The sequence below is a fragment of the Apaloderma vittatum genome, unplaced genomic scaffold, assembly GCF_000703405.1.
Source record: "Apaloderma vittatum isolate BGI_N311 unplaced genomic scaffold, ASM70340v1 scaffold18609, whole genome shotgun sequence".
NCBI classification, from domain to species: domain Eukaryota; kingdom Metazoa; phylum Chordata; class Aves; order Trogoniformes; family Trogonidae; genus Apaloderma; species Apaloderma vittatum.
In genome coordinates, this window is record NW_009737180.1 from 1 (window position 1) to 72,089 (window position 72,089).

Genomic DNA, 72,089 nt, shown 5'->3' on the forward strand with positions numbered 1-72,089 from the left:
GGGGTCTGCGGTGCTGGAGGTTAACTAAAGGTTTTGCGTGAGGGGCTACGAAAGTGCCGCCTACGGGAATAAATCCGGGAGTGGCATCTCTGCAACTCGCGACCACGCTTCTGAAGGCTTTCTCGGAGCGGCTCTAGCCTGCCTAAAAGAATTGGGATTGGGATTTTTTTGTATTTCCTGCCTCGTGGCTCGTCACTCCATGTGTGCGCCGTGCCAAAGTACCGACTGTGAGGCTATTTTGGTCAAACACACAGGAGCACAGACCAGGCCAGGGAATCATCATAGAATCAGAGAATGCGTTGGGTTGGAAGGGACCTTTAAAGATCATCTAGCCCAACTCCTCTGCAGTGAGCAAGGACATCTTTAACCAGATCAGGTTGCTCAGACCCCCATCAAACCTGACCTTGAGTGTCTCAAGGGATTCGGCTTCCATCACCTCTCTGAGCAACCTGTTGCCAGATTTGTGATCTAAATTAGTAATTTATAGATGGCCAAAGTTCATATTCATATGGATTGTGACTTAACGGTAGGTGCAAAAATATTCCGCTGACATTTCGCCTTATGTCCCCAAAGGAAACATTTTATATCTTGTCAAATGCCTGAATATGTTGCTTTTCAGGGAGCATTAAAGTTATCAATAATTACCACAAGACTATGCAGGTTATATGAAACGTTTGTCAGATCTGAAGCAATGTGCAAACAGAGATCAGTTTTATCCTGGATTATAAAAAGCAAGTCCTTGCAACTTTTTTTTTTACCCCCCAAAATATGACAAAACAGAAAATAATGGGACAGTTGCTGTGGAAGGAAAAAAAGCACATCCCACAGCATTGAATGCAGTCAGTTTTACAGATCGCTTACTTTTCAACAGTATATTAGGTATCACTTTTTCCTAAATTCCTTCATAGCTAAAATTATACATCTCATTAGGGAAAAGACTGATTATACTGACACCAATATACACAATTTGTCTTTTAATAAAGCAAGCAATTAGAAAATTGATTTTGAAATGGCTGTTTATAGCTACCAATACCTCAAGCCATGGAAATACCGAAGTATTGGTTCAGAATTGCTTCTTATTACAGAATTATCGGAACTATGAACCATTTTAGTAGAGGACTTGTCGGTGTTAGGTTAATGGTTAGACTTGATGAACTTAAAGGTCTTTTCCAATCTAGGCAATTCTGTGCTTCTGTGTGATTAGTCTTGAGGCAGCAGAGAAATTGTGTGGTAAAATCTAAGAGATTTACTCAAATCAGTTTATTTAAACTTTCGGTATCTTATTTACAAGTGTTGATGCTAACCAACTCTGATGATGATAGATATGCCCGTATCTACCAAATCATGAAAATAATGGATATTTCCAAGGGGTAACTGTGCAATGAGGTGGTTTTCAAGTGAGTGATTATTTGATCATAAAGTTGATATAGCTGAAGACCTAAGCTTCAGAACTTCAAGAGATATTTCATTTTTCAACTGTGAATAATGCTTTTCCCATGATGTAAGCCTCCTTCTTCTGCTAGTTCATACACTGTTTGCATCAAGGCTATTTGATTCTTCTTTAGGAAGATTAGGTGGCAATAAATGAGGGCAGAATCTAATCTGACTTCCGGTGGCACGTGGCCAGGCACTTCTGTGTGCTCTGTACTAGTTTCACCATGTGCTGTATGCATATGCATTTAAACCCCTCCTTAGACCCTCAGTAGTATGTATAAGGGGTAGGACTTGGGATTTTCAGAGGCCTTTTTGTGGTGGATCTGTGTTAATGAATATCAGGATGAAAATACATGCTTTGTCATCCTTGGAGTCAGCTACAGCTCTTTGTGATCCTTTGAACTCCTCAGTGATTCTTCTGCCTTCCAGAAGCCGTCTTCAAGTAACAAAAGCAACAAAATGACCACAAGTAGTTCCCTGCAGTTGAGCAAGCCTTATAAAGTAACGGAATTGATGACTTAGGCTGGAAAACATGATCCAGGTGGAGGGAAATTAAGTTTGTTGTGTTATGAACAAAGTGATGAAATGATAGATTATTCTGTGTATGGTAGAAAACAATCATGTTTAGATTTAAGGGCTTATACCTGAACCTTTACAAGGCTTTTAGGAACTTGATTTTCTGCTCCCTGGTAAATGCAGCAGCAAGGATGACTGCAAACTGGCCCCATACTCCTGTCCTAATAAGTGGTGGATCAATCTTGTTTCAGAATTTGTTTTTGTTTGGAACAGGGTGAAATCCACTAGCTTATGTGTTACTTATTAAGTCACTCAAAGACAGGGAGTTTGAAGGTGTGGGAGTTTCACCTGCTTAGCAGTCTCTGAAAGAGCCTACAAAGTTGTTCCCAGAAACTTGCGCCTTTCTTTTGGAGGGACAAAGTCCTCTGTCCTCTTTTCCTAGCACGCATTAGTTACAGTATTAAACTTGCATTTTAAATAACATTTAATTTAATATAAATAATATTTAATTTAAATACGTTGCTGATGTACCAACGGCCTTGGAATAGTTCTGTGAAACGCCTTCACGATCACCACGTAGTACAAAAAGCTGAAGACTGAGACAGCTGTGGACAGGCCATCCTGTGTACACAATCCTATTTGCTTTCTGGAAAGTAGCTTACTGGTAGATTTAGCTGTCCATTTTTCTCTGTGACTCGCTCAGAGTGATTTGCTTTTGCCCTATGTTTCATTCCAGCCTGGGCAATTTCTTTCCTTGGGAAATTCAGATAGTTCTGTCAAGGGCTAATTCTGTATTTTCCACAAGTCTTTCTCCAAGTTTTTTGTCTGTCCTTCTAATCACAATCTGATCTCCCTAACTGCTGCATTAGCTGCTCAGCCTCAGATCAGTCACAGAGAGATGATCTTCCTCCTAAATAAGCCCCTCTTTTTTTCATAAATTTCTGCAATATTATTTCATTAAGGTTATGAGGCGTTTTTAGTAAGCCACCTGTACAGTTTAGTTTCAGTAGCTGTAAACTGAAGGTACAACCATCATAGATGGCAACAGGAAAGAATGATTGCTGCCCAACAAGCCTGGCCTTCTCAGCTACTGGCCAGTTTCTCACCAGTGATGGCATTAGGAAAATTAGCTTGTAAAGCAAATACATTGCAGCACAAAATGTGGACATGCTTCTTGCCAGGGTAATGCTTTTGAGGTCTGATCTCATTCCCTGCCTGGCTGAAGGGGTTGCAGTTTGGAGTTCAGAAATAAATTAATGATGAGTGTGGCTTTCTGTGAGCCTCTACTTAATTATAACCAGTAACAAGATACTACCTTTCGTTTGGATGGTCTGTGCAGGTGTTATTTCTCTATGGTGGCTTTGCTGTGATGTTCAATCAGCAGGGCTAACTTTCAGAGGAGTGCAGGTCTGGGGTGCATTTGCACTGTTTTTTACCCAAACTATAACAGCTCCAGTAAATGAGGCCTTTCCATTTGTGATTGTTTGCTGCTTAGCAGGTTTGACTTTCACTGTCAGGGAGCAGGAGATTCAGTGGTCTATTCCTTCTGTCATTAGTGAATGAGTGAACAATTTGAAAAATAACTCACCATTTTCACTTCCCTTCTGATTAAAGGAATTTCTTTAAAATTAGAACTGTTGTTATGTCCAATTACCAGGCTGCTTCACATAGCATTGTACCTTAATTTCTTTTGCTAACGTGCTGGCAAAAAAAAAGCTGCCAAAGTAATCTAATATTTTGGATCTTCAAAATTATCTTATTTTGTGAAAATTTCACAGAAAATCTTAGAAAAATGTAGCAAGCACAGCTCAGATGAGAATCATGTTTTTAGAGTGACTCCACTTTGGTAATTTTACCCTTATAAGACACAGATTTGTCATTCCCATTTTCAGTCTTAGTGCTTTTGCAAAGTACCCACATACAAAAGCAAGCAAACAAACAAGCAATTGAAACATCGAGCCGATACATAGAGTTCAATAAAACATTGTGAACTGCCGCTTTATGGAGTTTTGCCTGAACATCAAAAAGAAGGCTGTCCACCTTGGACTGTTCCTGTCATTTCCCTGAGCTACATTATTAGCATAACCTTCCTAGTACAGGGTAAAACGAGAGTTATGGCAGTAGGTAATTCAAGACAGACTGTCAGCAGGATGAACCCCAGCAATGCAGTCTGACTCATAAAGCAGGCTGCTTTCATACTTGGGGCCAATCCAGCCTCGAAATGTCAGCATTGACTACAAAATGCCCACAAATCTTGCACTCCGATTTTAAGCAGAAGAGAAACGGGAATTCTCTTTAAGTTTAGACTTGATCCGTTATCAGTTAGTTTGTCTGAATAACTGTTGACCTTTTAATTCTAGCTCACTGTTCAACTGTAAGTATTCAGTTGTATATTCATGCTATCTGTACAAAGGGAAAGGTAAATCTCTTCCCACCTCTTTCTCTCAGTATCTCTCTGCCTCTCTCTTTTGAAGGCTGATTAATCCATCTTTGCATCTTTCTTAAAACAGGCACTGCTAGTCCTTTGTTTGAGTATGGAAAAAAGGGTTACAGTTTGCAACCTTGATGCAAAACCTTCCCAATTTTCTCTTGCAGCACTCCAAGAGTAAACAATATGCCATTTACAGATAATCTTGGACACTACAGCAGATTGAATTGTCAAGGTCACAGAGAGAGTTAATGCCACAGTGTAGCTCAGAACTGATTATCTTTGATACTTAGTGCAAAGTAGTGTCTGCTGAGTATCCGTCTTGTTCAGTTTGGTTACTTGGTGCCTTGGTCTGATGATTTGTTAAGTCTATAGACGTATTGAAACAATTTTAATGGTGATGTCTGAAGACTAGTATAAACAGCTGAGAAAAGTGTGAGCCAGTTGGGCTAACTATGGGCTTAACTCAAGCACAACTTTTCCTTGGGCACTAAAAATATTTGTGAGCATTACAATATGTATTCCCAGAGCTTTTCAAAAGAGGAGTTTACAAAGAGTTAGTATGGGTGTGAGGAAAATGGGGCTAGACTCTTCTCAGTGGTGTCCCTTGACAGGACAAGGGGCATTGGTCACAAACTGGAACACAGGAGGTTCAACCTAAACATAAGGAAATAGTTCTTCACTGTGAGGGTGATGGAGCGCTGGCACAGGCTGCCCACAGAGGTTGTGGAGTCTGCATCTCTGGAGACTTTCAAAGCCCACCTGGACACGTTCCTGTGTGGCTGCCCTAGGTGATCCTGCTCTGGCAGGGGGGTTGGACTAGATAATCTTCAGAGCTCCCTCCCGGCACCTAGCATTCTATGATTCAGTGATTCTGTGACCACTAGATTATCCAAATGAAGACTGGCCAGCTCACCTACTTTATTAAAAAACAGATTTAACAAGTATTTTGCTCTGCTGCTGCTACATTCACTGTGTCAAAGGAGTAGAGGAGCAAAATGACTCAGCGGCTTTTCTCACAGTGGCCTATAAGTAATGCTTTGGCCATTTTGTAGTTGCAAGTAAAGAGATAATAATTTTAAAATAAATTTGGCAGCCACTGAAGAATGACTGCCGGTATATGGCTTTTTTTCAAAGGGTAGCATATCGATGCCCCACCTTTCAACATCTCACAGAATTTTTCCTGGCTGTTCAAGTATAAAATAAATTTATTTAACACCTCTACCTCGACAGATAACCTGGAGTGAGCTATTAATGTAGCAGTATGTCTGTTAAAAAGGAAATAGAACAAACTAAACTGAAACCTTGCACAACGGTTTTAATTTAATACATTTATGCTAGTAAGCTGTCCTGCCAGTTACATAAATCTGCACAAGTGAATATGTGCAAAAGCAAACATCTGATACTCAACATCAGTTAGGAGACTGTAGCCAAATGATCCAACAAAATACAGTGACAGAAATGCTTCAGATAAGGACCTGGCTATTTAATAATGATTTGACGAAAGCCATCTCAGTTTTCGTTCACACATTCTTCCAGTCTTCTCTTAATGTTTCTGATTTTGCTGGGAATAAGGGAGGAACTGAACGCAAAGCAAGAAGGGTGCAGGTGAGGGAGAGTGCTAGCTGACTTCTTTTGATTCTCCCAAGTGGTATTTTTTTTCCTGATTGAAAGGTGTGTAGGAAGATCATTCCTCAGTTGAGAGGAGGGAAGATCAGCAATGTCTTGATGATCAGATGTGAAATGTACAACTCATGCAAGACAGGAATTGACAAATCAGCTATATAATTTGCACTTGCACAATATTTTCATGCAGTATGCAGACTGAAGTACTGGTAGAGAAGGGCACACTGTGTCAAAAAAAGTGTTACTGACTACCTCTGTTTCATCACAATAAGTAAAATAAACAAATGAATTTAATATGTAGCTTTATTGGCAGTTTCAATAATAAAGTTTGTTTAGGGTCAGCAAAGTTTTCCAAGTGAGTTTCACCATCCTGTGGGAGGACAAGTGGGATAAAAATTCAGGATCCTGCTATGTGAGTAACCTGAGGCAATTCCCCCATGTTTAAAGGAATACACAACTTAAAAGGAACAGAGCTCCCAGACAACTAAACAGGAATGTCTTATTCCTTATTCCATTTATCTAACTTTGTTTCTCAGACCTTTTCTTTACATTTTGAGTATCAGCTGTAGAGGGACCAAAATGAAAATTCCACTGAAATATGTGCTTTGTGATGAACTTTTTTCTTTTGATGAGATCTTTCAAATTGAGATCAAGTAAAATAGTAACAGTCAAATTGTAATTGAAGTCAAATAATTCTGCTGGAGCCAGTGTTTAAGTAGAACCAAGCCACTACCTCTTGGAGGGGGGAAGCAGAGAAAAACAAGTGCCTACAGGTTTAGTCACATGTTGAAACAGAAACATTGTGATGTCCTCTTGACTAGTCAAATCTACCAATATTTTGAGTGTAATTTGCACTGAATATGTAATAGCTGGGACTGTTTTATTAGTACTTAGGCTGGGACTTCCAAAGAGTTTCAGTTGTTTAAGTTCAATTGAGTATCCTTTGCGCAAGCAGGATCCTTTTTCAAATCTCTTTCTCCAATCCTGGGAGATCCAAAACTGGGGAAGAAATACTAGCATTGTGAAAATCTTAAGCCAGTAATCACCAAGACACAAAGTGGGACATGGGACATTTTGTTTCGTTTTAACATTTTTAACTGAGAAACTCAGCCCTGATTTGAAGATCTCTGTAAAGTGATTTAACTGCCACATTCTCTGTTCAGAGAATTCTCCTTAAATAGTGGATGAGAAATTGCACCTGTCTCAAACCCAATTTTCATCAGGATCCACCTCATGTGGCTGAATTTTTATTCTGTAAGTTCTTATAGTATCACGCCATTCCTCCCTGTATGGCTGTTCTGGTAAGGGATGAAGTCCCAGACATCTTTTGGCAAAAGAAATGCACTGATCTTATCTAAACCCCAAACCCAGAAATGTCTTCCAATGATGTTGGACAGTCAGCTGTGTTATTTTGGAAACACCTGCAGTAATTTTATTTTTAAAAGCTCTAATTCAGGCAATTCATGCTGTTGTCATGTTCATGACCTGCTCTAATAAGCAATTGCCTTTGTGCTGTGACCCAGTGAAAATGGAGCAGGTTCAGCTGTGATCAGGATTCTTTCTATTTCAGGAAACAGCACAATGAAGGGAAGCTGCAAGATGCAGCACTGTAACGCATGCTGTGGCCTCCTTAGCCCTGTCTCTGAAATCACTGTGGGCTGGCTCCTACACATGAGAAAAAAGTCAAGGAGGTTTGAGTAAGTGAAAGAAGCAAGGAGAAATCTGACACAAGATGGTAACTCTAAGTTCCTTTTCGATAGTGGCCCATAATGGGAAAGAGAGGAGGCATGCTTCGTACAAAGTTACAGTGTTTTGCAACACTTTGGGATTCCCTAACTTATTTACAGTCCCTTTATTTTGGTGCAATGCTAATGGGTATCCTGAATTGTGTTTTCTTTTTTGCTTCCTTTGCCTTTGGTCGCCCTTTACTATGACAATTTGGGGTAATCCAAGAATTAAAGTGAATGTGATTTATTGAAATGGAGTTTCACATGATGTTTCATGGAGTTTTCATGTTTTTAATTCCTTCAGTTGAAATAAATGGTCTCTGCAGTGCCCACAGAGAACAGCTTTTACTGCATGAAACTTCTTTCTCATCTGACTAAACATAGTGACCCAGAACCTGAAAGACTGGTGTGTTTTTTTCTTTTCCAGAGGAATGATTTTCAGGAGGAATCTACGCAGCGAGTATGACGAACCACTGAGCTGCCTGATGCTACTACCACAACTCTGTACTTGATCAGATTAAATTATCTTCTTACATCACTGAGCAGCAGCAGAAAGTGAGTTTTAACCAGTGCATCTGGAAAACAGCGTTTTGCATAACACATATTGATACATATTAAAGGTTCTGCCGTGTGCTTCTGTTACTCAGAGACTTCAGCTGAGGACAGCAGCGTCAAAAGCATTCATATTTTTAAGTAACATTTGGGGGATTATTAAAAACCCAGACTCCATCTGTTTACATGCTAAGATGGAAGCATACATGGCTTCTTTAAAAGCCAGCAGGGGGCTGTGTTTAATTAATACTGGCTTTGGCACGTGAGAGCATTGAGGACTGCTTGGAAAGGGGTGAAGAAGTGTGAACTGGAAGAAGATGGTGATACTGCTCGAGGGGCTTGAAAGCTGGCCTGCTCCAGGACTGTCACTGAGCTGAGTGACACGGGGTGCTTGACTGCAGGTCTGCCTGGTAGACGGGAGCTGCGACCTGGGTTCACGGGTGCTTAGGAGATCAGGATTTCAGAGAGAAGTGAGGTGAGAAACAGCTATTTCATTCAAAGTCCTTGGAAAGGGCGAGTGAAGGCCTGTGGATTAAGCAGCCATAGTTAACTGGTCCCTTGTTGCTGGGAGTAGGGAAAATAAGAAGGATCTCTAGGAGGTGTGGACTGAGCTGAGGAGGCTCTTTGCAGTCTGCATAACAGGATGAAGGTGAACAGTGACATTGGGAAAGAACTTCCAAATTCAGTTCTGAAACTTTTGTTTAAAAAAGAGAAAACCAATTTTTCCTGGTTTGTTATTAAACCTGCTTTTTTTAATTTCCCTCTTTTTTTAAAGTCAACTTGCATAGCATGTCTAATATAAACAAATAAAGGAGAGGTATTACCCAAAATATTGAGGTACATTCTCTTCTCTATTTACGTATTTACGACTACAACCTGTCTAGTGTATGTTAACACTCCCTGAAGTCCGAGGGAGAACTGCTTTCCTCACAGTCACAGCTCAGCACTGGGCAGTTGCTGTAGAGAATCCAGCACTCTGTGATTATAGCCTTATGCTTCAGGCACTAGAAAAGCTTCTGTAAGTTTTTAAGAATATAGTCGTACTTTTTCCTTCATTCCTTCCTTTTATGGCCAAGCCTCACTGCATTTTTAACATTTATTGGAGTTCAAACTTTGATGAATTACCCTGTTTTAAATCCTTTGACATTAGTGGAACTCTTTTGTGTATGAAAGCAGAAGTTGGCCTTGAAAAGGGTAGCTCATGTCTGAACAGGACTGAAACAATACCTGATATTCAGAGCAGGCTGCAATATGCAGTTTTCTCTGATTTTCATTTTAGTCAATACCCAGGGAAGGCTGTGAAGATATTGTTTTGATTTTTTAGTGCTTCATCCTGTTAATATTGCCCTTGTTTTCTGGGTGATATTGCTGGTCAATGACTCCCTTCTTCCCCTGACAATGTTTGCCCCACAAATAGAGCAGAAAACCCAAAAATAATTCTGCTGTCTGATTTTGCTGACTTCAAGGGACAAACCTTACCTATGAGGCCTCAGCCCTCTTTCAAGGATCTCTCTCTCAAATTATCTTCTGTTAATTAGTTGTTTCTCCCCATAGATCTGTTTGAGCACCTTCTCCACAGAGAGTTTTCCTTTTTGCTTGTGTACCATAAAGTGAAATTCTGTCCAGTCATTTTTAATATTTGTCTTCCTCAAGGGAATACATTATTGCATATTGAACTTTTTGATCAAAGAATTGCATGATACATATTTTTGTTAGTTACATTTTGCCATTTAAATGCTTGATTCTACTTTACTGCTGTTACAAAGTAAAATATACCTGGAAGTGGTAACTGAAATCAGTGTGGTGGGCGTCTGCAAATTATTTCTGTTGAGTAACTCCTGTTGAGAAAATGAATTTCTATGCATCTATTGTCCACTTTAGTAACCATCTCTGACTTTCATACATAATAGTATAATTTAGACTTTTTGATAACTCTACAGTAAAGGGAGAAAATATGAATAGCGTAAAAAAGAAATTATATCTCTGGTTGTGGATTTTGTAATGGAATGCAAAAGCTAGTTGCGAGTAGCCTCATGATGATGAAGAGAATATTATCTCTATTTTATAGGTAGAAATACTGAGATATGAGAAGTTTAAGTAATTTTCCGAAGGTCACACACAAAATGTGGTAAAAAACACAAATAAAGTCTCAAACTTCTGATTCCCACTTTTGTGCATTTTCTCAGGACTGTCCTCCCTCCTTTTTAAAGAGTTTGCTGTATGTTAGGCAGTAGACCTAATAGCAACACAGTTTGCAGCCCAGCTCATCTATCAGTAGTAACCTGGGCTTTAAAAAATGTGAAACTTAGGAGATTTATGAATGTGCAGTTCGGTGGAGTTAGCAGCAGACTGGAAAAATACTTCAGAAATTGAGTGACTTTTAGTATTGACCTAACATAACTCCTTCATTTCAGTTGTGTGTCCTGAGGGGTTGTGTAAATGTTTATGCACATGAGTAACTTGCATCTGAAAAACTTTATGGAAATCAATTATACCAATCCAAAAGATGAATCTAGGCATGTGTATTACATTTTCAAAGTACTGGGGCTTTTGAAGGGTGTGCTATTACAGTAGAGGTACAGTCACTTTCTGTGGGACCCTTCAGGCATGGCACTTTGTGGAAAGGTATGGATTTTCCATTCTATTTTTGAAGTAAGTGGAAAATATATAGCAATTGTAAGTATGCCTATAAGTGTCCCACAGCTTATTCAGGAAATGTCCTTTATGAAACTTTACATGGGAGAACTCGTGCTATCCAGTGATTTAGTCTCAGATTTTTGTGTCTGTTTCTGAATCGTCCTCTTATATACTTGTAGAAGTTGCAGTGAAGTCTAAATGTTGAGGGAAGCGAATAATGACTTTGTTTTTACATTACGGATAAACATGGTTCACAAAAGTTCCACTTAGCCACTTTTTTACATATATGTCATGTTCATTTTTTTAGTGGCTGAAGCCACTAAACAAGATAGCATGCTGAATTTGGATGATAATACTGTTTGTGAGGAGAAAGAAACACAAATTAATATAATGCAACATATACTGCAACTGTGTTTTCATAAAATTTCCAAATACTAAGGTAGGAGATATCTCCAGGATACACTGTAATATTAGAAGATCACATATGACTCCATGAAAGAAAACACTGAACAATAATGGACTAAGAGGCACATGATAAGCTTTACTTTCAGGTTATGTCTGAAGGTTTGTGTGATGAGATAGTTTAATCTGAACTGCAGCTCACTCCATTCTACAGCGTACCTAAGGCCTGACACAAACCTGGTAAAGTTAAAAAGGGTGGTTCTGCAACTTCTACTATCATTTGAGATACAATCAACATGAGAAGACCTATTCAGGCTGGTTTTGCTGTGAATTTCTGTGCTTCTGAGTCATAGATCTTATGGATTATGTCAGAGTATGTATTGTAGTAGCCCAAATGAAAATGGGTCTTAAAAAAATTCTGCCACATAAAGTCTCCTTGGCAAGTGTTGGTCAAAATTTTCCTGAAAGATCAAAAAAATCTTTGGTACTAAATCTTCATCAGTACTGCTTCTCGTGTAAGTTGAAAAAATTAAAAAATCACAGAAGGATAAGGAGTTCGCTGTGAAGAGGGATGAATCCCTGCCTATTTCAGTTTCAGGTGAATCTTAATCTTGAGAGCAAAGTTCCTTGCCAAAAAGCGTTTGTAGGTAATATGTGATCCAACCACGGTGAAGACAGCTTTGTAGTCTGGTATCATGAGATCCTGACATCTCTATACACAGTGAGGTAATATCAGTGTTTGGAAAATGTAGTAGCATTTTCCTACACTGATGTGGCTCTTGCAGCATTTGCTTTGCTCTGCAAGCCAGGTGCATAGAATTCCTGTGCTGTGTCTCCAGCAGAACCTTGCTGCTGCCAGTACTCCTGTCACTAAAAGAAGTAGTTTCCTACAAAAAAAAAAATCTTCTTACTACCATACTTTTTATTAGACTGTTAAGGCTGGATTTGCTGTAGAGAAATGTTTCTGGCTTACACTGATGTTTCTGGTTTACACTGATGATCTACTGATGGCTTACACTGGTGATCTACTCTGTAAGGACAGTTCCTTAGAAGGGATGTAAATAGGACAACTTATAGGTCTTGACAACTGTGAACTTTGTATGAATTTGAAAGTGAGCATTTAGGCTCGTGAGCATGGGGTAAGGAAGATATAGTAATCGCTTTTTCTGCATGGGATTGTGACCTATGTCTACAGTTGTTAGGAATGACAGTACTGATGATTAATTTCTTTGTTTTAAGATTGCTTTTATATAAACCTATTTATAACACGGGACTCCTCACATTCCTATGACATTAACAACTGCAAGGCTACAAGCACAAGTGTTTGAACTGAGATACCTGTTGCTCAGCTACTGAAATACCAGTCCGATATTAATATTGCTCTGCAGATAAGGGCCTTCTCTCAATAGAGCCCTGTGGAAATAGTGGCTTCAGAAGCAGACAGATGCCCTGCAGTTACTGAGATGGTAATATTTTTCAGAGGACGAGAGTCACATTGCAGCACTTCTTGGGGTAGCCTAAGTAAAAAATGGCACCAGTCACACTGAGGAAAATGGGAAGACATGTGAGTTATGCATGTTATGCCCTAAAGAGCTATAGAAACACCCAAAAAGCATTGGAGATACTTTTGGGTTTTTTTCTGAATGTCAAGCTTGCTGTTGGTTTTGCACATGACTTCAGGAACAGTGCTCTTTGCTATTCTGTCTTACCTGAGACTGTATGGAGATTTACTCAATGTCACATGCTGTGATGATGCTTTTTAGTCCAGTGGTGGATGCAAACTAGTTTCCAAAAACTATGGAAAATGAGGCTTTAACCTGCAAAACACAGGGACTAAAATCCCTGGCAGCATGTGAGAATTGGAAAGATTGGCAACTTGTGACTACTGCCTTGTGCAGCACTTCAGTCTTGACTTGCAACAGCCTTTTATTACACTGGCTCTTGGCACCTTCTTTGCAGGACCACCAATAGTGACCAGTTGCTCAGCGGTTTTGCAGAGTTGCATGAATTATCAAACTAAACATTTTAATTTGTGACCCAGGTCTGAATTTGAGCTTGAGCCCATGGAGATGAAGAGCTTGTCTGTGAACTCACAACACTGCGTGCTATTGCCTTTGCCAGCAGGCTGCTCCATGAACAGCTGCTTAGTACAAAAGGCCAAAGAGAAGTGCCTCAGTTTTTCCCTAGGCCTTTCACACCTCCAAGTCACTGGTACATACCCAAGTGCATGGTAAACTACAGGCAGCCTCTCCGGTGCAGAACAGGCTGTACAGTTGGCTTTAACTGAAACATGAATCATCTCAGTCCTAAATTATTTTAATCCAATCAGTCATCTGTGTTAAAGGGTGTAAAGAGACAGCAAAGCGGAAAGAATGGCTGCCAAGTAGAGGATACGGGACACAAATAAAGCTGCTAAGATGAGATGAAATATGAGCTAATAATGATTTATTCCAAATGCCACTGGGGTTACAGCATGAATCACTTGGAGAGAAATTCAGGTGAAATGAATTTTGTAGCTTTCCCCTGAATGAATTTTATAGTCTCAGTAGAGGTGAAGGGAAGGCAAGGCAAAGCTTTTAGTTACACAGGGAGTACACACAAGAGTTTTGAAGTGCTCCCAAACAAATTCTCCCTAATTAATATATGCTTTTCAAGCCTCTTGTAAGTAGACAAGCACAAACAGCTGTAGCTCTTTTTATAGATATAAACTAATCTCTAGTACATGTTGGAGTTGAAGGATATAGAGAACAACATGCTGTGGATTCATAAGGCTTTCCTAGCCATGGAAGTATTCTTTTTATACCCTCTAAAAGTGGAAGGGAATGCAGAAGAGTGTAGAGTATAGTCTTCAAGAATACTGCTTGGGAACAAAATTGTGTCAGGGGCAAAGGCTCTTAATGACCTATACCATGCACTTACTAATACGTGAAACAACACATATGAGTTTTGACCTATTTTCTTGACAGGTGCAGCCTTTTGTGACCCTTATGACATGGGCAGCATTCACGAGCCTTTCCATTTTTCGCTAGTGTGAATGGCCTTCATGACAAAGGGTGGGAAGAATTACATGTTTCATGTTTATAAATAATTCTAAAAACCTAAGCAATAAGTCATAATAAGATTCCTTAGACTTGATGAATATCTTTGAACACACTTCCCGTTTGCGGATTTTATGTTTTCTTTCTTCTTTCTCCTTATTGCTACGTGTATATATTATCAGTTTAATATTGTCCTTTGCCAGGAGACAACATCCGTTTGTGGTAGGTGAAGGGAGGAACTGTAATAAATTTTCCATCTCTAATGCCTATGATTTTACTTACATAAAAATATCCTGGATTTTGAACAGTTTGTTTCTTTTGGCAGTTTATTACCAGCCTGAATGGCCCACTTTTTCATGATCTAACATTTGGTTGCTGCAAAATCATTATCACCTCCATTTTTAGTTTTAATAACCTTCCTTTTAATAAAGCTCAGTTTGAAGTAAGTTTCCAAAAGTTTGTTTCAAATTAATGCCCCAAATCTTCTGGAACCCATTGATTACTTTTGTCCTCTCAGAGGAATAACCTGGTTACTTTTTTATATATTTTTATGGCTTTTTCTGATACTCCATAAGGAAGAACTGATTTACTTGGGACAAAATTACTTTCTTGGTTCCCTCAATTATTGCAATCAAAGGGAGGACTACTAGAGGGCCCACGGGGAAGGACTGTTTCAATATCTCTTTGTGCCCTGTGCTTTTGGGCTCGGAAGGTATATATCCCCGCTGTGGACTGACTATATCTTATGATTCTTGTGATGTAGACTGCTATGGATTGCAAATTAATTTTGTCCATTTATTCTCTTGCACTAAAAGGAGCACCAAGGAAAAGCAGAAAATCAGTATTTCATAGAGCTCTTTTCCTTTCAGGAGAAATGAGTACAATCTCATGGATTTACTCAGCGTGGAAAAATCCTCAGCTATAAGCATGCTGCTGTTTAGAGAAGGGAAAAATTAAAATGCTGTAGTGGTGATGGTGTGGGTTCCACGCTTCTCTAGAACAACTATTTTTGGAGAACTAATCCTTCTCCTCCCAAGATTTACTTTAGAAAAAAAGATATCTAAAGGTAAACCACTTTGAAATATTAGAATGCAAACGCATTGACTTACCCATAAGACATTTCAGTGCAAACAGTGCTTTAAATTCAGCATTCTTCTCATGAAACTTGCTAAAAGAAAGTTGGAGGGGCATTTTCTAATGCTTTCCTATAGCTCCGGGGAGGTTAGCTAAGAGCTGGTTAAACTAGTCTCTTAAATGACTGTTGGAAAAAGAAGCTGTGTGTGCAAAAGGTCATAGCCTCATCCTCAGTACTGTTCCTTTCTCTTCCCCCAGAATCTCAGAACTTAAAATAAAGATCTGAGACTTCAAATTACTGCTCAAGTGTATTGCTTTCAATTGAATTGTAGAATAAAATGAGGGAAAATGTGTCATTAATGAGAGAAGGAAGCACTGACTGTGTGTTTAAGTTTTCTTTTGACTGTGGAACTTCACAGTAATGAAACCATCCTCAGGATGCATGTTTTTCTCCAAGTCTCTCGGCTTTAGGTGAGAATAGCTGTAATAGCTTTGAAGTTAAACCACGGTAAGTGAACAAAGGCCAGGTTTGAATCTCATACTTCCCTTTCCTCCCAAGTTAATCCTAGGAGGCTTGTAGGTGAGAAACATGCAGTAATGGAATATATACCTGAGCAGAGTAAAATCCAAGTGAAAGAAATTGGGTTTTGAGCTGCATAAAAAAAAAGGGATAATAAAATTACAATGTGACTCAGATCAACTGGAGAGAGTTCTGATGCTGAAAAGCTTACTCCTCTTGCTTTTATCTTTGCTTGCGTTGTGTCTTTGTAGGAGCATTTCAGAACAATGTATGGAGGTATTCTGTATTCAGCTGCCCCATAGTTGTTCCAGAGGTGTGGGCTAAAATGACATTTTGGCTTGTACCACTCACTTAGCTGTTGGACTTCTTGTTCTGCCTGTGCCTCTTCATCTTAGGGTAGAGGAAACCGGAGTTGTATCCAGAAGGCAGCTCCACTCCTTGGACATTGCTGTATGTTACTGTAATGCTGGGTATCTGGGCTGCAGATGATCCATGGTGAGACTCTCCTTTTCCTTGTCCAATGCCATTCAGGCTTTCACCTCTCTAAAGGATGCAAGGATTTAGACGTAAGGGAAAACACAAACAGCTACAAGGAGATCAGGTTGCATCATCTATGAAAAAGTGGCATATATTTAGATAAGCACTTTGCTGATCCCCACGACTAACTGAAACTCAAACTTAAAAGATGGAGGAAAAAGTAGATCTGAATATTTTTGTAGTATTTAACGAATAACTTATGTGAAAAAACCTGTTAAGTTAATGTACTAAAGGACAGACTTTGTATTTGCTACTTAAGAGCTGGTCTAGTTTGGTGGGGAATGAGGGTAATGACAGCACATTTGACTATGAATAAAAGTGCTGTGAATATGTTCAGTCTGTGAATTCAATCAAGCAGAGAGTCCCTTCATGAAAAGGGATTGTTTAGGTTCATTAGAGCAAGAGGTGACGTAAAATGCAGTGATAGCAGCATGGATAGTTTGAAGGGGGAAGCAGACTGGAGAATGAAGTGAAAACCAAAATTGAGGGAAAGATTATTTAGGATTTTTCGACAGAAGAAATGTTAGCTGGCAGTTGCACGGGACCGAAAAATTAGAGTGTTGGGATGAAGCTAGGAATAGCTCACAAGGTTCACTGATAATAATAAAGAGATAAATTAACATGTTTTTATTACATTTGGGTTGATACTGCAAAGGTAAACCTGAATTGTCTTCACCTGTCAACTGTTTTCTATTATTTCCCTGTCTGTCAAGAATTAAAGCATGTTGACTCACTTGTGGCAAATGTCAAAAAAATTTTATCAGTATGGCTTAGCTTTCTTACATGGAAGAAGAAATAGACACTAGCACTACTTCTTACCGAATAGGTGATACAGTATGTTTCAAAAACTTACCCTAATTTCCTCCAAGTTGCATTTTTTAGATGTTTGCTGCTATCCAAAACAGAGAACAATAAACAGTTAACAATGTCACTTTGCACAGCAGTACATGCCACAAGACTATGGCTGTCTCAGAGGTACAGCCATCAGAATGGCTCTCTCAGCTTGCTGTGTATATCATTCAGATAAGATGGCACAAAACTAATGCTTCCGTGCTCTACTAAGGAAATCACCAACCTCATCAGGGGACCTACTGAGTTTTAGAAAATATTCAATTTCCTCCAAGAAGTTGGACTTAAGGAGAACCCTGTAGTACATGTGTTCTCCTTCTGCCTAGTCTCAGCAATGTTCTTCCCTTTGTGGTCATGTTTTCTATATTCTGATGGGAGAATTGTGTGATTTTTGCATCTCCAAAACTAACTTAATTTGTGATCAGAGACTGGGATTGTCATTAGGTTTGATTCACTTGGTTAGTTATACCCATGCCAAATACTAAAATAAAAATCATTACAGTAGGTGTAGCTGTGTACTCTCTGATATTCAGTTCCACCATGGATATGTCATCAGCATCTACAGCTGTCTGAAAAATAAACACAGATAAGAAAGACATGAATAATATATAGACATGTCACAATATTTCACGTACTTGAAATGCAAAGCATAGGAAAAAGAGGGGACAGCAGAGGACTGACTGAAAAGTAGTAATATGCTAAAGAAAGTCTTTTTTTTTTACCTCTTGCCATATGTGTTCATTTGATAGCAAATAGTAAGACAACACAAAGATTGGCCCAGTAATTTAGACAGTGAAATACAAATATTACTGAATACACACTTAAAATCAATCACAAGACTGTGTACCATTCAGCTGCTACATTCACTAGAGCAGCACCATTGCTTGTCAGAAATGCAACAGAAATCTGTATAATGAACCAGGGTGGAAATAAAAAGCTGATCACTTTTTGTAGCCTCTAATTCATTACTCACTGTGTTACCCCCTAGGTTATCCCCATCTTCTTGGCAGGAACTTTCATGATTAATTATGGTGAAATGTACAGATTTGCTATCCTACCAGTTTTCAGAAAATTTAGATATTACGGTCTATTACCTTCTCACAAATCCCAGAATCCTGGCTCTTCAGTTTAGGTTTGGCTCTGATGTCAACAGTTTGAGTTGGGTCTTTACCAGTTTCATAGGAACTCTGTCTGCTGGCACGTCTGGAGAACATACTGGGGGTATCAGTGTCTGTGTCAATGCAGACCTAAAATGAATACAGCAAAAAAAATATCACTCTTGGTTCCTTAAACTTCCATCCGCTTTGTCCCTTGAGAATCAGTTTTATCTAGACAGAAATTGTAAGAGGGACAGGCATGGTAGAAGAGACATTTCACAAAGTTATGCCATGTATGACTTCATAAAATATTTGTTTATAAGGGGGACAAACAAAAATAGGAAGTCTGAGTCTAAAATTCAGCTTTTAAAATTTTTTTTCTCCACAAGCGGCACTGCAAAATTTCAAACAAAATACCATTTTGTGGTAGTCTATTACTGAAACTTCTCTGACATTACTGGTAGCTCTGAAGAGATAGTGTTTGCATGGTAGTACCCAACTAGGAAGCAAAGGTGTTTGGAGGAATTAGGGCCAAAGTTTCCAAAGTGGCTTGGGAAGAAGCAGACGTAAATGGAAGGAAATGTCTGGGCACTGCAGAATCAGTGCTTTAGGAGCTTTCTGTTTCATTAAGGAACCCTGATTTTATAAACTGTGTTTCAATTAGAAGGAAAATAAGGAAACAATAAGACAAAATGTCTCAACCGGAATTTCCTTCTCCTCACTCTGTCAGCCTTTTCACTACAATGATGAAGAATCACGGAATTCCATTAGTCATAATAAAACAATGAAATAGCTAATGGGGCTGTGATGAGCAGCTTGTGGCAAACCAGCCTGTTTTCTGTTTGACAGTGTACCATGCCTTAAAATGGGGGAACATAACAGTACAATACGCTTTCTTAATTTTTTGGGGGCATGAAGGGTGTTTCATAAGCAATCTATGTGTGTTGGATGTAGCTTCCATCAGATGAGAGTACTGAATACCTTGAAAATACTCAAAGCACTTGTTGATACTTTCAAAATTTTATACTTTCAATTATTAATACTTTGATAAACTTTCCCCAAGGATGAAAATAAGAAGTGCACTTTGATGGAACTGGGGAAATGAGGCTGATGAGTCTGTTACTATTAAGAGATCACCCAGTTGGTGATGCTGTTCCAGAATTTTAACACCTAAGAGACTGATTGTTCTAAGGAGAATCAGGATCATTTTTTCTGTGGGGAAGGATAAGAGGAACACAGAAGAAGGTGAAGGAAAAATTAATTTAATTTGGAACAGTGACAATCAAGATTGTATTCTCAGAAGCAGCTTTCTAACTATGGGGGAAGCAGTGATGCAGATGAGTCTACAGAGTGTGTCTCCAGACTGAAGTGGCTCCATGGAAGATTTTTTAGAACAGCTTAATGTGATTTCCATGAAGACAATCTAAACATATGTTTTCCGGCTGAAGCACAGGAGGTTGGGCTAGGCTATTTTCTGGATCCCAACATCTTAAAAAATGTACTGGGCTTCCCATGCCATACACAGAGTGTATTAGCACTAACAGTCCCATTGGATCGAATTTTAAAATGGAAACAACTTTATTTTCTGAGCATCTGTTCTGGAGCTTGTCTCCTTTTCATTGCAAAGAACTGACTGGAAATTGTTTCGTTAGGATTTTCCAAGGAGCAGAATATCATTGCATCCACAGGAGTACAAAAAATTACATGAAGGTAATTTATCAGCTTGCAGTTTCGTGACCAGCCTTGACATAAAATACATGACAGCATAGGTACTGACTTTTTGCATTGTGAATGCCTATGTAGAAATCTCATAGCTTAATTGAGCCACATACGGTGCAAAAATCCCAAAATAAATTATCAGCGAGCATTGAAGCAATTTTGTTTGTTTGCTTTAAACTTGAGTCCTTCTTTCTGGTCTCTACTTCAGCTAAACTGGTATTACTAATAAATAAGAGTGTTCTGTGGTCAAATCAAATAATTAAGGGAAATGTATTTTTGAGTCTAACATTGTTCTGAACAAGATCCGGACTTACTCAAGACTTATAGAAAATTTCAGATTGAAGCATGCCAATTGCTTGGAATTTTTTACTTCAGGCATTTTTCATTCTCCATTCCACTGTTTTACCTCTAGTATTAAGCGTTGCTTTCCTAAAAATGGTTTGTATGGGTCCACTTCACCAGCACTGATAGTAGTACAAGAACAAAGAGTGTTACCAAAGAATCGAGTGTTCTAAGAATCGGGATTCACAATCACAAGACTTGCAATATACAAATGTTCCTTTTTAATTAGCCAGTTCTGAAACCTTCCACCTAAATGGTGACTACTAGCCTGAATAATTTCATTTTGATTAGACCAAGAAATTGAAAGAACGTAGAGTGCAAAGAAATTGAAATGTTACTGTTAAAAACAACTGTCAGAATTCAGCACTTGGCTGTATTAGATGCAATTATTACCTTGACTATGAAAATGAATCACCAAGCTTATCATGCATTTGGAAATTTTATTTGAAACGATTGCAATGAACTAGCTAACGTGCTTAGTTACTTGGTTAGTAATGTCACTTTGCGTTGCAAGAGAGAGCCTAGGATGCCAAGTATTTGCCCTGTTTTCAGCTGCTGAGCAAAACATTTGTTTTCACTTGGACTAGCAGAAGCAAGCTGTTGAGTTCTTCTGTGAGAATGATTCAGTAATGGATTTACTGATTTGTCTGAATCTGGTGATTAATATTTTTCTGAATACACCCCACTTCACTTTCAGAAAAGACTACCTGTTTCATTACAACCTTGCTTTCAGTGCAGAGACTAGCAGGTTTTTTTGTGTGTGCCTAAACTCTAAATCTTTGATTAGACAAGTACATTCTAGAGGAATGATCAGACTTTCAAGGGTGCTCTCATTTTAAGCTTCCCTTTTTAAAATTCCTGTTGTTTCCTCTTTCCACTCCTCTTTCAGTGTCACCAACCATCAAGAATACAAAGATCCACATTCTGCTTTTTCACTTCAGCCTTCTGTCTTTTACTTCACTTTGTCCCTCTACTTTCTCTGGACTTCTTGTAACGAGCGCCGTAATGGATTTCATCTAAAGAATCTAGTGCTTTGAAGGACTCTATGTGAAAATTAATTACTTTGCAATTAAAAATGGTCATATAGGAAGTGTCTCCCTTACTGATTCACTGTCAGAGAGAGAAGACAGCCGCCTTCTTCCTTTCTGCAGCCCACTTATCACAGAAGACTGGCTCGTTACGGTCGCTCGTCTGGAGGAGGGATAACTGCTGAAAGACCGTGAGTTTTTAGGAGAAACTCTCAGCAGGGATCCAAGGCAAGGAACATACGTTGCGATGGCTGTTCTAATGGATGAGAGGTAGAACCAGTCAGATTTTTTCTGTTAGCACAAAGATTCAGTCATGATAAACAATGCATTTATTCAAAGAGATATATTAGTACTGCATGGACAGGAAAATTACTGGGTACAAAAGGAGTTTTCCAGATATCCAATATCTCATGTACAATCACCCTGCAAGATCACTTATTCACAGTGTTCTGCAGAACTCAAATTTATTGCTTGGCAGGGATAAGGGCATTAAAATATAACTCTTTGAACTGAAGGGAGCTATTAAAATGATGTTTTATCTGCTTTCAGCTTAATCAGGGCAAAAATAAAATTCTGTCCCTTTAAACTGAACCTCACAGAAGTACCACATAATGAATTATTTTAATCTTCCCCTAAGCAGCTATTCTAGCTTCCTCTTACACATCTGTTTGCTGGCTAGCTGTGGAGCTGTGCAACATGTGCGGCTGTATTATAGTATTTCTTTCCTCATATGCAGCATAAGGAAACTCTTCTGCCTAGCTTTTCTCTTCCTCCCAGCCTTCCTCACTCACACATCCATGCCCACTCCTTCTCTATCCAGTCTCCCGGGAGGTCTTTTTAAAGGGCAAACCAAAGCATATATGTTTTTGTATAAATGGATATGCTGCTATCTGTCCTATCTCACAGCCTACATCTAAATATGATATGGTAATGACCCTACATGTTACAGCTCGAAGAAGTACTCTCTGAAATATGAAAGCTTCAAGAAAGGTGGGGAGCATGCACAAAATTACAAAGAGCTGGACTGACTTACTGAATTGCATCTCTCACTGGCCTGGTTAATTTAACAAACTGCTATTTGCAACACTGCCAAATGTCTGCATCTCTCGTAAAGATAGTTAAAAAATTTATGGTGCTTTCCTGTGAGGTGGGAAGGTCTCTAACTTTTACCATGTAATCTGTAAGTTCAGATCAGTATCCATAAACATCTCTCACTCCCATCTGCATAGCAATTTGTTCCAAGAACAAATTACACTGACATTTATATGGCATTGAGAAGTTTTCTTGTGGAAAGTGAGGCTGTCTTGCTGAGGTAAAATGAGCAGGTGAAGCAGAGTTCAGGTACGAGTTCTAAAAGGGACAAAGTTACAATATGATTTTCTTTGCTATATTAAGCATAGCTTGTAAGAGTGAACTTACCTGTATTTAGGGTGAGTGATGGCATAAATGATGGGGTTGTGGATGACAGAAGCTTTGGCAATCACTGCTGGTATGGAATTCATGAAGGGTGTTAGAACGTGGGAATATCTAGAGTAATGCAAATACATTATACATTTAGTATTAGGTTCTGAGTTCTGAGTAGTCCATACAGTTATACTTTGGCAAGACAATACTTTGTTAGTGCTCTAGAGAGAGTAAAAGGGGGAGTTGTTTACCCAAACAGTGAGAGAACAAATTCTACATCCTTTGCAAGTAAAGATGAATACCACCCTAACTGCATTTTCCGAGACATGATTTTCTTGGGGTTCTTTTGCAGCATTTTATTACTCTGAGTCAGAGTGGTGGTAATTCCCATGTTGTTTACGCTAGGGACCAAGTCAGCTGTCAATAAGTGAATGTGCATTCATCAGGGTATCGATCTGTTCCAAACTCCGCAGGTGTTCTTGCTGAGTGTAAATATGTCACTAGATAGGTGTGCAGAATGAGGCATCACAGGGAAAGATGACTAATAAATCTATTTTCATATTCAAGCTTTTTTTTTCTGCCTGTTTTGAACTAAACAGTGAATCATAGAATCATAGAATGACTTAGGTTGGAAAGGACCTTAAAGATCATCTAATCCAACCTCCCTACCATGGGCAGGGGTCCCCTTAACTAGACCAGGTTGCTCAAGGCCTCATCCAACCTGGTCTTGAACATCTCCAGGGAGGGGGCATCCACAACCTCTCTGGGCAATCTATTCCAGAGTCTTGCCACCCTTGTACTGAAGAAAGTATTTTCAAGTGTCAGTTATGTTCATGTGCTACTGTGACCATGCATATATGCAGGTGATGTGAGTCTAAAAGAATGAACTCTTTGCCGTGCTGCCATCAGCCACTTATTTTTTGAATATAGCCTGAGGTAGCTCATAAGATCTTGGACAGAAGAAGATCAATAGAACAGCTCAGACCAAAACAACAACAACATTTTATAGGCAGTTTCTACCAGGCAAATTCTCCATAGATCTGCTTAGAGGCTCTGAAGACCTTTTCCTATACTGGTAAAAAGACTTCTAAGTGAAATAGCCCAGTAAGTCAGTCTTTCCACCTGAGGATAGCATCCTTTCTTTATCACTGCTTTTCTTCCTGAGAAAACAGTCTAAGCTCCATCTTTCAATTAGCCTTGTATTCCTATAATACCAGGTTTTCCTCTTAATCCTCTCTCAGAAGAAGCTCTCTCATATTAGTGCTGCAAGCAAACAATGGAGAGGATTGCGTAAGTAAGTGGCAGCTCATCTTCTGATGAAGAAATTTTTTGTCATATTGTGGGAATATTTTTGTTCTGTGATGAGGTCAAAATGGTTTGCCAATGGTAATGTAGGACTCACTTTGTCAACTGCCTGAATGCTGAGATGCCATTTCACCTCTAATTTAAGGCTTTTCTCAGATAAGCATGTTCTCCCTATACAATTTGTAACATAGTTTCTTCTAAGCATACTTTTAAAGCATTGGTGTAATTCTTCTGGAGAACACACAACAGTATGACCTTTCTGGAATGGAGTTTTTGACCTAGAGATGAGAGGGAGCGAGCTTTGGTAAGACTGATGAAGTGTTCACCTAGGAGAAGCAAACAGTGACAAAGGCTTTTTTTTAAGCTAGCCATCTGCAGAAAATACAATATTAGTTAGTATGACTGTGTGCTAGCTCAGTGTTCCCCAACCAAAATATTTTGCAAAGGAGTTAAGGTTCATCTTTAATTTTGTGTATATTGTTGCTCTGTCAGTTGAGCTGTCTTTAGTCCAAGACTATAGCCACAGACTCCATGTCTGCCTCCTGTATATGTCACACAGTGATTTTATCTGAGCTCATTGTAGTAAAAGTCCACAGAAGGCCTCCAGGCTTGGTGTGACAAAAATCATCCCTGCCTCACAGAATGCTCCATCATAAGTCAGTTTATCCTGTGTGTCAATTTTAGGAAAACTTACATTATATTTCTACTTGAAAAATACAAGTATAAGTGTTTTGTACTGTCTTGAAAGTCTTCTTGAGAATTTGCAGCTGACAAGACTTTCTAATGCAGATAGTCAAACCCGTTTTACAAAGGCTAAACTGAAGCACAGGAAAATTCACATGTTAACATGGCAGAAATATTCACACTGAGTCAAGGTATCCAGGCACTCGATCCATTGCTTGTTCCTGGTGTCAAGCTATGTACAGATACTGTTCTAATAGAATCATGCTTTTGTTGAAATTACTGTATAAAATGCTGACAATTAAATAGATTAAGAACATGCTTAGATGAATTGTATTTACAATCTTTTATAGGCAGCATCAAAAAGCTCCCCAATGCAAATATATACTAATTTTGAATTTTCATATACATGAAAGAAATTTGAGCTGTTTGATGTAACAGAAGAAAATAAACAGACTTTTGTAAGTAAAAGAAATGGATTAAGAAAAGAGAATCAACCCTACGTTAGATCTTTTGGGGCCTCTTATTTAGCATTTTGGTACTAAATGAAGCTCAGATAGTTCAAATACCCTAAAAAGAGAATCCACATTCAGAAATCATCAGCACGGCAATATGATATTTCCAGTAGTAATCTTCCTGTTTTCTTATTCTTTTTTTACCTTTTCTTTTAAAAGTCAAACTAAGAAAAAATAAAACATCAGCATGTGCCTCATTTGTTAAATGTCACTCCTAAATATGTGAATGTTTTGGATGCTCTTCAAGCATTAAACTTGACAAGTAGATTTGACTTTCATCTATCTTTTACAATTTCACACCTTTTGCTTTTACTGCATATTCCTTTGCTGATACATTCATAATTACCCAGCAAAAGCTACCAGAGCAACAACAGAGTATGGTGACCAGGAAATGACATAAAGCAAGATGACAATCAGTGCAATTTTGGCCATCTTCCACTCATTTTTCATCCTCTGATACTGTTTCTGGAACTCTTTATTTCCATGTTTGCATCCAAATATCTGAACAGACCTAGGGGAAATAAACATAACAATAGGAAAAAAAAAAAGGAGGTAGGGAAGAGAGCAAATTGTTTCATAAAATGGGGCAACAGTTACTCTTATACTAATTTATGCTAAAAGTCCTGCATTTTTATTCTGTGTTAAGGTAGGTATGTGACCAGTCCTTCACGGTTAAAAGCACTTCTGTTGTACTGTTCAGTGGTAAAATTCACATGTGAGCAGTCCTATACCAAAGAGAAGTCTTTTCTTCCCCAGGTCTAATTTTGAGATCTTACTCTCTCTCTGACTTCTGAGCTAAGTGACTAGATATGCTGATATCTACAGGACAGATACCTACAGACTGCAAATGCAATAAAAGCATATTTGCCTTTTTTTTTAAACAACAGTAGGTTTTGTTTCAGAGACCTGTGATTAAATGTTTTACCTCTCTTTCACCCTTTTGTCAAACATGGAATTTGTAGTTCAATTCCATCTCTTTTTCTGTGGAATAGTTGTTGTGTTCTATGATGTCCCTTCCGTATTTCTTTTGGTTGGTTGATTTCTGTAGTCCTTTCTCAACCTTCAGATTTCTGTTGATGCTACTCATGCCCTTTTCCAGATCATTATATAATCTACTGATCAGCTCTGGCTTAAATTCAGGAATGGCCCTTCTAAGGATCATACTTCTTACCATGTTGACTATTGACCGAATTCTGGTTTGGCTTCCTGTCTCAATCGTGCATACAAAGTAAAAGTGAAAAACTTCCCAATCTTCTTCTGTTACTCTTTGGTTTAGAAAATAAGCAGTCACTTAAACAGAAGAATAAAAAGTTAAAGACTGCTGGCTACTTACCTGTTGGCCTTCTTGATGGCCTCAAATATAAAGATATAGCTGTATATGATGGCAATCAAAGGAATGAAAAAGACGAAACAGAAAAGCAGCATTGTGTAGGTGCGAACTGATGGTGTGAAAGTCATGTAGTCCCAGGAGCAGGAAGTCAGCAGACCCTCGGGGACGTATGCACCTAGAAGGGAAGAAAGGAGAAGGCCTAAGCCGTGATGTGATTCTTCTTCTGAGTGCAGAAGAGAATGATACTCAGAATAACATGGCATTTAGTACTATTCACTTAAAGCAAAAAAAAGTTTAAAGGATACACAGTTCTTCATTTAAAGCACCTCGTTTTTTTCCCTTTTACTCTTTTGCCCTATTGTGTTTCCATTCACCAGTCTAAGGCTTCAGGTCGGAAAACTGAAAGATTTTGCTTCAGTTCTTGAATCTTGTCTAAAGCTCAGCATAGTCAAAGGGCGTCCCTCCAGATACTTCAGTGGGTCTTGGATAAGACCCATATTGTTTTTAAATATCGCCATTTCCTGTCAAATTGCTGTCTTCTCAAGGAGTGAAATGAAAGTGATTGCTATAGCTACAAGCTTTTTAAGCTTGTGCAGAGAAAATTACTGTGCAAAGGAGAAAGACTTATTGTGCAGATCAGATTAATGTTGTTGTGAAGCTGAATATAAGTTAAAGAAATTATATGTACCTAATATTCCACCTGAAATAAAATATAATCTCCTTAAAGGGACCGTGTCAAACTGTTAGGTAAAGAAATTGTCAACAGCAATGTCTTTTTATTATTCTAATTTTATTTTCACTCTTTACAGTGATATTTTCTGTTGAACTCTTAAAAATATTGCACCAGATGTTCTCAGATGCATCTAATTACCATATGAGAGTTAGTATTGTGGATACTAGTAGAATGTAGTTACAGGATAAAAACACCCTTCAAGCAATTATTCCACCTTCTCCAATTAAGAATCTAGTATCTAAGGCTATATTGTCATTTTGTTGTTCTAGCAGCTCCTCATTCATCTAAAGCTGCTTCTCCCAATATGGCAGTTTGCCTGCTCAAACATGCTTCACGTTTATGGGGGACCAGGATGACAATAACAACACAATAACAAAAATCTGCTGAAATTCTATGTAGTAACTGAGTCGGTTGCAGCTTCCTTTGGGAAAGTCAAACGTTGCTATGTTCTCATCTCAGTTGTGCTGACACATTCTCTTCTGGAATTAGGGAGTACAGTAATGGGCTGGGACTTTGAATGATGAGTTCATTCTAATTTACTGACTGAAACTGCTGACTCATAGAAAACAAATGCCTCAAATAAGGAAGAATAACAGAAACTTTGTAACAAGTTGCAAGGACCAAGATGCCCTATGTGTGTTCCAATTTGCAGGCATAAAATTCACATTTACGAAAGCAAATCGGTTGTTACTAAATGCCATCCTTACTGGAAGCCCTAGTGAAGATTCCAGTGGCTGAATGGAGAATGTGACCACTCCCTAGTGTAAATTATCCACCTTGAACACAGTCAGGACTTAGTGAAGATGTACTTGCACTCCTCTTTTATGTGGCTAAAGAAATTTAGATTGACACTACTATCTTACACAGCACTTTTGGGAAGGAAAAGTGTCTGGAGAAAAAACACAAATGCATTTCTTTCATTTTTATACTGTTGAATTTGGTTCAATGGAAGTAGGTATGGGATAGTAGGCAGGCACATCCTGCCTACTATAAATTTTGGCCTTGATTTTATCTACTGTTCTTTATTCTAGTAAGTAGTGAGCTTAAGGACCAGTGCCATTGTCATTTAATATTATGTAACACACGCTGGATTTTTTTCTTTTCAGTAGGAATCTTTAGTTTCAATACGTATTTTATCAGTTTTCTTCAAATTGATTAATTCAAGTCTAATACACAAGCCATTAATTCAGCCCTTTTCTATACCTGTAACTGGTCTTTAATCCAATGCTATGAGGAAGAAAAAACCCTTTTATTCTGTTTCACTTACTCCATCCAAAGAAGGGTGGGAGGCTCCAAGCCAAAGAGTACAGCCAGACTCCTACCAGGATTATTAGGGCCCTCTTCTTAGACGTCACTCCAACAGAAGCCAGAGGTTTTGTGATGACAAAGTATCTGTCCAAGGCAATCACCATCAAAGTGATCATAGACGTAATGCCAAAAAGAGCTCCGCAGAAGGCATACAGCTCACAGCCTTTCAATGAAGATGACAGAAGTAGCAGTGAAATTAATCTACCCATGCGAATTAATTATTGGGAGAGTTCAAGTCTGTGTTTCTTGTGAACTAATGTCTTCTGGAATTTGTAAAGCAATGGAACTTCAGTTTTCCTGCAGCTATAATGCTATTTCAAAGCTGCTGTCTGTCTTGCTAATTACATTATCCGTGGAGATAATCTTCAAAGATTTTGTTTGCTTGAATTCCTGGAGACAGTGATACTTAACATATTTTCACTCATTTATTTCTCACATTTCTAGTGGGATCACTTCAGCAGTCCATTAATATCTTGCTTAACTCCAGGTTTACTGCAGCTCCTGTAGAAACAGCTGTTTTGCTTAACAATGGGTTATAGCTACTTTGATATCATGGAACCATTTATACCTCAAGGTCAGCATAACTGAAGTAAATATGCAGCCTATGAATATATTAATGAGTGATTTTAATTATTTGAAAAACCTAATGATTAAAAGCAGGGGTTTGATTTGGTTTGGTTTTTGTTGGTTTTTTTTAATGATTATTATTTTTACATGTGTGCAACTGAGCACTTCATGGAACTAAAAAAAACCGTGCTTTTGGTCACCAGAGATTAAAATAGAAACATTGCTTCTCTGACCTTCCTCTCTGTCAATACTTGTTCAAGAGGTGTGCCTGACAATGAGGAAAGAGTAGATTAACTGCCACTATGGTAAGAACACACTAAGTGATATCTTAAAGAATATATACAAACCTTTCTCACCAAAAATCCATCGTTTGTGGAGGCTGTTGGTGAAAAAAACTGGAGACTGCGTAATGGACATCAGGAAGTCACTAATAGCTAGATTGATGATGAATATGTTGGCTGGAGTCTGGAGGCTCCTACTCCTGTGGAGATCAGAAGGAATGTTGCTAAACGCTACTGCACTGTTTATTACGTTGTTACTCTTTCCTGCTAGCCTTGGCGGCTTCACAAATACCAAAACACACCACACAGCAAGCTAAAACAGAGTGTTTCCTATTTCCCTCATGAGAGTGCATAAGCAAGGCTCAGTTTTACACCCTTATACTCCTGGGCACTTTAGAGGATTGTTTTGATAACCAGTTCAGTGATGGGGATAAATCATATTGTTGTTTAAATATTCTGACCCAGTGCACTGCACATCCATGATTAACAGGAAATTAAAGCTGATGTACTCTATGAATTTCTGGATCTGAGTCATGTTAAGGAGGGGGAGGGGAGCTCATTTTCCACTGCTGATAAAATCATCAGTGACTTCCAAATACAGGGATTAGGCAAATTTACTATGTACCAGATAAAGCAATTTGTTTTATATCAGTTCTTCTCTATGACACTCATTTCACTGGCCCAGACACTGATTTTAAAGAGAACAATATCCAGCCTTCAGTGTATCCTGCATTTGTATGTTATTCATAGTATTACAGACTAGTGTTTTAAAGGGTACACATGAAAGTTCAACTGAGAGTTCCTCTGTTTGGGGTTCAATGTAACATTTTAGCTCCTTTTTCAAATTTTCAGCCTTAGACACAATTGGAAAATACCAGAATAAATGATGGGTTCTTTCGCTGATACAGAATCAATCTCTAGGATTACTGTCCCTCATCTGTCAGATATTATGAGTAGGTGCTCATGGGGGTGCTCGTATTTGTTCTGTAGTCTGCAAAATTACTGAACATATTTCTGTTTCAGGCAGCTGGCTGTCTTAAAATTTGCCATTCCTTGAGACTGCTTTGTAAGCATCTGATGCATTCTCCAAACTTCTCAATAACTTGTTACTTTGCTATCAGTGTCCCCTTCTGTCTTCATCACGTATTCAAATGAAGACTAGAAGATTTCCTGAATGGGGCCAGCCAAACTGCTAAGCTAGCTCATGTACTTCATCCTCATACATGTGGTCTGCATGCCAGCACCTTTCCTGTTCTTGAGGCCATGTCATTCACGCCTAAGTGTTGGGACCTACTCTGAATGCACATCCTGAAACCTATCATTTAACACGTCACATACATGCAGGGTTGAGACCCAGACTACTCTCATCCACATTCCGGTGATTTAAATTAACATGGCCAAATTATTATGTAATTTCTATTATTTTGGTTGATTACATTAGTGCCTAAAGAGCAATCATAAAGTAGAAACTCCCTGGCCTGGAACATCATGCCAGTGCTGTACCCCAGAGTGACAAAACAGAAACGGTATGAATGAACAAGAATGGTGAAAATACCACATGGTTGTCAAAGATCCAATTTCCTTCAGATATAAAAGTTGGAGTGAGACTTTAGTTGTAAGGAAATATGCCAATTGTTAGAAAATGTGAAAACAAGAGACGTGGCCAGTAAGGGACGGAGGGGGAAAAGAAACAGACTAGTAAGCAGCAGGAGCAAGGAAACGTCTAAAATAGAGAAGACATCTGGAAGACACAGATGCAAAACACCTCATCAGTCCAGTGTCGACACAGTTCATCCAGTAGAAGAAAACTCACTGGAAGGTTTCTGCTTTGTCTGCTTTTCCACCGCTTGGTATATCTAGGTGATTTTTTGCAATTTTGTAACAATTTTGCTATGGCTATAGTTGATGATAGGAAGAAATGGAAGGTAAATGGCAGCTTGCCACTTTTTCTCCTGCAGCAGTGTCTCTTGGTGCATTTTACTATGTCTGCACAGCAGTCTGACAGAATGCTTGTGCTGCATTTGCAGAGCATAGTCAAGGTGTTGCTAAAGTTCATAAATTTAGGCATTTATAAAAGCATTCAAAAAGAAAGATACCTGCAGAAAGCGTAGATGACCAGGAAATTACCCAGAGTTCCTGTAATCCCCACTATAAGAATGACTACTCCAATTGTGTAATGGGCATGGTCTGGGACATCCACTGTAGGAAAGGCACCAGGAACATCTTGCACTGTCATCTTCTGTGGAGTAAACAAGAGGTCATGTGCTTCTCTAGAAGAGGAAATGGTCAAGAATGCAAAAAGACAGCAAGCAAAAAAAAGGTCAGAATAAGCTAATTGCTTTCAAATTACATTTACTGTTGATCGTTGTCAGGGGATGAATATGCCATCAGCAGTGCAAAGGTTGAAGTGCAGTTTATACGTTTACTGTTGATTTTAGAATTTTGGTGAAGAAAAGCAATCTATTTTCTCACGGAAGGAAGATTAGGATATAAAGGAGGAAAAGAGACAGGAAGAGACCCCTTTCATTGCATCTGACTTGTTTAACAACAAGTAAGTTTTCTGTAGTTTTCATTTCATGAAAGTTTCTGCATCTGTAAAGTATGATTTCTGTTGTCTACTGACATCACTGGCTAGACTTCTCAAGTAGAAATTATCTTCTATGGCTAAACATGCATTTATTCCTTTAGTAGTATGGCTGTTTCATTTCTCCCACTGAATAACACTGAATTGCAAGCTACGCTCAAGATTTGGCTACCAAAAGCCTGGCGTCATTGAACAAGAGTCTTCTGGGAACTAAATTAAAGATCAGAAAAACTAACACAAATCCTTTATACCTTACACATGGTTTCCACACCAGTTCTGTTTTCACTCTGCACTGAATGAAGGTATTTTTCTCTTTGTAAAGTATGTGATAAAGCACTTGTTGGAAGCATATCTTAATCAACTATTAACTCATGGCAAAATTCAGTAGCCAAGTCTGAAGAATACAGCATTTTTAATAACAATTTTAAAACATTTGTAGTTAAGTATCAGAAGCCACAAACACATTTTAGGTTAAGGGACCTGAGATTAGTAATGAAGCAAACAGTAAGGCTGTGCCAGGAAGCAGAGTGACCTGATAGAAACTAAGAGGAGAGAAGAATAGCTCTCCAAATCATCACTGTTCTGCTGCCTTTTGATATAAGGTCAGGCAAGGAGACATCAACTCTCAACTCTGTGCAACTGCCACTGTCCTATACATGTCTTGGCATCAACTCCAACCAGCTAATGGAGTCATGAAAAATACCAAGCCCCATCCTCATTCATCTGCCTGGACAGATCGTGTTTCTTCTTCGTAGCCAGGCTTTTCTCATCAGGGGTGGCACTCATTCTGGCATAGCATGGCCACTGCTTGTAGCTCAAGCCTGCAAAGTGCAGGCATGGCATTCCTCAGCTACTGAGCTACAAGAGTCACACCAGGGTTGAGAAAAGCCCAGGAAATATTTTGAATTATTTGTAGGCTGCCTACTGTGAATACCATCAACCTGGCTGTGGCCTAGAATCCAGGACAAAGAAATTCACTGTACCAAGGGCTGTGCCTGTACCAAGCTTAAAAAGTGCTGTGAGGCTGGATATGTTCTTTCCAGTCACAAGTACTGGCAAGTGGTGGTACGGCTGTCATACAGTCATCCCTTCCCAGGAGAAGGAAGGCTGCTGGTAGGAAAGGAGAAAAGCGCATGGAGGTAAATTTGAAGTTCTCCCTTTTATGTCCAGGTATGTTAGTTGGCATTCACTGCCAGAGTGCAACTCTGAATTGGCTTTGACAGCACCCCCGTTATCAAAGGAAATCGGTGTTTTCAGACAATAAAGGCAAATGTTGCCTCTAAAGACATCTGTGAGATATGGGCTGAAGCTACCGGAGACTGTGTGTTTAAAACGAACATGCCAGTAGCAAGAGGTGAACCCCAGGAGTGTCTGGAATTCTGGAAGAGATCAGCTTTGCTTTTGTGCTGAAGATCTGCCTGCAGCCATCGTCAACAACTAGAGTGCACTCTCTGTGTTTCTACATTAGCAGCAATGAAATGCTGGACAAATACTCTGATCTTAGAGAGAGAAAATGTAGCTCTGGCTGTTACTGTAATTGGAGCAAAACGTTAAGGCTAGTACACACTAACTGAATGACAGCATCATGGCATTTATTGTTAAGATTCCTGCAGCAAAATGTAGGTTGGCATCACATTATCAACATCAATGGGCATCTTGCCTAGGTAGAAACCGATGTGCTTAACACATTGCCAGTAAAATAATAACAAGCAAAAAATACCCCTAGAAATAGCATGTGGAGAGGGAGAATCTGAGATAGAACTGTTTTAAATAAATGAGATTGGGTATTCTTTGATTTGGGGTTGATTTTTTTTCTTCCTTACCCTTGTGCCTAGAACGTTTTTTAACTGCTATTCTACAGAGAGTTAATGATGATTATTAATGGAATGGAGATCTCTAATGTTTTTCCCTGTAGCTGTCCATTTAATCAGAACTCGATCAAGGTAACAGAAATTAAGCAAGCGAAGGAGCTTGTTTTGCCTACAAAGAACAGATTAAAATGGCTTTAATTTGAATTAAATTTGTGGAGGACTTAGTGCAAGGAAGAATTTAAAAGATAAACATATACACAGAGAAACCACAGAGAGGAAAGGTTATTTAAGGGACAGTAGAAGAATTTGAAATTACTTATTCAGGAATGAAACAAGTTCAGAGTCAAAAAAAGTGTATGTAGAAAAAAAATAAAGGAATAATATTTTTACTGGAGCAGTGATAGGATATAGTACTAAACAAATGGAGCAAAAAAGGCCTGTGGCAAAGAGGAATAAATTCACATCTTAGTGTGGACTTCCTGTAGGCCTGGGATTTTTACAACAGGGTCCAACTCTGGCTGTTCTCTAAGAGGAGAAAGTCAATTATTAAAAAAAAGTAATTTCACTGGTTTATTTGAAATACAGATCTGATTCAAAACTTCTTAAAGTCAAAGAAAGTTGACCGGCAAGGCATAAGATCAGGCCTAAGCACTTCAAATTCATCACTCAGCTGCATAGGTACAGCTTCCTCATCAGAAGATAAACACACATGCCTGTATCAAGTTCAGCTCTATATCTTCTGTGGGAATTTCACCTCTAAAGAAAGGACAGGAAGAAAAAGATAGTGGTTGTGGAAATCAGGTCAGCAGGATAATCAAGAAATCAGACAGCTCCCAGAGCTTTTCTCTATTCAGTTTCTCCAGCAGATGAGCCTTGTTCAGTGTCTGTTGTATGTTGTCACACCACCGTATGAGCACTGGGTTGGCAGGGGAGAATAAAAATCTCACTGTTGCAATCCTCACTGTAGCAATTGTCCTCTGAGAATACTCTGAACACCTATTTCAATTGCATTAATAATACACAGCATTGTTGCCTTGGATGCTTTTCTGTTCAGCCTTCTTTCTAGCAACACCTCACAATGAAGATAAGAAAAATGAACCGGCAAAACCATCACTTCATTATTTCTCTCCCAAGTGATATGACAACACAGTTTATTTAATGTAACATGGTTCAAAACATCATCAAATGCACAAAGACACTGAACTGGAAGCAAGGAGGTTGGGCGCTTTCCAGTGGATGGACAATGGACTACACAACATTCCTGAGTCAAGTGAAAGATGCTTGCACCTGAGGCTCTGCACCACTGGGTGCCAGTATACCCACAGACCAACCATGCTGGGAGTGGCTTTATCCTGTCGGAAACAATTCATCGGGAAGCATCAACTTCCACACATTCAGTCAGTCAGTATAAATTTTGCACATTTCTCAAGCAAGCAAACAATGGGTATGGAAGCTGTTGAGGACGTCAAGGTAGTAAATATAACGTAACAAAATTTCTTCACAATGAGTACTGAGGATCAGTTGGAGAACTTATTGCTAGCCATGGATGTCATTTCAGTCAACCTTGAAAACATGGTTTTTACTATTGTTTGGGTGTATATGAAGATTGGTCTTTTGCTAAAACCGTAAAAGAATTTGTGTTCTTAATTTGTGATAGGTGTGTCATTTATTACTTATTTATACTACAGTTTTGCAGAATCAGATGGAGAAGACCGTAAAACTATCTTAATTTGTGATAGGTGATAACTATCTTAATTTGTGATAGGTGTGTCATTTATTACTTATTTATACTACAGTTTTGCAGAATCAGATGGAGAAGTTTGGTGTGGTAAGGAACTTGGGAAGTGCCACACTGACTGAGACCAGCATTCCTGACAAAACACTGTCCTGTTGTTAACCACGGCTGGGTGATCTGCAGGGCAGCAAAACACACATAATGAACAGTGATGTAGAAATTTCATTTTCACTATAGAGTCTTAGCAGTTGATTTGTACCCTAAACCAGGGTTGTTATCCCTTTGAAAGGATAATCTTAGAGGAGGGTATTTTTATCCTCCATATATAGGTGTAATCCTTTTCTAAATCCTGCTCTGTCATTTGTCTGGATAGAGTCAGTGACAAAAAGTTATGAAGTTATGAAGTTGCTCTACTTTAGCATATTTCCTTCCAGCAGGTTTAAGTGTATCCTTTTGGAAATGCTAGAATTGTTCTCCCTAAAGGAATCCTTGTCAACTGCCTACAACAAAACAGCTAAACCAGAACTGACTGTGTTTTCAGTTATCATTCAGTAAACTTGAGTGAGACTTACAAAGTTGAGATACTTTTTTGATGTTTGGAGAAAAGCATGGAGAAATGTCTAAAACTTTGCTGTTCTGGCCTTGTCTGTGGGGGCTGCAGCACAACACGGAGCCTCATTATTCTATATTTATGGGCTGCTGCCACAAGTCGTTACAGGGGAGGCACAATTCTTCCTGGAGGGCCAATTTGAGCACCCAGCCTGCTTCTGCAGGAAGACAGCTGCACACTGTCCCTTCTGCTGAGCCTTAGCACAAGCAGGGAAGGGGTAAAAATGAATCAGCCATAAAAATCAGCAGCGTAAGGCAGAACTTGTATTTCACGGTGAAGTTTATCAAGACTCTGGAAGACACTGGTCTGAAGACAGTTAAAAGGATAAAGGAATTCTTCTGCAGTCCAGGACAAAACTACGATTCCCAACTGATTTACTCAGGTTAGAAGGAAGTCTTGATTAGATTTAAAACCCAAGAATATTTGATGCCTGCATCTATTCTGTTCTGGGAATCTGTTTTTTATACACATTTTCTAAAAGAAGATTTTCTAAATAGCTATTTTATAATTTATTTAAATAAAAAAAAAACAAACCTAGAACCAAAAATCAAACCAAACCAGCTGAGCTCTGAATAACTTCTACTAGAAGACATACAATTTTTGAAAGTCTAACCCTCCCCCCCTGCCCACAGCATGAGAAAATTATTTATGTATAAGTGAAAAAAGGACAATGTGAAAAGAACACAATTCACCTATTATTGGGGGGGAAAAACCTGTTCTTTTTCAGAGTAAGAAAAAATTCATACCACTTAATTACTGTTCATTTGGAGACGTTGATTACTGAAGTCCTATGAAAGCTAACAGTGACGATGGTAGGAGCAAGGCCATGCATATAAATACTTGAGTATTTCATATAGCCCACTCCTCACATTTTCCCAATGGCAAGAGTTTAAAGCAAGGTTTATACTTACAGGCAAAGAAGAAATCTTCATAAGGTTGTTTGAGGATTTAAATATATCTCAATGCTGGTTCTAATTCATTAATTGATTTATTTGTGTGCCATTATTTCAAAAGCCAGGAATAGAAAAGACTAGAGCAATGACATTTTTCAGCTACTTCTACCTGGACATCAGATGGATTGTATCTAATTTGGTGTCATTGCTTTTATGAATTCATCTGGCTTCAGACTGTAGGCATTGGTTTTGCAGAATAAATATTTTAATGGAATAGAGCCCAGTTCCAAAACACAGCAAGTTTTGGCGGTCCCATGTTGACTTGGCAATGTATCAGGTTTCTTTGTTCTTAATTATCCTACAAATACAGGTAATGAAGCCACTTATTTATACAATATGACTTATACAACCAACGACAGTGTTAGGCCTTTTTCACTATAACAAATCATATAGATTAGAGAAAATTATCAGAACAGACATACTGTAATTTCTTAGGGTTTCTAGGTGTGGTGTTTATATTGCCTACCTACAAGAGGCCTCAAACAACTGATAGCGCTTATTTTTCTTCGTAGCTTCCTGCTCTGATTTTTGAGCTTGCCTCTGTAGGCACTTGTGCTCTGGTGACAGGCAGCATAAAGAGGAGGGTAATCCCACATCAATTACGGTTTCAGCAGGGTGACGCCAACTGCTAAGCCCTCTTTCCAGGAGCCAGCAGAGCTTTCCATAGATGATATTTGTCCTGTTGAGCAATTTGGATAGCAGATTTTGTATCCTGTCTTCCGGATTTAATCTCAACCACATGCAGCACATATTGCTTTCAGTCCTGAAATTCTCTTAAACCAATCTTTGTGTCACATTAAAATGCAGAAGTTTGAAAATACTGTCACTTGACCTCAGGAGAGGAAATGGACAGCTAATTACCTCTTTCAGGAGAATAAGAAAAAAAAAGTTTTTAGTTTCTCTATGTAAATCACTCTGCCCCCAGAATCCTTTTGCATTTCGCCCTGCACTCTCAAGTCCCTCTTCTCCCTCCCTGTTATGTTCTGCTATCCTCTTTCATATGTTATCCATCTAATTTAGTTTGTAAGCGCCTTGGCTCAGGACTCTTCTCTGTTTATTTTTCTGTAATACACTGTACACATCCAGGTTCTATTAAAAAGCAAATAAACAGATTGCATTTTTACTCTGCAAATAATAATGTCCTTCATTATAAATTAGGATCAAATTGAAACATCAACATCTCATATGCATAGAAACTTTTGGAGAGTTTAACACTGGCACACGATTTTTCAGTAACCTCTGTGTTACATGGGCCATGCCAAAATGCCTCGTGTGACCACATTGAGATTTCAAGTTGAATTTCATATTTTAAAGATTTTAAATTTGGCTTGGGTCATTTTTTTATTGTTTACTTTTAAATAGACTTTTATATAAACAGCAGGCAAAAAACCTTTCTAGCCCTAATAGCATACTGAGATAGATAACTCAAAGAGGTCTTTGGAACTCCTTTGGTTCAGGCTTGTGAAGTGGGACAGAGAATATTTTTAGTGAGCCCAAAGAAATTCCATCCTGAAATGCCATCACAACAGAGTTTCACCTTCATACATCTAAAGAATTTTTCTTTCTGTTCAGTATTTAACAACTGAGAAAGAGTTTTGGTAGAACTTGCCTGGGAAGACCTCCTGAACAGCTCTTGGGTAACTGCAAATAACAACTCTAACTTAATTTACATAAGTACTACACTTACAGACTATTACAGAAATGATGGGAATTTCCATCTTGAATAATGAGACCAGAAAGCGTTGTGTTTGAACTGCTAAACAGTTGTTTAATACACAACAACATGTTGTTCTAATAGTTTGCAATGTATTGGGTGTACTTTGCCATTAGACACTCTTCCCTGTCTTTTGCCCATGTAACACTGCTGAAAAACACTGCTTCTACAGTCCTTTCTGCAACAAACAAATAGTTAAAGAAATAAAAATATTCTGAAGTTTTCATTATGTTGTTCATTATTGCATCACAGCATTAAGTGTTTCCATGCCCCTTAAGGGTCCATTTACAGTTCTATAAATGCCAGCTTGGTCAGCAGAACTACTTCTACAGCTTTTAGTAACAGAAAACACTTACTGTCGGGGCTCTAAGAGGCAGGTCCATCAGTGTGTAGGTATTGGCTTCCGAGTCAGTCCATGCATTGAAGGACTCCACAGGTTTGATGTTATTGGGGTCCTCGGGGGGACAAGAGATCCCCTTTTGAATGGGCCGATTATTCAAGCAAACAAAATCGAAGCAAGCACAAAGAAAAGCTCTCCTCTGAATTCAAGTCAGCCAATTTACCTTTGCGTGTGTGGTAAAGCAGACTGATAGATTCTCTGGAGGTATAACATGAGATCCAGTGCAGAGCTTCTCACTAGAGCTTCAGATTGCTTCACTCGATCTTCAGTTTAGCAAAGGGCAGCAGCAGCGGCTTCCATTTAAATACAGGAGACAGCCAGGGTCTGCACATGCCCAGTTTGAAGCTTGTTCCATCCAGATTCCAGCCTCACTTTAATGATCGGTATAAAACCGCTGCTCACTTAAAACTGCTGTTAGCTTTTTTGCACTTGAGGGATTTATGTCTGAATTTTAGGGGTATATCCACATTATCCCTGGATGAAGACAAAGAAGTTAAAAGGTTCACTTTACTATCCGTCTTAAATATTAGACCTTACTGCTCATTTTCACTGTATTGGTGAATTAGTTTTTTTGTAGTCTGCTTTTAAAGAAGATATATGTGTACAGTTCTGCTGAAATTGTCTGAACTCAAATAGATTCTGATATTTAACAATGTGCTTGTATGCACTTCTGTCTTGTAGAATTTAGGTCATGGTTATTTGTTTGTCCACTTCTAAAAATAAAAAAAAAAGTAGGGATAAAACCCACTGACATCATCCTTTTCTGCTCTTCAGTTAAAAAAAAAAAAAGGACAAAAATACCTTAGGCAGAGAACAGCAAATAACCACTTGTATCAAGAGTTCTCTGCTTTCCTTATCAGTTGTGTTTAGTTAGGGCGTACAAGACCAGATTCTTATTCACACCAATCTTCCTTTACATTGCACTGTGCAAAGAGGTACGAATTGCTGTATTTCCAGTTGAAGGTTCATTACTGTGGTAAAGTGAAGTTTAATTGCAATAGAGAATTAGGCGCAGAGTGTGAAAAAGCTGTTATAGCAGATAGTGCTGCACCCTGAATATAAGAGAGTTTAGGCCTTCCACCCACTGTCAAAATGACCCTAATGCAAGCTATTAGCTTCATTCCAGTTGTTAATAAAAATAGATGATGTGAACTGATTCTGGAGAGCCTTCGTGAGCAAGTTGTGGTAGTAGCGGTGGGAACTATATTTCCCCAGCACTACGTGGATTCCTCTTCTCACATGCTTTTCTTTGAATTAGCACTTGCAGTGCTCAGCCTTAAACTGAAAGAAAAGGGATTGCATTTCTTTGCATGAACAGGAGCTGTGGCTCTATATCAAAGGCACTCGCACCTGTGGTGCTGCAGATTCCCTTTCCTTGGTAGTCATTTGAGGAAGTTAGCATTTACCTTGAACCAGCAGGTTACTGAACATTAACCAGAGGAGATAGACTCTACAGGCTCTCAAACTGTGAGACCTTAAAAATACTTCTTAGCTTACCTATTGTGAAAGACTGAAAGGCTTCATCGAGTATCCCTGCCCTTCAGTATTAGGTAGACGCAATCAAGCTAGATTTAAACTAGCTGTGGCAGAACTGAGCCCAGAGGTGCCTAATGACCTGACCATTTTCAGCTTAGTCAACATCAGAGATTCTACGATCATTTTCCAGGGTGTGCTCTTCCCCTCTTCTCGATGTGTGACATCAGACACACCAATATCAGGGCAGTGGTGGATGCATCGTTAATGGTATAGGCTTCAAAAAACATTGATGTGAACTCTAAATCCATCACTTACATTCCTGCACACACAGTGCTTGCATGCAGAACACACTGTAGGTATGAGGCAGAAAACGGTGTTGGACATTTTGAGGGGAAGGATCTTTTTGGAAGATAATTTTGCATTTTACTACTAAAAAGGCAGGAGATATTATTACCAAAAGCCACAATGTGAAACTGGCAAAAGCTCGTACTATCTTCACTTAAAACTTTTCAGTGGAGTGGAGCAGTTCAATGATTGCAGTGCAGAGAAAGGAGGCCATGAGCCATCTCCCATTTGTGTGAACTTTGTGTTCAAAGTTGTGTACAGTTATATCCTGCTCTTATCAAACTGCCAAGACACAAAGTTTGAGATATACAATATTCAAGGACAGCCATAATACTAGAGTAGAGGCATTCTTTGACTTGGTATTCTAACTTCCTTTGCTCAAGTCCTTGTAGTTTTCTGCTTTATGTGTTACTTCTACACAGTGACAACACTCAAATCAGTTTACAAACAGCTTGTACATTGTTTTCCTTTTCCATGGGTCACAGATTACACTTCCCTTCCTTCTTATTTCTTCTCAACTTAAAAATGAGTCAATGCACTGAAAATACTTCAGCCCGTAATAGGTTTGGCAGAGTAATAAAATAATGGAATAAATGTAGTTGTTTTTTCTTAAAGTAAATCAGACATTACAGAAACTGTGTTTTCTTGCTTCATTAGATTTAGCATTGTTATACATGTATTTCTAGATAGATTAATTTGATTAGTTCTGCAGCTCCTGAGATGATGTTATGAAAGAATTTGCAGTATAAAGGAGAGAAAGTTTTCCCAGAGAGGAGTGGATGCTAGTCCAAAGTGGGGGCTATTGATTTGGTGTCCTTCCTTAGCCTCTGGGGCCTGCTTTTCTGAATGCTAAGCGCATACAAGCTAGGTGAAATTACTTCTGAAAGCTGGACCCTAACACTAAGATTCATGTCCAATGGAAACGCTCTCATATGATTGCAGTTGTCTGATCCTGTATTATAGCCAATTACTCAAGGTGATTCAGCTGACCTATTTTACATGCAATGCCTCAGCTTCCACAGAAGGAGAGGAGTTGTGTCCTAGAACCGCACAAGGTGTGAAGTCTGAGGCATCTCATTCTCTGTACCTAGGGCCTGGGAAGTCAGACAAAGACATATATTAGCAAATAATGCACAAAACTATTTTCTCTCGCATTTATATGCAGTATTAAACCAAAGAGAACAATTCAAAGTATTTTACTGAGTGGTAACTGTTTTTCTGTTTAGGTAAGGCTATTTCACTTAAAGTTATCACAACACTAGGCTTACAGAGCTGGAGGGAAATTTGCTCTCTGTCTCTCCCTTGTTTATTTTCCACCAAAAGCTTACCTCTATCCCTACCCCTGGGAATCTTAATGAAAAATGTATCAGTTCATGACCCCAGGTGCTTTCTAAAGCCCTTTGGCTCATTCTAAAGTTTTCAAACATTTCTGCCACAGTTTTGAGCATGAAACACACCAGAAGCCCACCTTGCTTATGGCCCAGGTCTGAGTTGCTCTCCAGTCCCTTCAACAGATAAGAAAACCCACCCAGAATTCATCTGAGTTCTGTCACATTCAAGGATGGTGAGAATGTCCTTCCCACGTTGAGTCCTGAGTGCAGACTTTGATCACACCCCTTGCTACTGATAATTAACTTCTGTTCATAGCTCTGTGGTCCTTCCTTGAAACTGAGAAAATTGTCTAACAGGACAAAGGAAAGACAATGCCTGGGTAAAATTTAATTGAAGTCCAAATGAGCATAGGAGTTCTTTCACAACGAGTGAAAAGGAACAGTGTCCTCTTATTTGCCTGGCAGCTCAGTGTGGAATTAGGTTTTAGCTCATCTGCAAGAATACAGAGTGAACTAAAGTAATCTGCTGCTTAGAAGATAAACAGACTGGCTGTTGGGAAACGCCTGGACAGGTAGAAGCCCAGGGGTATGGTCAGCCAGGCATTAATGTCCCTGAGACATATTTACAAAAGCTCACCTAAATTTTCCAATAGATCACCTAGGTTTCCAGGGCCAGCATGAGAAGAGAGGAATGACTACTCAGTAAAGGGAGAGGTAAACTCCCACTCTTCTTTGAGCGCAGATACAGCTCTGGGATTTGAGTAGTGCAAATGAGGATTGCACAAAGCAAGGAAGTTGCTTGTTTCTAGTGCTTGCAAATAGATTATGTGTTTTTTCCCACCATTATGATGGGGAGAATGATAGTGATAACCCCCATAAAACATCTTGGGAATAACAATGCTACCCTCAAAATATGCTTTGCTTGCCCTCTAGACATGCTAGGTCTTCGTGTAAGTGATGGAATAGAGGGAGGAATTACTGGGTTTTTTGCTTGACAGCCTATCTGTTTTCAGTATCTGCGTTTCAAAAGGCAATACCACACTATAAAATCTGAGTCCATAAGCAGCCTTCTTTACACAATCCCTCCTCTATAGTTGTGAGCCCCGAGCGTCTGGTGAGTTAGGGCTTGTCAGTGGCTGTAACATCTGAAAACACTTTTCTCTCAGAAGATTTTTCAGAGGCCTGCTTTTGTACTGGTATCTACAACAAACTTACCTGCTTAGATGTGCAGGTGAAAACTGGTTGCTCATTTTACACAGAAATCTGGTTTCAACCATCTGTGTTCTTTTTGCCTTTTAACAGCTAAGATCCGACAGGTGGGAACTCTCCCACTTCCTAGCTGTTCACAGGCAGTGTGCTGCCATTTTGGCACCCCAAATAACAAAGCAGGGAGAGCGTTGTGTAATATATATCTTCTTTGTGCTCTGTTAATCATAGAAATTAAATTTAGTTCTTCATGCGTGGAGTAGCACAGCAAGGGATATGGAGGCAAGAACGCTCTTTGTAAATAGAATTGTCAAGCTGAGTACAAAGTTCTGTATGGCCTTTTATGGGAGCACACTCTTGGGACTATCCAAAAATCAATAGACAAAATAGAAAACAGTAAATCAAATCAACGTGGTTTCTCAGCTATAGAAGTGAATAATTCACATCAAAGGTAGTTCTCATTTTATAGGGCAGTCAAGATCTACAGTGAACAGCAAGAGCACAAACCACAGGGTGCAGCCAGCAAGCGTGTTACACTGTGAAGCTCTTAACCCCACGCCAGGAAAGTGAGAATCCCCGGACTGAACCGAGTACAAAAGTGCCAGACCAGAAAGGATGGTTTAGAAAAGCTCATTCAAACAGAATATCAGATTATATCATGATCTCTTAAACAGTATGAATTTAGCTCTGTAACATGACGTTAGACTGACATGCAATGGCAAGACACAACCCAGCAGGTGCTCTGTCTTAGGTTCGCCAGTGTTATCTCCAGCTTACTCTAGTGGCTTATGGCTTCAAGGCCAGCTAGCTTGAAAAGGTCAGCCCACCTCTGTCCTTCTTGTCCTTTCTCACAGAGTCTGAAAATACCGCAGTCACCCAAAGCTCTCGAGACCAGCCAAGCTGTACTTGCAATGCCTCCAAAAAAAAACTTTTTACCTTGTTTTCTGAGCTAATCTCTCAGATTGACCCTTTCTTGTCTCCTACGGCTTAACGTCTGTGCAAAGCCTATCCTTCTCCAGGGAGCTCAGGTTAGTCAAACTCTTCTCAAACAATTTTTTATGGAAGCTTCTCAACTTCTATTTCCCAAATATGACCTCTCAAATTTCCAGATGTTCTCACATGTGTGAACTAAAGCTGATTGTACTGGTGCAGTTTAGTGCCTACTGTAGCCAGGGACAAATCATATTTTAGAAGCAAAAGTTGTATCATTGCAGAAAGAGCAACCTGCCCATCTTTCAGGCAATAATTAGATACAAAACTTAAACTAAACTTCCTTTGCTACTCTCTTGCCTGTAATAAAATCACGTCTGTGCCATAGGCAACTCAGTCTGAAGTGGGCTGAAATGTGGGGTCAGCACATGGTGGTCTCCAAGCTGTCTTGTCATCTTTGCTGGAAGCAGGCATTAGGAAAGATTTGCTTATGCAGAGTACTGTGTTTCCCAACTAGGGTAGGACTCAGATGAAAAAAAAAAAGATTAATGGTGGAGAAGGTGCAAGACATAAAATTGCAGAGAAATTCCGTTTATCAAGCATTTTCCCCCAGTCAAGTACCGACTTCCACTAGAGGCGCACACAGTGGTCAGTAACAAACTGCAGTGCCAGGTTCGGGTCAGGATTAATAGAGAGCTTTTACTGCTTACAAGAAGATCAGTGGTACCATTTGTTTTTTGATTATTTGGTTTTTAATGTCATCTGATTGTGTAGTAGCTACTACTAGCTGAAACAGAACTCAGTGACTAGTGCCTGTCAGGGGGAGAAGCTGCAAAAATATCTTGATAGGTAAGAGGGGACAGTAATGGAGACAGCCAGGTCTCTGATGAAAAGACTAAGGGAACAATGGGAAGCAATTTGTACCCACACACAGCAATCACAATGAAAACCCTGTGGTTTGAGAAATAATGGTTTATGATAATCAGAAGGTAAACAAAGTGTGATCTCATTTGATATTAAAGACTTATAATCTTTCTCCTTAGATAAAAGCACTACTGTCTTCGGACAATCCACAGAGAATGCATACACTGCCCTGATGGTTATACAACTAATTTTCCTGGCACATACTATCTTGTCTTAACACATCCCTGTAAAAGAAATCCTATTCTCTCTAGAAATACCATCACTGATTCTGTTTAAAAAAAAAAAAAAAAGACATAACTGTCAATCAACTGGTGGGAGAAAATGATGTTACTGCACTAATAAGCAGATAGCTTTATGACTGCAGCTCAAGTGTCAGCAGCTCACAGCTACTGCAGGTGCCCTGTGCTTTGCTATGCTAGGCTGTACTGTGCCCAGTGCTTTCAGGAATTTGTGCAGGATGAGGAGGGAGAAACAGACAAATCACATCACTGAATTTGCAAAATCTTATATTTGAGTAGGTTCTGGAAACATCTTGAAGAGTGAGTGCAAATTAGTTGGAGACTCAGCAGCAGGAGCAGAAGCAGGATTTGGCTGAGACTACAAGAGTGGTGGGCAGGATTCTGTCATGACCATCGAGAACAGAGTTGTTTTGAGGACTTTCTCACTGCTGCTACTTGAAACCTTTCACACAAAATCCAAAATCAAACAGACCTAATGCTTAAGCTAGAAGAGAATCACTACAGTTCCATAATCAGAGCTTCTCAGTGTACAGAAGTATAAAGCCCTCTACTCCTTTCTTTATAAACTCTTCTGCTAGGGCTATCTTCCTGTCATCACCTTGGACTCTGATTTCTCAGGTGTTCATATGAGGCCTCTAAGTGACAGAGATTCTTCCTTGTTTGACTCTGCAGTGTGGCCTTTATTAATACCTACTCTGCTAAATGCCACCTTTGGATCCTCACTGACTTCTGTTTTGGTTGCTATGACGTTCTTTTTCTCTGACCGTAATTAGCAGAACGTACAGAGCAATTATCAGAAGGCTGCAGACAGGATGCAAGTGTGCTGGTGAGGCTATGTTCAGCTCAGTCTGAGCCCTTTTCATCTTGATCCTGTTATCTCCCATCCCATTGCTTTGTCTGTTACTGCCATGCATCTCCTTCTTTGATGCCCCCTTTTCTGTTAAATCAGGTACGTATTGCTGGTCTTCCCTTCCAAGGGCCATGATGGATTATCTATTCCCAGCTTACCTGTCGTCTTTCAGACTGCATTGACTTGAGAGCTCTCACATCCTGTCAACCAGTGATGCTCATTTCTGTCATTTACTGAACACAGTTTCCAACATGCATGGTTTGCTTGTCTTCATGCACTTCCCTCATGCTGGTGGGAGTGGCAACAAGAGACATTGACACCAGCTAGGCTGCTGGTCAGCACCGACCTCTGTTGTCTTTGGAGCAGAGACTTTTTATCCTGTGCTGGTACAATGCTTTGACTTGCCTAACATTTCTGGGCATGACAGTAATAAAACATGGTGGATTTCATGGATTTCCTTAACAAATATACTGTCCTTGATGTTTTTGTGATGAATTGGTGAGTAGTTTGGTGTGGTTACAATGAAAGTCAATTGAAGCTCAGGGTTTTGTTTAAAAAAAAAAAGGATGTCTGTTGAAGATTGTTTTCAGAGTTTAAAAAGCAAAAGAGAAAGCCTTCTGAATAAGCAAGCATCTCAAAAGCAAACCTCAGGCAAACTATTATTTCTTTACTTTGCTCTACTTTTATAATTCTGCCTTCTCCCTGTGGAACTAGCATTCCTGGTCATGACTTGCAGATGATGCTGCAAATCGTGAAAACATAGCTGGGTAGTAATTTTGCAGCACAGCAGACAGAGACAAAGATGTCATCTCTACTTACCGTTAGAATTTTTCACTGAAAGAATATCCTGAAAGTCACATATATGATTGGGAAAGCTGGGCACTGCGTTCTTTCTGCTCTTTTGAAATGGCTACAAATATGCTTTAAATATCAAACCACATTAAAAACGTGCATCCTTGGATATGTATTCAATTTCTCGGCCTGTTTCCCCAAAGCAATTGGGCTAATCTGTGCACCACCATAAAGTTGTCTTCTTGTACAAACTGAAACTTAAGAATGTCACCAGTAGGAAGTGACTGACCTCTCCCCGTATAATAAACAAGTGGATCCCATGAAGAGAGACATCAGATTTACACAAGCTTTATCTTACTTCTGAGTAAATGATTCAGCTACTTTTTTTCCCAGTAAGCAAATCATTGCACTCTTTTCTAAGCAGAGTTTCAGTAGCAGGACTGAAGACTGCAGAACACCTCAGTAAAGAATGGACATTTAGAGGCATTTTTCCCTGACTACAAAAACATTTCTTCTGCAAGTTTCTATTCCTTTTTTGCAGCTTTAGTAACAAAATATAGGCTTTACTAAGAGTAAAATTCTCGTCCTCTCTTGCCCTCAAAAAACTCTACTCAGCCAAAAAGCCTTTGTCCTTACAACACAACAAATATTTTACTGAACAAATGCATTTGACATAAGAGATGAAAATGCTACATTTCTTCAGGTTTATCAGTAATAACTAATTGTTAGGGAGAAGAGATAATGAGAAATTCACTCACTTCTGTCTTCACAAATTTAAGTGAAAATAAGTTCAAAAAACCCAAACCATACAATCAGTACAAACTGTTGCTATTATATTCCTGACCATGGACATACCTAACAGTCCACTCAGCCTTTTTGTTTTCAAATTCATTGACTTGTGGTAGAGTTACTTTCTTGGATGCCTTTTAAAGTGAAAGAACAGGGTTCATTTTGTGATCCACAGAGAAACGTCCTTGTGCAGCAATCAGAATTAGTTACCGTCATCAGACAACTGCAGTGACCTCGGTGTGCGCTGCTGTCTTGGCAGACAGTAAGTCAACAATGATCGTGTTGATTACTCCATAAAAACAACAGAAGAATAAGCTCATGGCAGCATTCTGAAGTTAGATACTAAAGAAACTCAGACCTATTTTCTAAGCATAAACGTTTCACATTTAAGAAACAGTATACCTGTTAGGACTTAAATTTACAGTTCACCAAAATAGATATTCCACAGAATATACAGTGAGCTTTGGGTCTAATTGCCCCCAAAGAATTAAGCAGTTTTGTACTTCTGTCATGGATCTACTCTTCAGATAGCGTAGGCCAATGTGGCCCTACTAACTCAGCTCTTACCACTTGAGGATCTGAGCTTGCTGTTAAAAAGCAGCTGCAAAGACTGCTCAAGAAAGATTCTACCCCAGAAAAAGTTTCCAAGTACTGTACAGAAGCCAAACCGTGTTCTATTCTAGCAATGCTGCTTACTTGACAGATTCTAGTTTCTGGCCGCTAGTTTCCAGAGCTGCTTTGCAATGGAGAACAATGGAGGTTTTTTTCCATTCACCTTGCTGACTTGAACCCTACAAGACCTCATTCTCCAGAGGAGCTTCTTGATGGTTTAACAAGTGACTTAGTTCTGCTGCAACTCCAGTTCATTACCTGTAAAGCAGAAAGGGTAGCATTTCTTTTCTCATGGGGATGTTTTGAAGTGATCAAACAGTCAAGATGGCTAACAGTAAAGCAAACAAACAAAAACTGAACTAAGGATAAAGAAAAGCGAGAATTTAAGAATACAACGAGAGCTCAACTTTGTCAGGGAACAGCAAAGGCCGGCTGTTGTTCTGTAGGGGCCAGGAGGATGATAAAACAGGACAGAAGCCTCGGCAGCCAGGGCACTATGCCACAGCACATGAGTGAGGTAGCCAGGAGCAGCTGAGAGTCTGGGCTATCAGGCAAGTCCGTGCCAGCGAAGCAGGCCTGAGGCAAACCTGGGCGCAAAAGGCAGCAAATCAGAGTCGGTGACTGTACCCAGGCTCCCAATGAGCCCCGTGCCTGCCGGGGCACAGGCAGAGCTGTGACAGGTTCAGGCTCCACCTGAGTGCAGCCCCTGGCTGAGGGGGTGATGGGGGTGTCACGTGGGGTGGGTCAGGGCAATTAAGACCTGTTAGCGCACTCAGCTCCCTGCCGGACCCTGAGTCTCAAATTCTTACTAAATTCTCACGACTAAATTATTTCTGCTAAATTAATTGCTTAATAAATTAGCACATTTTCACAAATACAGAGGCTTACTACCTTACACTGATGTTACCCTAAATACTATTTACCATCTGGCCATTTATTTAGGATCTTAAATTTGGGGTTGGAATCCTCTGACATTCTGAAAGTTTAGAGCAACAGAACTCATGAGGGATTTAAATTTATTATTTTACATCATCTGTTGCATTAGAGGAAGATGCTGGTATTTAATAAGTATCTCTAACAACAGAAGGGTATGAGAATGACTATTCTCAGTCAGTCCAAAGGTCTGTTTAACTCAGTATCCAGTGGCTAAAAGCAGCATGCCAGGAAAGAATATGAGAATATAGTGAGATTTCTCTAGAATACTCTTTCAGCCTCCAGCAGTATGGAGCTCAGCAAATCTGTGCCTCTCAAACCATATTTCAGTGTTCTAAATCAAACAGCGATGGGGCTTTTGTAGATTTGTAAAAGGATTCTGGATGTAACTAAGAGTGTAGTTTCAAGTTGTCAACATAAAAGTCAGGGAACAGAAAGGCTACAGTCTGAATCATGAAGTTATTTTGGTTCAAGCCAAATTACTCTTTAGCTTTAGCACAAGCACAGAAATCTGAAAGCTAGCTCAACCTCTCTTAGAAAGCTTTGTATAATTTAAAACACAGTCATACTACAGAGCCAGTTTTAACCTCAGCTCAGCAGCTCTCTTTGTGATATGCAAGTGCCTTTCAAAAAAGTTGCCAGAACAAACCAGCTGAGACACAGGCTCCCTTTCCCTCCTTTCTCTAAATGATTGAAAGCAAAATTTTTCCTCTTAAAATGAAATTTTTGGTTCACAGATTCTAATCCAACATTTTCTTTGAAAAAATAAATAAATAAAATCCTAAACAGTCTTATCGAAAGCTCTGATTTTCAAGGTTTGATGATCAGAACTCTGAGATACGTGTACCAGCGAAGTGCCTGCAACTGAAGCAACCAGAATGACTAGCTGCAGAGTTAGGACCATGAGTTTTGTGTAAAAATCAAGCTTTAAGAACTGAGAGGCTAAATAAAACCAGAAATCCATGAGAGTAATTCAACACTAACATTCACTGTGTTGGGTATAGTTTCTAATCACTGCTGCTTCTCAGGCTTTTCTTGTGGTACTTTGATGATGCTTCTACTGAATTTCTTACCTCCACTTATTAGAAATTACTGCAGTAAAAGGATCTTAATGATTCATTGAGTGCACAAAATTATTGGAGAGGAAGCTTTAAAAAGAGCAACTATTTTGCATTCTCCAACAAGTTCACTGGGGCTGAGTTCCTCATTTTTGGTAGCCAGTAGAGTTAAGAATATATATGTTCCTCAACTGGAAGGGATTTTGCAAGTTTTGTTTAATGATCAGTATTGAGAGGTCATATTAGAGATCGTTCTATGAGAATTACTCACCCAGAGGGAGCTGGGTATTTTAGTCCTTTAATGATCACCGATGCACCTCTCTTTTAAAGTGCTGGGTCTGGAATTTCTCCTCTATACTTTGAGGCCACTTGTTGTACCTTTCTGAAAGCACGTGTGTAGGACTCAAAGATGCTGATGGCCTTTTGTGCAGGGCACTTATCTAACTCTTGAGGAGTTATCTGCAATTTGTTTTTAGTTTTGAAAGCTACTGCTTTTACCTGCCGTGCCAACTTGTTACCACACTTTAATCTGTGTATGTTTGAAAACTATTTAATTTTTCCAGTTGTGCCAGTTCATCTAATGAAGGAGATTTACCGACAGAGTTTTCACAGCCTGTCTTTACGCCGTAACGGTTATGGCAAATGCCAACAGAAATAATAGTGCGTTTTCCTGACTTGACAATATTCCTCCCCCAAATTCATGAAACTACACCAGAAACATAAACCACAGGAATACCATCATTAAAAACAAAGGGTTTGCCATGTTGAGAAACAAAGGAGAGGGGCAGCTGTAATATGGGGCTCATTTACCTGACTTTTATCAAAATAACCACGTCTATTTTAATTGAAGCCTTTTGCCAGTTGATGCAATATGCAGATGTTCTTGGAAGCATGGTTGTCCTTTTCACAATTATTATAGCATGATATTAAGATTTATTATTTCAAATCAAAACGAATAAGAGTATCTACATATTGCACTTGCATAGCAAGAGATGTAAATTAAGAGCAGTGTAATTATTTTTGTGACAATTTCTGTGCAGATCAGCACTTAAACTGGGTTCACTGTCAGACTGAGCCTGACATTCAGGCAGGTTGTCCTTCTGCATCACCTGGGTTCCTGCAGGCATGGAGAACATCAGCCCGGCAGCTTGGGCTTCTCAGCACCAGATCCATGCAGCCCTGGCTGTGACAGTGGTGAAGACAGTCCCAAGCCTTCCCTCCTTCTCGAAACTGTTTCTTCTCTTCCGCACCTGATGCTTTTGTCTTGACTGTAAGGACAAAGCAGCAAAGTTCCCTGTTTGTCTTTCACTTCCTCAGGCAACAGTCAGAGGTCTTCAATTACATCATAGTCCAACTGTTTAAAACTTTTCTGCATTGGAGGGTTAAGGCAGAAACTTTTCTTCAAGCTAGAGAGCAGTATCTAGAGTTCTAGCGAAGATTTTTGTTTACAACAGATGTTTGCCATGTTTTGCCAGAGACTTGAACAGTTCTCAGCTCTTCCTAAATACCAATTGTTAGTACAGAAAGCAGGCACAGGAAAGCTGACATTTCTCCTGTCCTTTTTCAACAATTGGAGTAAAGACCATTATTTATCAACTATAATGTGAATTTCTCATTTCCCCTTTACTGAATTTCAGAAGTAAAGTACTATGTTGAAACTGAAGTGCTCTCCAAGTAAAGTAGCTTTTGAGGAAATGGTGGTGCTCTAAATACGAATTTGGTATAATGCTAAAGGGTTGTCAACTATTGACTTGGGCAGTTTCTCACCACACCTAGATGATGGCTTATTTCTTTGCAACAGTTTCCATGAAACAAAAGAAAAGCAACAGGGCAAGTAATGTATATTACACAGGATAGTGCTTTCTCAGTCTCTGAAGTTGTTGTGGTCAGCTTTAAGGATTTTCGACTAATGGATCTGAAAAGTCATCAGTGGTGTGTAGGAAGCTTACTTCCTAGAAGTAATCTGCATGAATATTAACATTAGAGGTAGTCAGAGAATGGATAATCTTGCCTGTGCAAAAACTGATATAACTTCAAGTGATATGAAGAGCATAAATTCTGGGGGTTTTGCGTGAAAGTAAATGTTTAAATGAGTCTCTTAATAGTCCATTCCGATATTACTGCATGAACTAAAAATCGGTTCATTTCAAAAATGTTGTGAAAACAACCCCATCACATATTAAGGTAGGGTTTCAGGACTACATCAGTAAAATTACTGGAAAAAGGTCTAGATAACCAGTCTTTTGCTAAGGGACAGCTATTTAGAATTTTTTTTTAGTGAAGCTCGTAGTAGCACCAGAAGTTAATGATGTGGGAAGTAATGAAATACTGTGACTATGCCGTCTTGCTACCATTCCCCTTAGCTAGGTAAAAAACCAAATAACTTTATCTATTGTATCTAGGCAATAAAAGGCCTTTCCATTACAGGAATGTTTTGTTGCAGATTTTTTCTCATTCTTTAGACAGAAGGAAAAAAGCTGCAAGGGTTGTGATAAGACTACCAAGTCAAATGAAATGTATTTTTAAAGGAATATCCACTGACACCAAATATGTTGATTTTGTTAATGGTTCTGGCATAACATTTATGTGAGAGGATTCCAAATTTGTAATTACACTTACTGTGAAAAATAAGCAACACTTTACAAAGGGTCCAACCCAATGTTAGTCAAATATAACCTTATGGAAGCTATTTCATAGGTACAGTTTTTGTCTTAAATAGATATTGACCTGATTATTTGTAAATTATTTCTAAAATAACATCATTCTGGCTTTAGAAGCTAGATAATGAGAATAGAGGTATTCTCTTTTAACAAAAAGCCTGCAATTAAGGGGAGCTTTTGTGGTACTTAGTGAAATACTACAGAATTTTACAGTCTAATACAATCTATTGAACATTAAACAATGAAACTGAGTTTGTGCACATTGTTCCTTCACTTGATTACATTGCTCAAGCAAATGCAATCACAGCAAGATTCTGGCATAAAACATAGGGCCCAGCCAGAGGCAGCTGTTCAAGTTTCATATCTGTTTCACAAGCAACTGTTTTCAAGTAAGCGACACCGTATAAGGAAGGGGTGGGGGATAGCTTGTTATGCATGAAATAAGAGAGCAAATTTTGCTTTCTTTTAATTCAGTTTCACTTGAATATCTATTAATTTTTCATTTCAAAATAATTATAAGACACAATACCTTTATTTACAAGCTGGTTTATTAGATAACAAAACCAGAGTGGCTTGTCTCCATCTCTATTGCAGCAGGATAACCAGTGTACATTTGTTACACTATAGGAAATATCTTGAAGTGAAAGGACAGCTCTAACTAAGAAAGACTTTCTGATATAGTACAGCAAAATGTATTTTAGCAAAGAGCCCAAGTCTTCAGAAAGACTTCTTGCCCAGTTGTTCTTTTATTCTGGATCTCATCCTCTGCAGTCACCTGTCTCCTTTCTTTGTTATCAGCTGTGATTAAAGACGTAAAAGAACCTCCTGTATATAGAAAAGTAATGTTCTCCTGTTAGGCCTGTCTTTTCCCTTCATGGAACCTGTGGAGGCCATGTTTCTCAAACTTCTCTCCCTTGGCTCCACTTTGGAAGTGATGTTTGATACAATCTCAGTTGTATACCTAGGGGTATACTCCCCTACCAGCCCTTGGTCCAAGCAAATCTCAGTGCTTGAAAAGCAAGTTACACCATAACTTACCACTCATTAATACAATTAGATTATATTATCTGTTACACTCTGATTAATCACTAAGTAGATCTCTAGGAAATTTAATTTTGAGAGAAGCACATACTGTTCCTGTTAGTTCAAGCCACCTGCTCTAGTGCAGCTAGAAGTGGTTTAGCAATTGTAATATCATGTCATGTGAACACATATGTTTTTCCTAGCCAGCTTATCAGTTTGATTATAGCAAACAAAATAATTTCTTATTTGTTGGAGAAAAGATTGATTATTCTGACAGCACTGATCAGGAGAGCTGAGACACAAAAAAATACCTGAAATATGAACCACCAGTGAGGAACACCATCTCATTTCGTTAATTGGAAGTTGCAGCAAGATTCATGACACTTTTATGGACAGTCTGGTGCAGCAGAGAAAGATTGATTGCTGTATTCCACACTGTAATCCACTGCCCCAACAACTGTTCCTATTCCTTTTAATAATATACTATAGTATTGTCCAATTGAAACTATAAATTTCAATTAGCAAAGAGAGTGCCAGTTAATCTGTTTGTCAAGGATGTGGAGCACTGTCACAAGACTAGAGCTATAACAGGAGAGACCAGTTAATGAAAAATTCAGTATGAACGTGAATAGCCTGTCCTAAATAGGTCTTTATTGCAAAGGCTCTGACGTTAGCTCAAACAGTAGAAGTAATTCTCAGTTGCATTTGCCAGAAGCAATTTTGAGATATAATAAAAACACAGGATAACATACATCAGTGTTTCCTGCTCCGTATTTGTCACTTAAGATTACAAGTTGAGAAGAGTTACACATATTTAGCAAGTGCCATTACCTTCATCTGAACCCTGACATTCAGGGTCAGTGCCTACCTCCAGGAGAGTTTCCTTCTTCCACTCTTTGAAAGCCTAAGGTTCGCAGGGGATGCTGAAGATATTACTGTGGTGCTTATAACAGGTTGGATGAAATTGCTTATTTACTTATCACTTAATAGTGGATATACTTGCTTTGAGTTATTAAAGAATTCATATTTCGTACACAGGAAAAGGATTAACATCCATTTAAGTTTCATGTAAAAATCAAGTGCAGTTTATACAACAGTGATTTCTAATGGGAATAGAAGCTTCATAGATACAAAGAGAGGAATGCTTTACTAATGTATTATTCATAGAATTGAATGTGAGATGTAAAATGAAAATGGAGTTAGTATTTTTAACAAAATTGACGGCAATAGTCTGAACCTATTCAAAGGCACCTAGAAAAATAGCGGAAGTGATAATCAATCTCACAGGGTCAAGCTTTTTTCACATAGAATGTTTTTAGGTGTGGATGATCAGTGGAAGTATTATTGAATTAAGCCCATTCATAAAAGTCTTATCAAATTAGTGCCATTCATTTATAAATGCAAGAGAACAGGAGAAGTACTTAACTCAGAGTACGATTTTCAACAAGTGGAACTGGTGCAAAAAGCTTTGGCAAGAAAACAGCGAGGGCCAGCAGCTACTCGGGGAGCTGGAAACCAGACACAGCAGAACAGCCAGAACAGGGATCTCCATCTGCCAGGGCCCAAAAAACAATCGGGACAGGCTGAGGGACAGCAACTAGAAGTCCAGATCCTCATGCATGCCCCTGAAGATGATGAGGCAGATTTGAAAGCAAGTTGAGAAGCCGTATCAGGATTAGAACTCCTAAGGATAATGGCAAGACACCTTAGAGAGCAGGTCTAAGAGCAAGCTAAGAAACCAGAGCCAAGACCGAAAAGTCACAGACACAGCAGGGGTAAAGCTACAGACCAGCAGCATACCTACAGGTAAGCTGTAGAGGCAACAAGTGGAACTGACCGGGGGAATTAAGGCCTGTTAATTTGCTCAAGGCTCCGACAGTTTGAGACCACTCTTGCATCACCTGCGATTAGCTGATTTACTAATACCTATGTAGGTATTATTTTACTTTTTCTTACTAGACTTGCTGAGGTAAAAAGGTAAAAGAAAGCATCACTTTCAAAACTGCAATTTGATAACACAAAGCTTGAAGTACATCCCCAGACATTCCTCACATTGCATTTAAGTTCACCATGGTTTTCTCTTCAGGTTCCTGAAGTAAATATTTAAGGGATTTTGAACTTCTCTTTTACTCTCTGTAACTTGGATTTAACAAGCTGTCAAATCAAATAGACATGAGGCTGTTCATGGTTTCATTCATTTTATCAACAGAGCAAGTGCACTCTGAATCAAGGAAAGAACGGGGGCATGTCAACACCATACAATGAGCATCATGCAGAGATGCTAGTTTGGATCATGGAAGCAGAATGGAGACATTGGTACAACACTTCTTCCCGGTTAATTACTCCTGCTGAGTATTGCTTTTCAGTAATGTTAACTATTGTAAACGTACTGCTGTGCTAACTTTTTTCTGTAATTTCTTTTGCTACTGCTACCTTCTCTGCACAGCACAATGGCATATGGTATAAACACACTAAAAATAAAGAAATAAATAGATGGGCATAATAGTCCTGAATCTGCACCACCTAGTGCTTGTGGATGTCCTTATGTTGTATACATAAAGATTCCTGATACAAGGAAGGTGTATGTGTAGCATGTTCTGCAAGGCACTTTGGAATATTCTTTAAAATGAAAGATAACTGGCCACACTGATTCAAGGCACATACTGCAGGCCTCCTGCCATTTTTTAAACAGTAGGCTCGATGACTGCAAGTGAGCACAGGCAGGAAAAAATATTTGGAGCTGTCACAAGGCTGTGAGCAATTCGATCACATGCTGTGCAGGCCCAAGTCACGTGCAGAGTCAAATGTGCCAATAATCAACTAAAAATGGGATTGTAAGAGCAATGGGGCCTGTCTAGTCCTGTGACACCTGTTTGAGACAATATAATTCCTGCAAAATATTCTAGTTTGTGCAAATAAGTGTTTGTGTAGCTGTGGATTGTGTGAAGAATTGTGGTGGGATTTTGGGTGGGTTTTTTTGCTTAAGATAAATGAATTAAATATGTCAGGGCCTGGAGTAACTAGGCCTTACCAACCCTAATCAACTTCATCTGGGACCTCCATCCACACCCTCTGCGCACTGGGTCTAGCAGCTCTACTTAAGCTCAGGTCTGAGCCTTTGCTATCTAATCTCTGTTGTAGGGATGCTGGTCTCTGTCTTGGTAATAGTCTTATCTGGCTATTGATTCTACTCCTTACCTTTAGCCTGCCCTTCTAGCTTTATTTCAGGTTTGCCTAGTCTCAGTAGGGTCTTCTGAGTGCTTAATGAGCTGTGTCTGATTCTGCTCTTCTTACTCGACCAGACCTGATCTCTATGCCAGTTTTCTGGTTTGACCTTGGACTTGCACTATTGCTCTAAATCCCAGGATAACCTGGACACTTGATCAGCCCTGGCTGCTCTCCCTTTGATTGCCTTGCTCAGGTACTGTGGGCACTACCAGCCTTGTTACTGTGCCTTGTTCCTTGTCTGTTAGAGAGTGACTAGTCCTTGCTGCATCCTGACAAATGAAGCTGAGCAGCTGTATGACTGATCTATATTGTTTTGGGGTGTCTTTGATTACTGTATTTCTATTCAATGCAAACTTTCTTAATGTTATGGTTAGCAATGCTTTATAGCTCAAAGAAAGTCCTTCTGCTACATCTCCTCAACTAGCCTTCAGGCTGTTCTTATAGTTGGTCATTTATGTAATGTTCTTTTATATTGCTTCCTAAAAGTATGGTGAAATGAGCTGGTTCAGAAAACTAAAACCAAATTGTGGCAGAAATGAGTGGAGAAAGCTGATGGAGGCTCAACATGAAGGATGATACTGCTCTATTCTGGCTTCTTTAGATATACCTATTAAACTGATTGGAGTCTTCTTTTCCTGGTTGTGCAGGAGTTGGTGTGGCTTTAGTTGTTTTACTGTTTCTGAACGCAATTACAGGATAATTGTTTTAGTGCAGTTTTCTACTTTTATTTGGTGCTTGAGGTAGCCCCTGTTGTCAAGTCCCAGGAGTAAAATAATGTTGGGACAACCCATATGGCACTGGATTACTATGTTGAGCACTTTGACTTTGTCTTAGCTTGAAAATGTGAGAAGGCAAAGGTTTGTTACGGAGCGCCACGGGCCAAACTGCAAGTCAAATGTGACAACTCCTGTTGTTTGGGTCAGATCCTAGCACACTTTATGAGGGAGGTCTGCCAGGCCAGGTGCCGTTCTCATAAAGCAGGCTGCTGAGGAAAGGGAAGTAATAACATTCCGCTCTCCCCAGTGCCACATTTCTCACTACAGAATGAACTCTTTTTAGTGAGAAGCCATAAAAGACTGCAAGGGTCAGCAGGCTTGTGTTCAAAGAGTGTCAAAACGGGGGTTTCCTCCCACCTAAAACCACACAGAAAGCATAAAAAGCAGGAAGGCAAAAGTAGTATTTTTGTCTTGGTAGTTCAGAAATGGAACATCAAGACTTGTGTAAAGCCATTCAGGAAGTCCATAGCAGAAATACAGCCTACCTGAGTTCCAGCTTTGTCTGGAAGACCTGTCTGTCCTTGCTTGCACAGAAGGCTATGTTCTTCTAGAAATAAAAAATAATTCATTTCTACCTCATGGCTACTACCAGAAAGGATGTTGGCTCTTTAGTAGTGGAGTCTGTATTTGTGGATGTGAATTTGCTGATAGGATGAAAGAAACTGAAGGCAGAACTATAGCTGCTGGTTATAACTACCTGGCAACCTGGGAGTAGTTTGATGTGGCAGCATGTACAGCCTAGTGAGGTGGGGACTATGGCAGCAGAAGATACTTCAGCAGTATAATTATATAAAATAGACCAGATCCTGTTTACAGCATATGGAGATTGTTTATTAACATTCAGAGATACTACTAATAATAATCAATTTCCGTAGTATTATAGGAAGTATTGAAAGTAATTTAGACAACGCTCTCTGATTCTACCAGATACCCTAGAAAGGGCAAGAAAGGAAAACAGTATGTCCTTCTTGCCCTTTGGAGATACAACAATCTATTTTCAGTGTAGGACTTGTGTGTTGAGTAGGTTGCTTTTGCATCAGTGTAGAGGAAGAGCCAGCCATTAGGCAGGAAAATTATTTCCCCACACACGTTTCTTCAGTTCCCACAGCCTTAACATTATTCACTTTCCTCTTCTTAACAGCTGTCTGCATTTGATTGTTAAATCACTTTTGTCCCACAAGGAACTGCTTTTTTCACAATATTCTGTTAACTATTTACATGAAAAGTTATTTATCATGGAACCCTGGTCATAGGAATTCATGTTCAACTTAAATGGCCAGTCTTTCTAGCATGTCAGGCTAGTTTATCTCAAAGAATACTGTTTTGCACTTAGCCTTCATGTTGTTCTACAGCTTCCTTAGAGCCTTTCTTCACTCTTGCAACCTTGTAAAGGCAGGGGCCCCTGGATGCCATTGGCCCCTAGTGTTTTCCTTGGAGACGCAGTACCACAGTCTGCAAATGATATGCTCGCTCGCTCTCAGAAAGCTTTAAAGTTGTCCGCTTTGCAGAAAATGCTCATCTGGTCCCTTCTCCTACCACAATGCCAACAGCCCTTGGCAGAGCAGGGCCCTGGCTTCTCTTCTCATGCTTTCGGGCCCCAGTGCCCTGTGTGTGGGATCCAAAAGTAAAGAGAGGCTGCGCAAACCCTAAATGGGGCATGGACACAACACAGCCTTGTGAAGCTTTATGTGGAAATACCGATGGAGGCAGAAGACACTGCAGTGAGACAACTTTCAGGCCTAGCATGCTCTGTTGCACCAAACTAAGGTATGTAGCTCTGTTGTAACAGTATCGGAAGGAACGGTCCTGCACTGACAGAGAAACAGATCATGCACAGAAAGGTGCAATTTTTCATCTTGTAGAACTTTAAGTTACAGGTTGCCATGATGAGTGTTTTTCCAAGGAAGTGTGACAAGAATATAATAGAAAGACATTAAAATACCTGTTAAGGAATGACAGCTTGGGTATTAACTTTGGCTAGTAGCTTTTACGTAAAGTGTGTAGGAAAACTTAGGCTAAAAGCATGCCACTTTTGCTTTTGTAACTATTTTAATCTGAATTAAGAACACTTCTCTTTTTTCTAGTGTAGAAAAACCTCTAGATTCATGTGTATCTCAAATGCCTCTTAATTATTGATGTATTGTGAGCTATTGAGTAAATATTCAACCTGCTTGGGCTTTTATATAAGGGCAGACACTTGCAAACAATGGAATCAGTGATATTCTGGCATGTCAAGGCCTATTTACAGAGTAACTCTTAGATACACTTGTCTAACAAACAGACATTCAAACTTACTGAATAGAAGTAATTCTCACTGATGCTTGGTGCTGTTGTGGTTTTATGTCAGGACATACATGGCTGTTTTCCAAGCCACAAATGATGTAACTGAAGAGGTTGGGAGCAAGCAGTGGGTTTAGGGATTCAAAGTTACCATGGCACAATACACTGTTTATAAAGAGAAGACTGTAAATACAGTTGTGTAGAAGAGGATTGACAGTGCTCCCTTTTGAAATATAATTTAGTTAACTCCTCTTCTGAAAAAAAATAATCAAATGTTTTTGGAAGCCTTTTGGAGGTTTTTTATTAACATAGGCATCTATAGTTATAAATATGTATTTTCTTTAAACTATAAAGTAGTATTTGACTAAGTTGCTGTAATCTGGTGATGGATGCTTTCCCTGAGGGCTCTTGGTAGGGAGCTGTAAGCTTGATTTGAATTATTGTCTTTTATGAAACCAAGCAATGTGGTCGTGGTGTGCACTGGGATAGTTTTGCTGCTGGAGATTTGCCTGTAAAGAAAAGCTCTTAAACTGGTTTAGTTATTCACTTGGTTGTGCATGCTTCCTGTTTAAAGAAATGAGCTCTAATGCCTTACGAAAACCTAAACAGTTTTTACCAATTTAGCCAAAGATTGAAGTTTTTTCTACTGTGTGGAAGCTAAATACACTGATGGAGAAATGGGACAGTAGCATTATTGTGCCATCATCTCTAAGTTCATCCTTTCTCCTCTTAAAAATGTCAGAGAAGCCAAGGTGGAAAATACAGGAGAAATAGGAAAGGAAGAGAAGGAATGTGGTAAGGAGAGATGAATGTGAATGTGAAATGCCACGGGAACAGTGAGCACATGAAACAGACTCAATGAGGAACGATGATGGATGAGACTTCACACTTTCTTTTTGCCTGAGAGTAATGGAGAATGTCTGGTTTGGTAGTTTTCACTCCATCTCCATGATGATTATGGCTGTGACTGTACAGAAGGACTGGGAGCCTGTATAGACCATGTCTGTAGTCGCTGTATTTGGTAACTGCTTGGTGCTCTTGAACCTGTGCAACTGCAGACGACAGCCTTTGTGCAGTCTGAGGAATGTCTGTGCCAGCTGTACTCTGAAGCCTCAAGTGAGACCACCTAATGTCTCTCTGTCTTGCTCCAGCACAAGTCTCCAGAGGCCCTGCTTGCTAGGTTCAGATTACATCTTTTTTTAGCAAGTGACTGGCTATTAGACAGCCAGGCCTGACAGGGAAAGCTAGATCCCTTTTTTGCAGAGGAAATTCTGCAGAATTTCCTCAAGTAGACAAAATTGGAACTGTGCCTTACCCAGTTATTTGCAGGACTATATGACCTTTATGACCAAATCTTCAGAGTTTTGAAAAGACAAACTGTTGCATGCTAAAAGATGAGCATAGGCAGTCAATCATAATATGTTGCCTGGACTTGCTGCTTTTACTGATTTTTCTCCCTCTGGTAGTCCTTTTTCTCTGTGTGAGAGCTGCAAGTTAACTGAATGTCATGTTGTATTGAATTGTGTGGTGTGGTGTGCTGGCAAACTCTGCAGTGGAGTGCCAATACAGCAATTCCCAGTGAAGTTATATTTGCATTCCTTGTAAAGTGCTACTGCTGCCTCTGCAGGATTCAATTTCCATTCTATTTTTATATCATTTTCCAAGTCTGTGGTTAATATTAACTGACAGGGCCAGCTGAGAATCTTGGGATTTCCTATTACAGATAATTAAGGAAAATACTAATTCATGTACAAACAGATGCCTTGTGGTAAGCTGCCCTGCATGAATATCACTGCCTTCACTGCTAATTCTGGTTCCTACTGATTACTGAATCTGCCTCCTAGCATAAGGTGCTAGGGACACACAGCAGGTTTTCCAGCAAGTAGATGTGTAAAGAAAGCTGCAGAGAAGCTCTTACTGGTATTTTATTCTGAGGTGTTGCTTTTATGGGCCAGTTGTCATCAGTTGTTCTGTACCTTGGATATATGAGAGCTTGCATTTTTTGCTTTCTGAATGGAGCTTGGAGAAGCACCTGGGAGGGGGACTTGCATTCTTCAGGGACTTTTCCAGTTCATCTTAGATATTACCAAATTGGTGTATGGTTCCATACTAAGTTAGAATTGAGCTTCCTGTTTTGTTCAAAAGAGATATTACCATCAGGGAGCAGGTAGGCAAGCCAGGAGCTGAGGATGACAGCAAGGCAGGTAAAGGAGGTGGCCTCACCGATACCAAAGAATTCTGCAGTAAAAGCAGAGAAAGACCAGTGATGGTAACCAGGGGTGGCCACAATCATCGCTAGACAAAGCTGTAGTGATGAGACACGACCAAGATCTTATGAGAAAGCTGAGTCAGGATCTGGATCAGCAAGGCACATCGCACATAGGGAGGCTTACCTACCACATAGCTCAGGATCAGAGGCTGTGCTTTGGACCCAGACCACTGTGAGGGTCTAAACTTAAGCTTCAAGTGAAGTGGGGGAAGCCCTGATGAGGCTTCTCAACAGCTCTGGCACATGAGCCTGACCCAGTGATACAGCGCATGTGTGTCCAAGCTGGCCTTGAGCACTCAGAGGCCAGGGTGGCAGGTTGCAAAGCCTGTTGCTGCGCTCGTGAAGCAGCTGCAACACGCTTGCTCTGTTCTTGAGCTGTACCTCAGGCAAGAGGCGGAATATTGTTTTAGATGGATCTACAGTCTGATGTGGTGCAGCCATTGTTACAGTAACGTGTTAAACCTTTTGGGCCTCTGAATAATCGTAATTTGCACATGGAACAGGACTTCAAAATTCAGCTGAATGAACTGCCTTAGTTTGAGCAGGTTTGAAGTGTAATACTTTTGTGAAATAGTATTTCCTTATTAGTTGTCAGTATAAACATATAACCAAGGATTTGAACAAGCAGGTATCTGTGATCAGAGGTACAAAGCTGGCCTCTTTAACATCTTGTGGATTAAATCTATTTCCTGGGACACTAGTTGTTTTTCTTCCTAGTGAAAAGTTCTGATAGTTTAATCCCAGTTCTCTAGGAAGGAATGTGCAAGAATCTCCTGACTCATAATTTATCAACAAGCAGAAGGGTGAATGTTGGTTGTAACGTGTCTGAGTACAATGAAACATGAGCAGATAGGAAGGAGATCTGTGTTTGCCTTTCACCTTCTCAAGTGGCTCCTGCGGAGGGATCTAAGAGCCATGCCAATTTGCTCTCATCTGCCCACGCTGGGTACCAGCAGCAGGAACGCTATGGCAGATCTGGCTCTTACAGTCCTCTACCTGATGAAGAGCTAGTTTGAGTGTGCAGCCTCGGGCCACAGGCATCCCGCCTGCTCTACAGGTGTGGCCTCCAAGTAAGTCAGTTTTGCCACTTTTAGGGGAGTGAGAAGGTGGGGGTGAGGTGAAGACTTGCCAGTTGTAAACAGATCAAACTTCATCTGGAATGATACACACAACTATGGCCTGAAATAGATCAGAGGTTACAGTTCAAATGTGCTTAACCAGAGGCAGCTCATTCAGTTGAAATCCTGTTCACTTATGTCCAAGTTACCAATTTGCATGCTTTACATTAACTTCCTTGTGCTGTAGAGAAAAATACAGACTTGGTTCCTAGTGTTTAGCATGAAAGATAGGAAATCAATGTAAATAAACAAGGCATAAGTTTAATGTAGCATGAATGTGTTTGGTGGAGGTTGCTGAGTACCCTTTAAGACAAGGATATAGCAAAGCTTAGTAACTGGATTTTAACTCCATTGCAACAGCTTGTTTTTCTAACCCTGTTGTGCCTCTGCTTTGATTTTATATGTCAATTTCTCTGCATGGTTAACCCTGATTATGGTCATTCTGATACATATTAAATGAGCTTTTTACCAAGCTTTGTTTCCAAGACCCTTAAAAATCCCCAAACACTAGGGTTTGCTGTTAACTAGTGGCAGAACAAAGGCAATCCATGCACCTCCAAATTGTTATTAATCTTTTGTCTCCTTTCCCTTGGAATACCACAAAAAACAATGTCTAACCATATGTGCTTTTTCTATTGTTCTCAATAACCCAACGAGTGCTGAGACTTGTGTTTTCTCTTTATGCACTGCAGCCATTCTAACCTGCAGCACTGGCATTACAGAGCATGAGGTATCCTGTGGGCTCCAATTTAAGCAGCTAATATTATAGAGCTGAAGTTATTATACATACATGCACTAATACCTATATATTAAAATACATGTATATATGATACCATTTTCAGAAAAGCATATGGATTACTTGACACTTACTTGGATATGCAGTTTAGCATAGAATCATGAAATGGCTCTGGTGAGAAGGGACCTCAGGAGACCTCTCATCCAACCTCCGCTCAAAGCAGGGTGAACACTGAGGTTGCACCAGGTTGCGTGGGGCTTTATCCGCTTAGGTCTTGAAAACCTTTGAGAATGGGAACTGCACAGCCTTTCTGAGAAACTTGTTCTCCTACCTGAAAAGTGTTTTGTTTTTTTTTATCAGTTGGAACTTCTTTTGGTATTACAACTAAACCCACATTGTAGAACAAGTGTGTTGGATTGTAGTTCAGCTGTTTCATTGGGAGTAACCACCAATGCAGAAGACGATGCTGAGAACCTCTGTGGGCTGTAGGTGAAGTGCTGTTGATGGGCACAGAGGCCAGTATGTGTAAAGTCTATGTACCAGTAGCAATACAGGGGCCCTACTCATGTGGTACTTGGTTGCACACGGAACTCAGTGTCTGTAACTGAGCCAGATAGAGGCTGTTACAGAAGCAGTGCCATGACACCAAAAGTACCCAAAAGTAAAAGATGTGTTTATAAAAGTTGTACTGACTCTTCTGCACCTTGTTTTGCTAGCAAGTTTTACACATCTTCCTCCCCCGCAATCCAGGCATGATATATGGCTGTGTCTGCTGCTGCTCGTATCTTTGTACAGCAGCAAAACCAGCATGAAATTGATGTGATCTTCTTTCACTGTTGCCCAAAAGGTTCTGAATAGCAGCCCTAGAACAGAGCGGGCTTGTTGACTTCATCCTGCAGCTGCATGACAAATCTGCCTCTAAGCCTGCAGCTTCAAGAAGACAGCGCAGCATCTGTTCACATAAAAGATAGCTTTTGGCTTGTCGTCTTTGAAATAATTAGAAACTTAAACTATTGGGATGAAATGGCAACTTAGGAACAGGTGACTTGGGCTTCCCTTGTTTGCCCAGAAAATCTTCCCACATCTTTGAAAAAGGACTGGATGAATTATCCAAAATTTCAATTAAAGATTTTTTTGCTCCACGTGAGGAGAAATTAATGTCTAATTTACAAGAAGCTTTAATCCTTGTATAATAATTACATTATATTAAATAAACCTCTGTTTAGTCAAGGTATGAATAGAAAGGTGGTGGTTTGCTTTTTGTGTTTTTTTTTTATGGGCTGGTTCTTTCTATGAGCATCTCTTTTAATATGCATCTGCTTGTCACCATGACAACTTTGTCAGTTTTTTTGACACTGTGCACTTCAGAGCAGTTACAGTTAACCCAGGACCTGAATGCAGAGTATCAGGGAGTAACATCTGAGTATAGTTCTGCTCTGCCTAAGTCTGATGCATCCATGCATGCAAGTTTAAGAACAAAGAACTGTATTCTTTCACCTGATCTTCAAGCTGCAACATATTGCAATTCCTCCAAAATCTTTTCATTCTGATTATGTACACAGGTTTCTAAAGCAAATATTATGGACGCGTTTCTAAAGTCCATGTCTATCACTTGAGAGATTTATAACGTGACTTAAAAAAAGTCTCTATGTTTTCTTTAGAAATTATTCTCTTTATAGTCTAGCTTAGAAGTTTTTTATTGTTGAGGACTGGGATCAGCACTTCATTGACAAGTGTTCTACCATGGAAATAAGCTGCCTTATACCTGTCTCTAGCTGCTCTCAAGTAACCTAGAAAAATATTTCTGCCTGTGCAAATGGCTGATGTCCTCTGTCAGAAGCAATTTTTCAACTTGAACTTTGCTACTGAGATCAGTGTGTTCTTTGATCTGAGATGCCTGGGCTGATATTTTGTGAGCTGTGCTGATTTGTGTTGCTGGGTGGTGGTGGCTGCTCGCTGCTGTGCTTTCTCACCACTCCATACAGCATTTTTGTTTTCTTGACACTGGAGACTGGCAGACTTTACCAAAACAGGCTTTTGGACAGGAAGCTTCAGTTCCTTGAAGGAAGAATTTGCAGGATGAAGAGTTGAAAAATTTACTTGGGGCATGTGGCTTTGTTCAGCAATATCTGACAGCACCTCAGTGTTAGAGGGTGAAACAGACAACTCTAAGTCTAAGCAGGTCTCTGGACTCATTTAAAAAAAATCTCAGAGTAAGAGGACAAGAAAGTTGAGTTTTGTATTGCCTAACAGAAAAAGAAGGCTCAAAACACTTAAGGGGGGTGGGGTGGGGGGAGGGAGACTCCCATCTCTCTGTTAAGGAGTTTATTGGTATTTATTCTTTTACAAGTGCTGGCTGAAGTTACGTTCAGAAATATTTGTATGACCTACAAGACTAATACAGCTGTGACAAACTACTTCAGCACTACGAACAGCAGGGATTTCTCAGAAGCAAAACCGTGATCTCAGCTGATTATGCTACTGATGAGATTTTAACTTTTGGAATCCATGCTAAAATGCATGCAGTTGAAAGCAAATGAGGATGTATTAAATTTACTTTTGGACAATAGTTTTATATTAATGAAATGACTAAGGAAATTGTTGGAGACGTGTCCCTAGTAAGGGACATGTGGTTTCAAGTAGTTAATCAGATGGAGCCAAAATCCTATTTTGAAAAATAAACACAAAATGCTTCATTAACTGTAACACTGAATTGCGATGTGATTATTAGCTATAGTTGCTTAAAAAAAAAAATAAAATGTATTGGTGATCCTAAAGGCAGGTGCGTAAATAATGCTTTTACATTTCCAAGAAACTTATTTATTTACCAGTAGGTGTCACTGGAGTCCAGCAGAGAGCTATTATTATTTTAAAACGTCTCTTCTGCTTAATCAAATCTTTATTTCGTAGAGGAACATTTGGTATTTGTACATGTTGATATACATCCAATAAAAATGAAGAACTGTAATCAATGCTCTTGCACTTATGTTTTTTCCTATTTTGGCTACTGATAACTCTTGGTAAATAATTCAATAGATTGAGAATTCTTTCTGATTTATTATTAATTTTTTTTCCTCTAGAACATGCCTGAATCTGGTCCAAGCTGATAATAACCAAAGTGATTATTTGATGCAAAGATGAAGCCAGTTAGCAGTGCATGTATGATTACTCAGCCCTTGCCCAATTTTCCTTTTTATTTGGCACCTGGGCTGAAAATTAGAGTCTGGGAACTGAATGGGACAGGAAGGACCTATCAGCCACAGAGCATCTCTCTGCAAGACAGAGAAAGCATTTAGGGAGGAAAACTAGTGGAAGCTCCACTTCTGGAGTCTGCAGGTACCAACCTTTGGAAATAAGCAGTACGGTCCTACTGATGTCAGATGTGTTTTTCCACCAGCCTTAAATGGAAGGTAATTTGAAAGAATACAAAGAATCTATATGATCATGTGTCATTAGTTTTACGCACTCATACTTTATTACATAGTTATATCTCTCAAGGTCTGGATCTTGCTTCCTATACCTTGCATTAGAAGACACAGCACTGTGCCCAACAAGTCTGCTAAGGACTGAACTGAAGCAGAGCATGGAATGATTTGTGTGTGTGTGTGTGTGTTTTAATGTACTATAGTTCTTGTCTGCTGTGTGTTTGCTAGACACGTGATCAGCAAAGGTATTTCGATTGAAATGCACTTTCAGGTATACCCAGATATTTGCTATTGGAAAGGCACACAAAAAAAAAAAGCACCAGGTAGACACCTGTGGTTACTACATAATGTTCAAGTCAGTAGATATCATATATCAAAAGATAAAAGGGGAATTAGGTTTTGGGTTTGCCTAGCTATGGCTTAGTCTCTACGAAATCCACCAGGGAGACACTGAGTTAGTTGAAGTAGTTAGTTTGAGCCTAAACTCTCACATTGATGTTCTTTCAATCCGTTTCCAATGTTTTTCAAGAAATGACTGTTCCTCACAGTAAACATTTGTCTTGGGAGCTCAAGGTTCCACATCCACTAGAAAGCTGTACCATAAGGAGGCTGCTACAGGCCAATGTATTATTAGGATAATAACGTGCTTTTGGACAATGTTGCCCTCACATGTGGCTAGATCCAGCAATGAGTCATTTCTTTGATATGTATTGACTGGTTTGTTTTTTTTACACGAGTTGTTTTTAGCCTTTTTTTGTCTTCTTTAAATACATTTCTGAAGCGCTTGGCCACCACTCATGACCATCTTGCAGAACATGATCACGCTGCATGGGGTGAACCTTGCTAAATGCCGACAACTGCAGAACGGGCACAGTGCATGGCCCTGGATGTACCGAGGTCTTGTGCAACGGGCAGAAGACATTGCAGTTTTCTTCATGGTGCTGTGTTGTAATTTGAATAAAGGTAAAAATAATTTTTTTCAGAGCTGTGTTCTGGCAGGAAACCAATGCAGTCACTAACTGATACTTTGTTGTCTCTTGCTATTCCCTGAGGAATTTTTTTTTCTTTTTTGTGATTGTTTTTACTTGATCAGCTTAATTTGCTAGGTAGTACTTCATTCTGCCATGGTGTTTAGAGACACATCCATTCAGTCTCCTTTAGTCTCACAAGTTATAATTCTCTGTGGATTTTCTTTTTCAGGTGTTGTTCATGTTGCTGTTCTTTGTATCACAGCCACATATACTGGTCTGGGTGCAGCAGCTTAGTTATTTGACCTTATTTTGCTATGATTTAATGTTTTGTAACTGTTGTAGAAGTGCTTAGTTAGTGGCTAAGTTCTGCTCTTTTTAGAAAGTAGCTATAAGCACTTGGAAAATACAAAGGTGAAAACAAAAAGCCTGTGAATAAACTCAAAAGAGAACAGAGTGATGATAGCATCTACACCTGAGAGCCACACACAAACCTAATAATCAAAAATAAGAGCACAAAGGCAGATAATGTGTGTTGATCAGGTACGTGCCCGTTTTTAACTGGTGAAGGAAGCAATTTAGTAAAGTAAGCAACAGAAATGGCTGCTACTCTGTTGCTGGAGAAGTAGGACCATGACAGTCCCACCAATGAACTCTTTATAAGAACAAGTTAAACCACCAATTGCTTGTTGCATTCCCGTGTTTCTTCCCAACATTCACTATATTGGTGTATTCTGTTGGCTTTCATTAAGGGCTGCCACCATGCAGACAGACATAAATTCAATAATAATGTGAAACAATAGGTTCTTAAAAGAAGAACTAATCAAAACCAAGAAAATGCTTTAGGGAGAGGATAAGGTTGGCACTGAGTCTGGTCCTTCTCTAAGGCTGCAACAGATCTCAGGTGTTTGAGTCATTCCCCTTCTATTCCATAATAAAGCAATGGAAGCTTTACCTGACCAAAGAACCTATACTTCCCTTGCCACTTTTAAAGTTTGGCTGCATCCTCATTGCATGAAGGTTTTACTTTCCCGGAAACACCTTGGCATGTTGTAAAATCTTAATGGGAAACAGCACAGGTGGTTACTTTCTGAGCAGGGCTTGCTGAGATAAACTGCCTGGCAGAATAAAGTTCTGACCTTGACAGCTCTAACAGGTGAAAACTAGTTTGTGCTTTTCCCACTAGTATTTCTCCACTGGTTTTTCCAGTAGGCTTGCAGGCTGATCACCTAGGGAAGAAACTTGCACAGAACAGCCACTGAGAATTTAGCCTTAGGTGAATGACTATGGTTGGTTCATCGAGTAAAACTAGTCTTTCCAGAGGCTTTCACATTGCAGTGATGATGCTGTCTTTCACACGATTGCAACAGATGGGTGTGCAGGCCAGAGAGGAGGTGGAGTAGTGCAACTTTTTCTACTAGCTGCTTGGGTCTGATTCATTAGTGCCGTGATCCAGGGAATTTAGTCAGTTAGTTAGTTTTAATCACAGAGAACTGGCCCATTCCTTCACTCCTGTAAGTGTTCCTTTGTTCTGTCCGATGGTTCTTGTTTTAACCTTTCTGTTACTGAACTTTATGCCTCCATTTGACCATCTCATATGATGAGACAGATACTATATTATGCAAATACTGAAAAATATGATCCAAAACTGTATAAATATCTCTTATTTGAATATCTTTCAGCCTTTCTTCTCAGGGCTCAGTGTCAGAAATAAGCAGCATGTTATGCATCGGAGCTACCTCACTAAGAAAAGCTGCATTTTTGACAGAAATCGCACTTCTCTGTACAGTGGGTTGCAGATCTCCCCACCCTCGTCCATTCTGCTTTACAGTCAGCCCTGGTCCAGCCGCTGCAGCTCTTGGTGCAACCCAGCTGTTCTTGCACCGTCCGGTGCTGCCGCTGGTGGTGTTGCTGAACTTCCTCCAGCACGCACGCATCAGTAGTGATACTAACGTATAAATGACTTGTTTTCAGAGCTGTTTCAGAGACGTTGACTAAAACATGGTAATTAGTTGCTTAATGTGTCTCTTTACCTTCCCTTCATCTTTGCTATGCAAATAGCGCGGGGGAAACTCTAGCTCCAGTAAAGTGAAATGGCAAAGCCCCGAGTGCTCTCACCCATGTGTGCCCTGTGGCACTTGAAGGACAGGAACAGGAGGAGACTGACATTTTGCAAAGGAAAAGCAAAACATGGTGAAATGTTTAGCATTTTAAGGGACACTATTGTGACATGAAAGCACTGCAGTGGCCACAAGTGCAGCAGGACATCCTCTTCTGCCCCATCACTTCCCACCTGGACAAGAGGCAAGGAAGGAAGTGCTGTAGGACAACAGAGAGAACTCAGGAGGCAAATAGTGGCTAGGCCGAGACACAGAAGAACAGGGAAGAGGCAAAGAAGAAGATGCCGAGTGGAGTGAGGGGCCACTGGCTTTCATGGTTCTGAGGGGAGCATTCTGAGCATGCAGAGTGATGGGGAGAGCCTTCCTGGGAGTTACGGTTTGCTGCCCAAGGGACAGTACTTTGCAAGAAAGTGAGGCAATGGGTTATCGAGCTTTTGTGGGGAAAGGACTGGAGCAAGGATGTGTTATGCCATTAATTCATATACTTGATACGCAGGATACCTAGTGCTATGGTCCTTTTAAAGGCTGCTTATAGCCTCACTAA

General features: G+C 39.5%; 1 protein-coding gene across 1 annotated transcript; it reads right to left on the reverse strand.

Annotated features, from left to right (window-relative positions):
* Positions 1-16,133: 16,133 nt before the first annotated feature.
* LOC104269514 (melanopsin-A-like) lies at positions 16,134-39,710 on the reverse strand. Its single transcript, XM_009877251.1, has 12 exons — positions 39,414-39,710; positions 31,747-31,889; positions 29,717-29,850; positions 28,762-28,965; positions 26,765-26,936; positions 25,778-25,942; positions 22,946-23,053; positions 21,602-21,782; positions 18,435-18,587; positions 17,841-17,909; positions 17,345-17,383; positions 16,134-16,497 (listed from the first exon to the last, which is right to left on the reverse strand). Exons 1-12 carry the CDS (start codon positions 39,438-39,440, stop codon positions 16,306-16,308), a joined length of 1,587 nt encoding a protein of 528 aa, XP_009875553.1. The 5' UTR covers positions 39,441-39,710; the 3' UTR covers positions 16,134-16,305.
* Positions 39,711-72,089: the final 32,379 nt, after the last annotated feature.

Excerpts from the sequence above, each read along its gene's own strand:
- LOC104269514 (XM_009877251.1), bottom strand. The coding sequence starts at position 39,440 with ATGGACCTGCCTCTTAGAGCCCCGACA. Across the intron at positions 31,890-39,413 it reads TGCCTCTTAGAGCCCCGACA|AAGATGACAGTGCAAGATGT; the intron begins GTAAGTGTTTTC and ends TTTACTCCACAG. Across the intron at positions 29,851-31,746 it reads GTCATCTACGCTTTCTGCAG|GAGTAGGAGCCTCCAGACTC; the intron begins GTATCTTTCTTT and ends TGATCTCCACAG.